At 42.0% G+C, this 72,089-nt stretch overlaps 1 pseudogene; it reads left to right on the top strand.

The window, feature by feature from the left end:
* The first annotated feature begins 46,128 nt into the window (after positions 1-46,128).
* Positions 46,129-46,969, top strand: LOC128566451 (POU domain, class 5, transcription factor 1-like; annotated as a pseudogene).
* The last annotated feature ends 25,120 nt before the right edge of the window (positions 46,970-72,089 follow it).

Raw genomic sequence — 72,089 nt, 5'->3', positions numbered from 1 at the left:
GCAAGATGGGATGAAACAAAGAAGGAAAGAATGGAACGAAAATAGAGAAAGGAGAGGGGGTGGGTAAAAGGAATATTGACAAAAAGAAGAGAGGTACAGAAAGAGGGAGACAGAGCAATATAGGTGTATAGTAGGGTACTTTGACACAATCTTAAAAAATCCCAACCTCTTGGGGTGCCTGGTTGGGTGGTTCCCTTGAGGTGAGCAACTCTTTGCTAACCTGATCAGACACAGTACCTCACCTCCACCAAGTAGAGAGGAAAGACCAAAATGCTATAAATCAAACCAAAACAAGCAAACAGAAAGCTTTACGGGATAAAATTGGGTGAAAAACCAAATAATAGGGGTAGAAACACTAGCAAAAATGAAGTTCTAGTTATTGTAAAAGGCAGCAATGGGAAATTGTATTTATACTAGAAAACTGGAGAAAGAAAAGAAAAAATCTGTACGGAAAAGGTTGAAATTAAAAGACAAAACAACAGCAACATCAAAATAAACAAAAAACAAACAAAATAAAAAAGAACCAAAAACAAAGCACCGTATATATCTTGTTGAATATTGTTTGGGCAACAGGTGGTCTTCTGGCATATGAGATGTTAATTACAATGCTGATACGACTGTAGGCCTCCACTGATTTCTCAAACCCCACAGGGTAGACACCCTAAGTCTCTCTTCAGCCCTCTTAAAAGGCACTTTAAGCTTCTAAACTTGCTAAGCAGAAGCTTTTCCAGGAAAGTGCTTGTCACTGGAATCACTGCTGAAGTGGCTATCCACTTACCCAGTGTACCAAAACTGGTCTCACTCTGCCCCTGAGGGTTAGGGCTGTAGGGTGGCTCAGACCCAGCCTCTTAGGGTGCTCAGTCACCAGGTTACTAGATCCCGCCCGATCCTTGCTCTGCAACCCCTACGGCGGACCTTGTTGGGGCAGTTCTCTCACAATGGCTCCCTGGAGCCCTCAGCCAAACACTAATAGCTCCATCCATCTGGCTCAGCGGCTCAGTCTGGGGTTCCAGACAATACCCAAAGTTCTCCGCACTCCTGTCCAAGCTGTCCCCAAGGCAGTTCAACTGAGTGCCAAGTCCAAAAACACCAAAACAGATCACAGGTAAGGCCTTTCCGGTTTGCAGTCTCGCTGCTACTGCACTTACAGTTGTTGGCAGGATTAGACCGATGGAACACACATGATTACTTGCCAGTTTTCTACTCTTTTTGTCCTCCTCTTGGGGTCCAGAAGTCTCTCGCTGACTCCCTGTATCCTCAAAGGGATGATTATAGGCAGATCCCGCCAGCCAGAGATGCCTGGAGTCTTATCTCCCCAGACTCACGGTGCCCAGATGCAAGGAAGGTGTTACTCGGCCTCCATCTTGCTCTCCATTCCCTCTACTGTATTTTTATAAGCAGCCTAAAGTAGCACCTAGTAAGGTGATAAATAATATATACACACTATGTAATTCTTAAATCTTTTCATTATAAGTGAAAGAAAACTCAAATCAAACAAGCTTAAGTAAACAGAAGAACATTATTGGCTCATGCAATTGGGCAATGTGAGGATGATTTTCGATTTTAATTTCCCAGCCAGATTTCTCACAAACATAGTAATTATGGTTCTTCCTTGTCATTATCTCTTGATGCTCATTTCCTTTGTCAAGTGGGAGATCTCATTTTTTTTTTTTACTTATTATTATTTTTCTTTTTTTGTTGCTGTTTGGCCAAGGCCGGGTTAGAACCCGCCACCCTCAGTATATGGAGCCAGCGCCCTACTCATTTTTTTTTTTTTGAGACAGTTTTACTACACCCTTGGTAGGTTGCTGTCACAGCTCATAGCAACCTCAAGCTCTTGGGCTCAAGCAATTCTCTTGCCTCAGCCTCTCAAGTAGCTGGGACTACAGGTGCCCACCACAGGGCCTGGCTGTTTTTTTTTTTTTTGTGTAGTTGTCATTGTTTGGCAGGCCCAGGCCGCCAGCTGCAGTGCATGTGGCCCGTGCCATAAGCACTGAGCTACAGGTGCCAAGTGCAGAGATCTCACTTTTAATAGTAATCTTGGCTTGGTGACTATGGCTCAAGCAGCTAAGGTGCCAACCACATACACCTAAGCTGGTGGGTTTAAATCCAGCCTGGGCCCACCAAACAACAATGATGGCTGCAACCAAAAAATAGCCAGGTGTTGTGGCAGGTGCCTGTAGTTCCAGCTACTTGTGAGGCAGAGGCAGGAGAATTGCTTAGCCCAGGAGTTGGAGGTGGCTGTGAGCTGTGATGCCACGGTACTCTACCCAGGATGACAGCTTGAGGCTCTGTCTCAAAAAAAAAAAAGTAATCTTTACACCTAACAAATGCCAAACAATGTAACCTAATCACATGTACTTTTATATTAAATCTGAAATAAAAAAGAACAATCTGTACTAGTGATTTTAACAATCTAAGCAATGTAATGGCATTGGGAAAGCAGCATGAGGCAGACTGTAGTTCCCATGATGATCATGGCAAGATCTCCCAATTCCTGTTCACTCTTATGGTGTGACATCATCACTCCTCCCTGCAAGAGGTGAGGTCCATGTTGCCTTTTATTGCATCTAGGTGGGCATGTGAACTTGATAGAAGTGACACTACGTGATGGTTATTTTCTCTATGTATGTTATATATCACTACGAAGTCTTTGAAATGGAAAAGGAAAGGAGCTGTTCGTTCTTCTGGTAATTTGGGAGGTAGAGATACACCCCTCATTCCCTCACTTCTCATGTTGTATGAGTATTACCCTGAGATAGCCCATAGGTGTGGGGTGGAGAGTCTCCCACTCAGGGAGAGGACTTTCCCATTATCGTCACTAGGAAGAGGCAGTTCTGGGGCTAGAAGAGGAATTTAGTGAGCAGGGCTGCTTATAGGGTGAGAGAAATTCTCCTTCTCTCCTAACCTCATGGCTCTGGGCCCTGAGACATATTGGTAATACAGATTGGTGCCTCTTACTTCAGCAAAAAAGTGTCTCGTAGAGCAGTGATTTTCTTATTTATTTATTTGTTTATTTATTTACTTATTTATTGAGACAGAGTCTCACTATGGCACCCTCAGTAGAGTGCTGTGCCATCACTGCTCACGGCAACCTCCAACTCTTTGGCTTAAGTGATTTTCTTGCCTCAGCCTCCCAAGTACCTAGGACTACAGGTGCCCGCCACAACGCCCAGCTATTTTTTTGTTGCAGTTGTCATCATTGTTGTTTAGCTGGCCCGGGCTGGGTTGGAACCCACCAACCTTGGTGCATGTGGCTGGCTCAGTAAGCACTGTGCTACAGGCGCCGAGCTTAGAGCAGTGATTTTCAACTGGTGTGCCTTGGCTTAGTGGTGTGACACGAGAGGATCTCAGGAGTGCTGCAAAAATTTCGAAAGATCCTTAATTAAATTATTTTTGAAAGCAGTTTAAAAAAAGTAAATATATTATTTTTTTAAAACTGGTTTTGATCAACATAATTGAAGTGTGCCTAGGAAGCTTAACTACCAGCTCAAATGTGCCATGAGATAAAAAAGGTTGAAAACATTATTGTAAAGGAATGCTTATCAACCCTTTTATGACCTATGCCTATTGGATACTCATTCCACTCAAGTGAGAGGGTTGGTCTGAACCAACAAGCAGAGACTGGAAGGTGGAGGTGTGCTGGGAATGGAGTGTAGACTGGTGTAGCTGCAGGGAAGCTTTGTGCAGATTCCTGCAATACACATCTAGAAAGTCACTCTCAGCCCCTCGGTATTGTCACCATCTGTTTGCCAGCATCCTCCTCTAGCGGGTAAGCTTGCGGAAGGCAGGCACTAAGTCTTTGCTGTGTAGCACAGCACTTGGGCTTAAGAAGGGCTCAGTAAACGTCTGTTGAACAAATGCCCGACCCTCTGTGCACACCTGTCTTGGTGTGTGTCTCCTCCTAAGCAGTTTTCCCCTACAGCCTCATCTCCGTATTCCCAGGGCTGGTGGGAGACCTGACACAAATTTAGGGCTCCGTCAACATTTTGGGAGGGTGCTAATTGAGTTGTTAATTTACTGAAAGCAAGAAAAATGCTATGAGTCTTAAGTACTCAGAAAGAAAGCAGTATGGAATCCTTCCCCGCCAAGGCGTAAGATATGTCTGCTTATGAAAAGGTGAGTATCTGGGCCATTTTCATAAGCGTATGAAGCCATTCTCAAGCCTCCTCCTTGAGGATGAAACACTAAGTCTGAAAGAGAAGGATTAGCAGGATAAAGAACACCAGATCTTCTTTTAGGATGGATTCATTTCACTCCTGAGAGAACTGGCTGGCTCCTGACAGGGGCACTGTGGCCTGGACAAGGCTGGGAACACGTGATGCTAATTTTACTACCCGACTTTATTTCTGTTTCAGATCATTTTCCTGTTGCCAAGTTTCCTATTTGCTCACAAGGGGGGTTAAAATAGAAGTAGTTGATGATACATTTAAGGGTTTGAACTGTCTAAGTATTTCATACTATCCTGATTTCTTCCAGAGAGACAAAATGCTCCTGGAGGAGGCACACCAAGTTTGGCAGCAATGGTGTCTATTTGTGGAGAATTTATGGGGTGCCAGACAACAGGCTAAACATTACACTGAATGATCTCATTTGGTATCATAACCTCCCATTTTACAGATGAAGATGCTGAGGCTCAAGTTTAGGAATCTTGCAAAAGGTCACAAAGCCGGTGGATGGCAGACCTAGGACTTGAACGCTGGCTGCAAACCTGGAATGCCTCATTTATAGCCTCCCAGGAGGGGAGGGGGCTGTGCTTTTGTTGGTGGAGGATGGGGATTATGAATCAGAGTGTGGAACATTTTCAGAATACTGTGGAGGACTGTGAAGTCCCCTTTGCTGCCCAGACTTAGAATGTGTTTGTTGTCACTTTGGTCTCTGGGATAATCTGGCTCTTTCATGTTGTGATGGATGCCACTGAGACACAGAGCTCTAGACATCCTGACGTAGAGTTGCAGACCGGTGCTATGATCCTGTTCTTCCAACTCTTCCTGTGTGTAGTGTTGTAAAACCTGTTGGCTTCACCTGTCTCCTGTCCCAGCTGCTGCTGCCCATGGGCTCCAGATGACTTCACACAGGTGTGCACGCCGGTCTCCACTCACCTCCCCTCTGAAGAACCCTGTCAATACCTTCTTAGATCTTCCTGGTGCCCACACATGTGTACAGTGGCAATATGGGTAAGTTAATGCCTCTGGGGTGAACCTTGACCAATAAAGGCAAGAGCTGATGGTAAATTCTTCCCTTCTGTCACTTTCCCATGGGAGGACTTTAGATGCCATTCACATGACTTCTCCCTGAGGTCAGGGACCTACTCTATAGCTTTTATAAATACATATACTTAATGAATGGCCCACAGATGCAGACATATATTTAATGAATGGCCCACAGGTGCACTCATCATTTGCCCTTAGTCGTGGCAGACAGCTCAGTAACTGGCCTCCCCTCTCCATTTCTTCCCTCTTCTCCTTTGCCCCTGCTCCCTTGGATTGTGTTCCTTAACGGAATCAAAGCACAGAAGACTTTTGTCTTAGCTCTACTTTCTGAGGCTAAAACACATGGGGAGGTCTGAATAATCTTACGTTTATTCATGGTCTGCTGAGATAGTCAACACATCTGGCATTGACAGGTGCTTTAAGATAAAGGCAAGACACAGTGAGATGGAGTGGAGAGTCTGTAACTTTCCATTTCATTTCCATGGATCCATTTTCTTCTCCCCATTTGCAGTTTAACATTTATTGGCCTCCCTCCATGATTGAGATGTGTAAGAAAAGAGTACTTATACACCAGTGGTTAGCCCAGCCCACTTGGTCTCTTTTCCAGGCACTTTCTCCCACATTAGGGAAGAAAAGTATGTGACATTTGTCTTTACGTTTGTCTGATTGAAACCTGATTGAACAGTGCTGTCCCAGGGAGAACCCCAGTGCAGCCTTGCTATCTGTACGTGGGGAGCTTTGAGTAGGACAGAGGGCCGTTTACCACATGTGCACCTCAATCCTCCTGAGACCCAGGGGGAAGAAGAGGGGAAAGCCTGGACAAAGAGCAGGGCTAGGGATCACAGTTTCCCACCACCTCAGGGAGAGTAGGTGGTTACAGACTGAAGAGGAAGGGTCTGATAATACCCCAGCAGCCAACTAGCCCCCAGGGACATTCGGTCCTTTGTCACCCAGTCAGGGGAGGAACCGTACTTTTCCAGTGGTGCATTTACTGTCGCTGCCCACAGAGACTTGTATTAGGCCTCTCTAAAAATCTGGCCAATAAGGGTATCCCTGACTCTTAGTGAGAGACCAGAGTCAGAGACACATAAATCAGTACAGATAAAGCCATCTACACGCTTACACACATGGAAATGGTGAGAGAGATGGAAATGAATGTAACTGGTATATGAACTGGAGTGGAAACGAATGTAACTGGTATTTGAACTGCTGCACAAGCTTGGGGTACAGGGTTAATGAGCTGGCGACTTATTTAGCTGAAGAGACTCAGTGCTGCTTCGACCCACCCCAGTTGGGATGTGGACTTCTATCAGATGGCTCCTGCAGTTTCACATCACCGCCACACGATGTCACTGTTGGAGATAGGTCTTGCATGGTTTGGTCCTTCCCTGGAGTGGTTCCCTGACCCATCCCCATCTTACCCCAGCTTCAGTGGATATTTAAAAGATGACATTCTCTTTCCTTACTTAGGGCTGAGCTCAGCCAACTTGCCCATATGGGATGCCTAGGTTCTTCACAGAGTCTTTGCCTGTCTGCTGTGCTGACACCAGCCTGACCTGCATCCAGCTCTGCAGTGGAGCCAAGTCTTGTGTCAGTCGTCTCTGGCTTTGCTGCTGAGCACCGTTTTGAAACACGCTGTCAGATCACCATAACTCATGGCATTTTGAAACATGAAAATTGGCTCATTTGTTTGTGTAGAACTGCAGGGGATATTTATTTTTCAGGTCCCTGTGTTTGAGTATAGATGGTTGCACTGTCTCCTTCCCTCTGAGCAGCAGATGCTTTCTGGCTTTATGTACCTTATACACTATAACTTTAGGTACTAAAAGGGTGCCCCAAATATGATTCTTGTCATAAGGGTGGGTGATGATTCCCCTGGGGGTGATCAGAGCCCTCTCAGACATAGGATGACTGCCATCATTTAGAAATATTTTTCTCAGTAGCTTCCTACTAATCTCTGCCTCAAAAGGGACATTGTGCTAAGAAGAACCACATTAAATGGAAAAGTAGACTGAACCTCCCATTGAAATGACCCCAAATTGGAAAACAATGTCCTATTTCTTATTGTCTGTATCAAACATTAAAAACCATTTTGATGGGCAGTGCCTGTGTCTCAGTGGGTAGGGTGCTGGCCCCATATACTGAGGGTGGGAGGTTCAAACCTGGTCCCTGCCAAACTGCAACAAAAAAATAGCTGGGCATTGTGGCAGGCGCCTGTAGTCCCAGCTACTGGGGAGGCTGAGGCAGGAGAATCACCTAAGCCCAGGAGTTGGAGGTTGCTGTGAGCTGTGAAATCACAACACTCTACTGAGAGCGATAATGTGAGACTCTGTCTCTACCAAAAACACACACACACAAAACAAAAAAACATTTTGACAAGATCTAGCAAAGTGCCTATTTGCAACAATATTTCTCTGTTATTTGTGTTTGTAAAGAGTCCCTTGATAGCCCTGTTGAAAAAAGCAAACTTTCTATCCTGGATTTCTTGAACATGTGCAGGGCAGAAGTGTTCCCAAGTGGCAGGGAATGTTTAAGGTTTTATTCCTTCCTTTCTAGTTTGTCTTACCAGGCTTTTCTACCTTGAAGTGTTTATTCCTTAGCACCATCCATGTGAAAGGGTGAATTTATTTTGAAGCTGGTGACATTTTTTGGACCAAGGACTTTTTTTTTTTCTTTTTTTTTTTATTGTTGGGGATTCGTTGAGGGTACAATAAGCCAGGTTACACTGATTGCAATTGTTAGGTAAAGTCCCTCTTGCAATCATGTGGACCAAGGACTTTTTAAAGAGTTATCTTCAAGGCTGTGCTGAAGATCCATGCCATTGAAGACATCAGAGGATGCAAGTTCTGGTCCTCATTAGAGAGTCCTGACTAATACACATTTGTTCTTGGACTACAATATCCAACTGTAAGCTTAGAGACTATCTCTTTTTGGCCTTATTTTCAAGGATGGCAGTGATAAGACTTTGAACTGAACTTCTGGCAGAAAGGGCATTGGCCTCTTCAAGGACTATTTCTGTTGCAGAATGTCTGAAAAATTCTTGCAAGGAAAGTGGGGAAAAAATGAGGATGGGTCTTGAATTGATTGTGTCATCTGGATATTTCAGGGCTGGCTTCTCATGTAAAATACCTTTACCCAGCTGGGCTCCACATGTAGAAAAAGAAGGCTCCTTTTATAAAATAGTTGACATAAGATTTGACCTCTCAAAACCTCTCAGACAGACTATTTCAAAGAGTGGCTATTGTCAAAGGTCACCTAAAAGTAGAAAAAGGTAAACATAAGTTAATCAAAAAGGGCTGGAAGGATATGCTTTAACCACACAGATGTGATAGACAAAGCCAGAACTGTGGGAGGTTAAATCTCCTACCTTCACCTCTGACTCACACCGCCCTGGGGAGCAATTCCAATGCTTGCCCTGCTCCCAGCAACCCATCAGAAAACCCAAAGAATAGGGTGGGCCAGGGCCAAGCCAGAACGTGGAGTCAGTGCTGTCTTCAGTGGAGAGGGGAAAAGCACAGCTATAGACAGCTGGATGCTCTGAGGTTCCAACCTGCTCCACAAAAATGAGCACAGTCCAGCCCTTGTCCCAAATACCATAATGGTCCTGCTAGGGACCTCAGCACCACTCACAAACCATCATGAAATACACCATGGAAGACAAGTTGCTGTGGGATCCTGGAGAGATCAAAGAGGGCCCCGCGGAAAAGGAATCTGGCTTAGTGCTCAGCCTCTGCTGCTTTCTATCTATGCGAATTTTGAACAAGTTACTTAATTCCTCTGTGTCTCAGTTTCCTCCAAATTTACATAGGGATACGGTATTATACGATTGTTGAGAGGGTTAAATGATTTCATAAAAGTAAAGTGCTTGGAATAGAGCTTCTGTGATGCTCAACCGTGCTTGACAGGTTTTTATTTTGTACCTTGAGACAATGAATAAGCCAGGTCCCGAAGGGTAATCACAAAGCAGCCTGGTTTTCTTCTGCTGCTGCCCTGAGCATCTGGAGAAAAGTCTTAAGACTTTTCACTTTGAGGATCTTGTATTTTCCTCTGATGTGACTGTGGGGTCCTTCTCAGGAGAGTGGCTATAAACTCTAGTCCAGGCTCGGTGCCCGTGGCTCGGTGAGTAGGGCTCCAGCTACACACACCGAGGCAAGCGGGTTTGAGCCTGGCCTGGGCCGGCTAAACAACAACGACAACTGCAACAAAAAATAGCCAGGCCTTGTGGTGGGTGCCTGTAGTCCCAGCTACTTGGGAGGCTGAGGCAAGAGAATCGCTTAAGCCCAAGAGTTGGAGGTTGCTGTGAGCTGTGATGCTACGGTACTCTACCGAAGGAGATATAGTGAGATTCTGTCTCAAAAACAAAACAAAACAAACTTCTAGTCCAGCCTTGTTGGGGCCCCAGGCGAGGGGGTCCTGGGTGCTCACAGCAAGCCTTTCACAGGACACTTCTTTGTCCTAGAAGACAGCCTAAGTCTTGTGTGACCCATGACCAGGTGTCTCCTCCAGGATACTTGTTTATCCTGGCAGACACCCTTGGGGCTCTTGTCTGACCTGTGACCAGTTTACTCCTTCCAATGCAGTTACTTTCTTGGAATGCCCTGACCTGGAGGGGAGTTCAGTTCGCAGGTGTTGGTTGTGTGAGACATAGAGGCGACAGCTCAACAAAACACACACAGAGTAACTGTAGTAGGTTATTACTTACGGGTCCGAGAGAAGAGGGCAGGGCGCCTCACAGGGCCAATGAGAAGAGGGGCGACGTTAGGGATAAGTATGCCCAGATCTTGGGTAGGTGTCTCTGGGGGATGAAGCCTTTATTGGGGTCCAGGGCATCCCCAAGCAGCTTTCCTGTGGGGAAGTCTAAGGGACTGCTTCACAGCACATGGGCATGAGTGCTGCAGAGCCACTGAGCAAAAGCTGCCAGTCTGTGACAGGCATGGAGATCATAGGACGAGTCAGGTAGGTTGTGTCCAGCTCTCCTTTGGGGGGCGGTCACCAGGAGGTGGCTTACAGGATGTCTGGATCAACACCGAGGACCTGGGAGGAGGCAGAGAACTGGAAGCTGTGTTGAGGTTGGCGAAACAACATAAAATTGCAATAATTCACTAAGGAAATTCAGAGCTGTGCAGTCATTTTCACATCCAGAAGTGAGGACGTCTACTTTCCTCTTATGGGTGCCCTTCCATCCTCCCTGTGCAGCGGGGCTGGCCGTGGTGGAGAACCTGCTTGGGGTCACTTCATTTCTCTCTCCTGCTCCCCTCCTTCCACGCTCAAGCTCAGCAGAGGCTGAGTTGTAATTGCACCGGGGTAGGATGTGTGGAGGGAGAGATGTGGGGGGCTGGGAGGTTCCCAGGCCTCTGGCACTGTCACCATGAGCTTTGCTGTCAGGTGCTTAGAGCTGACTTGTTCTTTCCAGGAGATTTTGTGGTTTCTTCAGAAATCTCCCTTCTACCCCATTCATGTGCTCCCAAGAGTTCTCTCCTGTAGTTCCCAGTCTGGACAGAAACTCTGACTCAAAACCCTATGCAGCCACTTCCTGCCCATGCCCAGGGCAGGTCTCTGGTGATCTTTCAGACACATTTTGTCCCAATAAGCCCCAGGAGGTCAGGCCTTTCTCAACACAATACCTACACAACCCCTCACCCCCGAGTCAACATCTATTCAGGCTTCCCTACCCTTCGGATTCCTCATCTGCAGACAGACACCCCCCAGCTCTGCCATCCCCAAACTGTAAGGGTCTCATGGTTAATCACCAGCTCTGCTCTCCTGCTGTGAGGTAAAGGGGGACCCAAGCCCTGTTCTTCCTCTTTAGAGAGGGTAGGACTCAACAAACCAGCGATTCTGGACAGTTCTCCCCCAAATCCTCTGCCCAGGGCCCTCTCACACCCCCATGTGGGGAGGGGCTGAGGCTCCTCACCCTTTGCCAGGGCTCCAGGCCTGTTCACCCATATGTCAGTTTGGTGTCAGCTACCTGTTGTTTCAATATCTCAGCTGAAACTTCCATCTTCACCTGCTCCATGATGGCTAGCACCCACCAGCCTCATTAGGCTGACCACAGGTAGGTAGATGGTCTGCGAAGGCAGTGTGTCACAGAGCATGGCAGAGGTGGGCTGAGGCTCATGACGGTGACTCTTGTCTCATTAGGTCCTGCCCCCTGGGGATGCCTAAGGCAGCTACCCACAAAGCCCTTCCCCTCCCCCTCCTCTCTCTCCCCTTAAGACAAAGACACAAAGGATCTGGCTAGCCCCACCCCTGAGAAGTTTGGCCAAAAGACCCTAACTTTCCAGGCAAGCTGTGGAAATCTCCCATCCCCCTATAGTCCCATATAAAAGGGGTCTATAACTCCCACGGTGCAGACAACATCTTTGCACTGCCCAGGCAGGTCTCCCTCCCCTTTCAATAAACCTGTCCTGAACATCTCCACTGAGGCCTCTCTGGGCGCCATTGCTCATAACTTTCAGTGCCTTGATGGAAAATGGGAGTGTGGAAGGTTAGGCTCCCATCTCCTTATGAGAGCAAAAAGCCTTTGCTTACTGTAGGACTTTACAAAGCATTGTTAATATGCATGTTCTCATTTAAAACACACAGCAGCTCAGTGATGTTGTTGTTATAATAACCCCATTTATACAAACAAGGACATGGGTTCAGGAAGTTCAGCAATCGTTAAGGTCACACCCCTAAAAGATAACAGTCAAATTTAGTCATTTGACTTAGGTTGAGCTCTTTTGGTTACACCGTAATACCTGGAGTCAGGGGCAGGGAACCTTTCTGAAAGGATGACTTGGGGCAGGGTGTTGTCCTCAGGAAATTGCTGCGGAGACACCTGTGCCCGGCCGGCTTGCTGTGCTCTCTGTACAGTGGACATTCTGTTCCCCACACCTGCTTGCCAAAATGAACCGGTTGTACTGGGCAAACACAGGTGGCGATTTCACTCCCTCTGCTTCCCACCTGACACCTCAAAGACCCACCTAGTTCTGCCCTGGACCTCCCCACCCTGGGGTCAGATCTGCTGGGTCATCCATCCAGACTCTGGTGAGCACAATCTCTGCCCAGCAAAGGGCCCTGGATGAGCACCCTCTGTTGCCCAAAGGGAGAAGATTCCACTGCAAAATGGTGACCCAGCCCAGACCTGGAGCTCTGCCAATCTCTGCAGCCAAACTGACCCCGGGGTTACCAGTGTGTCTGAAAGTTCACCCATAAATTCTTATTCCCTCTCTTCTCTTCTGCAGGGTTTGGTTTTAATTAATTGCAAGATAGAGTCATATGCCAAAGGAGTTAGAGATAGAGGGAATTTAAACTTTGGTCTCCCTAGCAAGAAACTTATTTAACATCTTGCTTTAATTAATCTTTGTTTTTAGGATGATAAAAAACAACATACATATACTGATTGTAGAAAAGTTGGAAAATACAAAAAAGTATATGAAAACAAGTTTAAAAACCATGCTTGACATTTTTATGTATTTACACTCAAAGACTTTTGTGACTCTCCTAACATTTTACTCACATATGTAAATCATATTTATATACATGTTTTTAACAAAATTAGAATGATATCTTATATACTATATTGTTAACTGCTTTTTTTCACTTTCTAGTATCTTGTGGGCATATCCTCCCATGATTAAACTCAGCAGACTTCTGAATAATCTTGTATGATACATTCCACATTGTACTAGGAAGACAATGGACAAACTTGTGAGGAATGAAGCGTGGGCATCCCTGGGGACTCCTCCTTGGCAAGACCCTGGGCACATCTTGGCAACCCAGCCTGAAGACACTGACCCCACAATGCCACTGAAGCTTAGAACCCTATTTTTATTTTTATTTGTTACATAAAAATAAAATTGAACTGAGTGTCCCCAGGTCCTCTCACATCCTATGGCTTGGTGTGTGACCTATCAGAAAATGTTCCTGTTACAAGGAAGCCTGTGTATACATCCTTATATTCTCTCTCTTCTGTGCTTTTTAAGTAGAGGCTGGGCACCAAACTGTCTCCCAGTCCTCCCGTAATTAAAATGTGCACAACTCTTTTAAAAGTCCTTTTACATAAGAAATTCATTTGGCTCCTGAATGAAGGGACTTTGAATTGGATTTTTAATAATAGACCAAACCCTGTTACCTCACAGTGTCTCAAAGGAAGGCTCCCTTGCTTTTAAATCCCAGGACACAGTACATTCAGCCAAATGCATTTAGAAACTTAATGATTTGGCAATGGGTTATGTTGGGGGGTTTTAGGTGATTTGTAAGTGTCAACATGAGTAGCAACAAGAGGCCTAATAGTTTCTAACACTTTATCATGAAATGTTCTCACTGTAACTGATAGTCCCCCTCCACGCCTGCCTGATGTCTGCCGCCCATGTTAAGAACCATGGAATGATCATGGTGGAGAAGTTTCTCTTTTCACTTCAGGACTTTGGTGGAAACTGCTTTAACCACTTTTCAATTTGGACTGTACTGTAACCCTCTTTTTTCTATCTCCTCAGTTCACTCATATTCTATATTCAAAAAATCGGAGTACTCTTTATTTATTGATTTTTTTTGAGACAGAGTCTCACTGTGTTGCCCTAGGTAGAGTGCTGTTGCGTTACAGCTCACAGCAACGTCAAACTCTTGGGCTTAAGCGATTCTCTTGCCTCAGCCTCCCAAGTAGCTGGGACTACAGGCGCCCACCACAATGCCTGGCTATTTTGTTGTTGTTGTTGTTGTTGTTTAGCAGGCCCAGGCTGGGTTTTAACCCACTAGCCCTGGTGTTTGTGAGCGGCACCCTAACCACTGAGCTATGGGTGTCGAGCCTGGAGTACTCTTTAGAGAAATTTTTTGTGTGTGTTTCTATAGCCTGTAAATCTTGTTACCTGGGGGCATGGCTCCTATTGGGAGCTTTAGCTGACAGGCAGATAGCCATTAGAACAACAAAATAATTGATCAGATTTGATTTAAAAAATATATTTTTTAGTTAGTTCGTGTCCAGACTACAGGCTTGGGGTAATGAGGAAGGGTGGGAGGATGAAAGGAAGAAATTTCTAAATTTCTTTTTTTTTATTAAATCATAGCTGTATACATTAATGCAATCATGGGGTACAATGTGCTGGTTTTATATACAATTTGACATATTTTCATCAAACTGGTTAACATAGACTTCATGGCATTTTCTTAGTTATTGTGTTAAGACATTTATATTCTACATCTAGTAAATTTCACATGTACCCTTGTAAGATGCACCATAGGTGTGGTCCCACCAATTACCCTCCCTGCACCCATCCTCCCCCCTCCCCTCCCCGCCCTTTCCCCTTTCCCCATATTCTTGTCCTATAATTGGGTTATAGCTTTTATATGAAAGCTATAAATTAGTTTCATAGTAGGGCTGAGTACATTGGATACTTTTTCTTCCATTCTTGAGAAACTTTGCTAAGAAGAATATGTTCCAGCTCCATTCATGTAAACATGAAAGAGGTAAAGTCTCCATCTTTCTTTAAGGCTGCATAATATTCCATGGTGTACACATACTACCATTTATTAATCCATTCATGGGTCGATGGGCACTTGGACTTCTTCCATGACTTAGCAATTATGAATTGGGCTGCAATAAACATTCTGGTACAAATATCTTTGTTATAATGTAATTTTTGGTCTTCTGGATAAATACCTAGTAGAGGAATTGTAGGATCGAATGGCAGGTCTATTTTTTGATCTCTAAGTGTTCTCCCAACATCTTTCCAAAAGGAACGTATTAGTTTGCATTCCCACCAGCAGTGCAGAAGCGATATTGTCTAACTCCAGTAAGATTAGCCCACATCACAAAATCCCAAAACCAGAGATGTTGGCGTGGATGTGGAGAAAAGAGAACACTTCTAAATTTCTTTAACCTATGAAGAACTATGCCTAGTGAACTTAAGTCATTAGAATTCTAACAGAAGAAGCTTTCTCCTTTGCCTGTGCTGGGTTAGGCAGAGTGCTGTGGTGAGGAAGGAGGGTTATGAAGGAGAGAATGGCCTTGAGCTTTCTGTTGAGATTGTGAGAGGTGGCGACCCAGAGGTAACATGCAGGGTTATTTAAAATGTGTTGAGCTTAATGATAGGAGGATATGCTCACAAGGTATTTGTAAGTGAGAAGGTTATTAATACAGTATATCTGATATCATTCTAATTTTGTTAAACTGAGGTCATAAGAGGTCACCTAGACTCTTAATTTCCTTGCTTCTTCAGCCTGAATCTGGGGGTTGGGATGGAAGAAGCTGTTAGACCAAGTCATCAGGGAGCCTGAGGAGTCAGAGAGAGAGGCTCACTCTCTGAGAAGCAATGGTATGGAGGTTGCAGGTGGTGAGGAGTGGCCGACCCAGTACCTTGACCCACACACAGGTGTGGGGGCTACCCCAGCACCTCAGCATGGTAGACTGGATCAGGACCTGTCTCCTCTGGTCCTGGAGAGGGGACATGGGAGTTGAGATATGGAGGGTCATGGCCTCCCAGAGACGTTCACATCTCAGACCCTGGAACCTATGAGCATGTAAAATCCCACAGTACAGCAAGGTTGCTGATCAGCTGACTTGAATATAGGGAGATGTTTGCAGGTGGCTTAAATGCAATCACAGGGGTCCTTGGAAGGTGCTAATTGGGAAGAGGGAGGCAAAAGAGAAGGAGAGAGAGAACCGCAGCAGTTGGCCGGGAGGATGGGGGAAGGGGCTACCAGTCAAGCAGCGTGGAGGCCTGTAGAAACAGGAGAAGACAAGGAAATGGATTGTCCCCAAGAGCCTCCACAAGGGATGCTGATTGATCTGAACCCCATGAGTCCCATTTTGCACTTCTGACCTCTAGAAGAGGTAAGAGAGTAAAATTGTGTAATTTTGAGACACTGTGTTAGTGATGATTTGTTATGGCATCCTGAGGTAGACTGGTGGGGCCTACGGTCAGGCATGAGGCACAGAGGCCCTGGAGAGATGTGTCCGTGGGCACTGACCAGGGGCCTGCAGGACTTCGGCCACTGGTCAGCCTCTGTGCAGGCCAGCCCAGCCACTCCACAGGCCAGACCAATGAAGAAGCAGAGGACACAACTTGGGCACATGCCCACTTCCCCACCCCCCTGTCCTTTAGACAAGGCCTTAGTCTTGGAGAGGTAAACGTTGAAAGAAAAAAAAATCTGAGAAATTATGCATTTTGCTTAAATAGTGGATCTTTTAACTAGCAAGATAGTTTCAATTTTACATTGCATTAAGTTTCTGGACTCAGGTTGTGAGGGTCATCTGATGAGTATAAAGAAAGGACATTTTGTTTGGGCACTTGAATGTAGTGTGAGTAAGTAATGAGCTACCATTGTGATTCCAACCAGAGGCGACATTATAGACGTATCTCCTAGAGTCTGGAGACTTTTGGGGTCTAGAGCAGCCAACATGTTACAGAATTCCAGACTTTTCCTTTTATATGTGTATGTGTGCATGGACGTGTGTGTGTGTGTGTGTGTGTGTGTGTGTGGTGACTTATTAGGACACAGAGATGTATGAGGAAATTGAAAGGTTTTTATTTTTATTTTTCGTTGACCAATGGTGTTGATTAAATAAATCTCTTAAGTAGACTGAAAAGCTAATGTTAGGTATCTAGTACTGTTATTAGAGAAAATAAAAGTTCTTCATCAAAAGACATGGCTACATAAGGAAGAAAAGAATGTACAGTAGTAAAAAGAATAAGGAATTATAATAGCTAAGTAATTTGAGAATTAGTTAATGCACAGACATACTCTTGTCAACTGTCTCCACATTCTATAAGTGCTAGACGCTAAGGTTGGAATTAAGGATGTTCAATAGCTATCTTTAAAACAGGGAAATTATTCTGGGTTATCTGGGTAGGCCCAAAGTACATAAAGGTCTTTAACAGTGGACCAAGATGGAACAGGCAGGTGTTTGCTTTCACATTGTCACACAATGTCCTGTAGTTCATAGTGATTTATGGTAACTTAAACTTGAATGGAATTTTCTTTCCTTCTTACCTTCTGTCTTTCCTGCTCCCTGCCCCTTTCGTTTGGTAAGGAATTGATGGTAAGCAGAGGAAAAGAGACAGTGATTTATTACTCTACTATACCAAGTTTATGTTTCAAAAAAATCGTAAATGTTTTCAAGAGATCATTTTTCTTATAGATGCTCACTTTAAAGAATCTGACATACATTCCTGTATGAGACATTCCTGTCACTTTTTCCAACTTCTCCCAACCTGTGGAGGCACAACCATACCATACTTTGTATTATATGTTGCTCTGGTCCTTGGGAAAGTAGAGGGAGAAAAGAGAGATGAGATTGTGGGGGTGAAGAGGAAGGCCAGAGAGGAGCAGCGAGTGGTGGGGTGAGAGGTGGGGGGCGACAATAGCTTTGCACCACCTTCTGGACCCTGTTGTTCAGAATCAGCTATTTGAAGGGATTCTTTCTGGGAATGAGCTATACCTACATGTCCTTCCAGAAGTTCTCAGCGTAACTGCAAACTCATGACTTAATCCTTAAGGATGAAAGGGATGTTAACCATGATTTTCACCTTCATTATACAAATGAAAAAATACTGAGGCATAGGGAGGTAAAGACATTGGCTTGAGGTCATGTTTGGGAGGCTCTGTCTTGGTGCAGGTGAGAGGCGACCCGATTTGTCTCAAAGTGACAGTGTTGCAGGTAAAGGAAGTCTGATGGGTTGAGATGTGTTTAGATCTCAGTGGAAAACTTGTGGTTCCCGCTGAGTTGAGATTCTTCTGGGCAAACATAGGCAGAACTCCTGAAATCCACACCTTGAAAAAAGGGTCAAATGCATATATATAGTCAGGTCACCAAGACTGCCAACTGCCGCCTTGGGGACTCCCACCCTCCTCTGGCTCTGTCACCAACAGTTCAGGTTACTGCTAATCATTCACAGCCCTAATTCATTCAGCAAATATGTTTTGAGGCTTGGGAAGAGCATAGCTTTCTTTCAGATGTCAGGATGTTGGTCAGATATTTATTTTCATGGTATTCCTCCCTGTTTAGCATCAGATGGACATATATCAATGGCAAACACTTCTTCATCTTTTAGTTCTCAGATCAGTGTCATTTCCTCAGAGAAGTTTTCCCTGCCCCTCCATCTTCTACTACAATCAAAATTTTTTTCCTTTTCATTATTCTCTCACAGTAGTATCTTCTTTTCTGGTACAGTCCTTGTATTGTGTAGGGATTGTGTTTTTGGCTGCTGCTGACAAAGACTCTATATAGTGGCTTAAACATACAAGATGATATTTTCTTATATAAATGGTGCTAAGAAGTTTGCTATCCAGGGCTGGTATACTGTCCTACCATCACCAGGGATGCAGGAACATTTTATTTTTGGAGTTCCACTATCTTAGTATGTCTTTTATCCTCAACATCATCACATGGTCCAATATAGCTGATGAGTGGCAGCCATCACATGTATGTTTCAGGAACAAGGAAGAAGAAGGTGGGAAGAAGGCTAACAACATAGCTTTAAGTCAGGTTCCTATAAGAAGTTTTCTCAGAAGTCTCACACATTACTTCTGCACACAGCTGCATCTCATTGTCCAGAAATTTGTTTTATGGCCACACATAGAGGCAGGGAGACTGGGACATGTAATCTTTGCTTGCACATTGCTGTCCTCAATACTGTAGGCAGTAATGTTGTGTACTTTTTTTAGTGAAGATAAAAGAGAGAATGAGGTCAAATAGGCAAGAATCTCTGCCCCAGAACATTATTATATGTACTTTTACAGTATTTTGCTATGAAAAAATTTAAATGCATGGAAAAGTAAAGGACACAATACATTGAGCTATTCCAATCAGCCATGTTTAGTAACTGTTGACCTTCTGTTTTTCTTTTTTTCTTTTCTTTTCTTCTCTCTCTTTTTTTTTTTTTTTTTTGAGACAGAGCTCATTATGTTGCTTGGTACAGTGCTGTGGCATTTCAGGTCACAGCAATCTCAAACTCTTGAGCTTAAGCTATTCTCTTGCCTCAGCCTCCCAAGTAGCTGGGACTACAGGGGCCTGCCACAATGCCCAACTATTTTTTTGTTGTTGTTGTCGTAGTTGTTTAGCAGGCCTGGGCCAGGCTTGAAAAGCCAGCCCGGGTGTATGTGGCGGGTGCCCTAACCACTGAGCCACAGGTGCTGAGCCCTTCTGCCTTTCTCGTTTCATCAGTCCCCACATCTTATTTTAAAATTTTTTTAAAGCAAATCTCATAAATCACATTATTTCACTTATAGTCTAGAATGTTTCTCTAGCAGAGAAGGACTTTAAAAATAACCTAACTACCAATAAAATTAGCAAAATTCCTTAATAGTCTAATATGCAATCCATATTCAAATTTCTCCAGCTGTCTCAACAATTTCTTTTTATAGTTGGTTTAGTTAAATAGGATTCAAACAAGGTCCACCCATAGCCTTTGATGATATGTCCCTTAAACCTCTTTTCATCTAAATCATCCCTTTCTCCTAGTTTTTAATGATACTTGATGAAAATGAGTCATTTGCCCTGTAGAATTTCCCACTTACTGGATTTGGTTGGTTACATCCTTGAGATTTTATTTAACAAGTTTCTATATCTTCTGTATTTCCTGTAACCTGGTAAGTAAATCAAGATGCTTTATCAGATTCAACTGATTTTTTTTTTTTTTTTGGCCTAAATTCCTCCTCTGTGTTGATGTGTACTTCCTGTTGCACCATTTCACACAAGTAGTTTCCTTGTTCTTGTGACATTAAGATTAATCATAGGGCTCAGGTGTTGTTAGCCCAACCCTTTATCCCATTCTTATAGAATCCCCAATCAACCTGTTACCTACTGGTTTTAGCAGTCGTTGATATTTGTTGCTTACATACATGCTTTCTTTAGGAGTTGCAAAGGGCAATTGGTAATTATATGTTTATGTGCATAGTCTAGTTGGGGAGGCAAGGAAACAGATTCTCCTTTATTGCCTTTGGAGGGAATGCACCCTGGACAACACCTTGATTTTAAACTTCAACCCCCAGAACTTTAAGAGAATAAATCTAGATTGGCATTTTGTTACAGCAGTAATAAGAAACTAACACAGAGGCGTCGCATCCTTTTCCAATTTCGTACAAACATAGAGCTGCCACTGGAGAAAAAAAAAATGTCTTGTTTTTGAAGTTAGTAAAGTTTTGAAATCCAGTGCAGAGGCTCTGGAGGGTCTCCTGAATGGTGCCCAGTTCCTTATCTAGTGTTGAGCTCAGGGTTATGTAAAAGTAGATGTGGAAGTGCTTCTTGGTAATTATCAGGATGTGATTAAACTAAATCACTTGATTTCACCGAACGCCCACAGTAAGGGACAGTGAGTCTTCTGGGGTTTCCATGTAGGTTGAGCTAGGGTTTTTACCAAACTGGAAGGGGGCTAAGGGACTTGCTTTAGACCAGAGTTTGTAAATTTATTGTTTTTCTAAACCCATTACTGTCTCTTGGATTGCATAGCTTTCTTTGAGGTGGTTTGAGGATGGCTTGCAGATGAAGAATACCCTCCCTGTACACACACACACTCAAATTTTAGTTTTTGCTGAACCATTTGAGAATTACTTGCATACATCATGATCCTTTAGCCCTAAACCCTTTGGCATATGTCTCTTAAGAGAAGGGATAGTCTCTTACAATTATAAAATACGTAAATGCAGTAGAACCTCCATTGTTGACCACCTTTCAGTTGACTTAATTTTCATAGACCAGACATAGGTACCATGTACGTATCAGTGTAGTAGGCCTAGTTCCTTACAGTGACCACCTCCATATGTTGACCAGTTAGTTACAGTTCCTTGGGTGGTCAACTCATAGAGATTTTACTGTATGCTGAAAAATTTTATAATAATGCAATTCTAACATGAACTCCACGTTCAAATTTCCCCACATATCTCTAATATGTCCTTATAGTTGTTTTTTTAACCCAGGATCCCATTAAGAGTCAGATTTTGTAGTTTGTTGTTATGGCTTTTAAATTTTGATAAAAATAATTGTAATAGAATATAAACTATGTTAAATTGGGCATTTTCATCTGTTTGTTCACTACCTAGCATAGAGTAGACACTTAGTCAATACATTTTAAATGAAAACCCAGGGAACTAATTGCTACTTCTTCAAACCATTCCTCGATTCAGCCACTAGGATATTTATCTTCTATTCTTCTTCTGATAAATAACTTACCCCCATCTCAAGCATGCATATGTGATCACAATAACCTGTTGCCATGAAAAAGATAATTATTGTAGAGGAGGGCCCATGATAACATTAGGACTAATGAAGATTCTTTTAAAGATTGATTTATTTACTAAGAGATACTCTCCCCACTAGGATTTCTAAGCCAGAAGCATGTGGTCTGGAATTGTCAATAGCCATTTCCCTCTTTTAAAGAAAGCTTGATGCAACAGGACAGAATAAAAATTAAAAAAAATTTTTTTTTTAGTCAGGCATGGCAGATCACACCTGTAATCCTAGCAGTCTGGGAGGCCAAGGTGGGCAGATTGCGTGAACTCACAGGTTCGAGACCAGCCTGAGCCAGAGCAAGACCTCTTCTCTAAAAATAGCCAGGCATTGTGGTGGGTGCCTGTAGTCCCAGCTACTTGGGAGGCTGAGGCAAGAGAATTGCTTAAACCCAAGAGTTTGAGGTTGCTACGGCACTCTACCTAGGACAACAAAGTGAGACTCTATCTCAATTTTTTTTTTTTTTTCAGAAGAGAGCCAATGCAGAGGGAAATGGAGCTCCTGAGTGTAAGAGTCCTTATGACCTTGTTTTAGCACCTGGATCCAGACCTCCCTGAAGTCCAGATTCACTCATAAATATATAAGATACATAAAGCAATACATGGCCATTTTTGCTAAGGTAGTTTGAATTGCTTTTCTGTCTCTTGCACAGAAGGGTCCTCACTAATCCAATCACTTCATTTTGCCTTCTTAAAAGTCAATTTTATTCTATCCTTTATCTGATGATAAAGGTTACTTTCTAAATCACATCTGTTCCACTGCCATAATTCCCTTAACATGAGGCTTCATTTGGTCACGTAACTGTTTTTGGTAAAATATCTATTGTCTTAGGACTTCAGGGAACCACTACTGAACATAAAAGCCATTGGCAATCATGCAACTATAAGGAAAAATATTCAAGGGAGGAAACTTGCCAGGAAATTCCAAATTGGGTGGAACATTTAAGACTTAAAAGTGAGGTTTCATTTATAATTGCTGCCCTGGATATTCTTATCATTTCAATTTTTTTCAAGTTTTTAAAATAGTCCCCAATACATTAGAAATAATGAAAGGGCAAGAAACAAAAGGAGGCAACCCTGCCCCCAGTTCCACTGAAGTCATTATGAATCCAGGTCAAGGGACTTCCCGAGCCGAGCTGCTCCGTGCTTGCCTCTCCGAAGACCCACTCCTGCCCCTGCTCAGAAGGCATATGCTGTTGGATAAATTGAGCTGTGGAGAGGAGCCACTGGTCTGCACAGAGCCAAAGGAGAGGTGTTGTAGGAGGGTTTTAATTGAAGTTCCCACTCTGTCACGAGGATTTAATTAGGATAAATGGCAAGAGCCTGCTCAGTGTGAGGCAAACCCACTCACCAGTGGTATGTAGAGGGCTTGAAGGGTTAAACGATAAAAACCACATTGATTCCCTCATGTTAGGGAGGGAGAGAGAGGGAAAGGAAGAGGGAGCACTAATTTTTTTCTTGGGGTGCAATCAGACTGTGAAAGCTTGTGGGAGGGTTTATTAACTCTTCAGGTTCCTAACGCACGGGGATGGCAGGAATTTTCTGGGTGGCAGCTTCTAGAACCCCAGTACTCAGGTTTGATGATAAAGGTCAAGAACTTTGTGTTTGTACTTATCTCAGCTTGGCTTTTTCCAAGAAGCAATGAGACTGATGCCATGTTTTTATGAAAATGTTTGATGTGAAGGAAGCTTATTCTTTTGTAGAAATAGCACCATCACAGAAACGGGACTTGACTCTCTCAAGGTACAGATCTTCAGATAAGGCCCCAGCCCCCTGGGTAGGGTGATCCCTGCTGCCCCGTCCCTCCACTTTCCTACCTGTATGGCTGGGCTGCTCTGGGCGGGGGCTGGCACTAGCTCCCGGAGTCTTTGTACTCTGTTGTACCATTATCCTCCTCCTTCTTAATTTCTTTTCTTTTATTTCTCTCCTGTTGGAAGTTTTTGAGAGTGTGCCTATATTTCTTTTCTTTCATTCTTTCTTTCTTTCTTTTTTTTTTTTTTTTGAGATACAGTGTCATTATGTTGCCCTCAGTGGAGTGCTATGGCGTCACAGCTCACAGCAACCTCCAACTCTTGGGCTTAGCGATCCTCTTGACTCAGCCTCCCAAATAGCTGGGACTACAGGCACCCACCACAACACTCAGCTATTTTTTTGTTGTTGCAGTTGTCATTGTTGTTTAGCAGGCCAGGGCTGGGTTCGAACCTGCCTGGTTGGGTGTATGTGGGCAGTGCCTTAACTACTGAGCTACGGGCACTGAGCCCCTGTATTTCTTTAGAAGTCAATTGTTCATCTCAGCAAATAATAAAAGTAAGAGGGAGGAAGTGAATGTGTTAGAATTTCTTCCTGAAATTTATGCTTAAAAAGGAAGGACATTCCTATGCTCACTTGACATTGTGATCCTGACATATCTGGGGGCTGAATGGATTTTTACACTAAAGGAATTTTTAAAAAGTGAAACTCTAAAAGCTATTGTCATGTATGATATACATGTACTTCTTGTGTACTTGAGTATAAAATAATATGAAGAGTGAAACCTACGTGGCCATAGCATCCTGAACTCTTCCAAGTGAAGAAGAAATGAGTCTCAGCCATCTACATGTATGGCAAGGCCCTGTGTTAACAGGATAGAAAAGCTAGGAGGAATAAAATGTGCGCTCAACTAGTTAATCACCTGATAGGGACAATACGATCACTTGCCCATTTGCTCATCCTTCCAATTATCCACAAAGTATTTATTCTGAGTCCCTTATGTGTCAGGCTCAGTGAAGGCACCGGGGGCAGAGACAGAGGCATGAGAGAGAAAGAGGCATCTCTACCATTGGGAGTTGTATGGTTTAGCTTCTCAAACAAAACCAACTGTGCTTCAAGGGAAGCACCCAGGTCTGTGACTTGGCTCATCCATACAGTCCCCTGGTTGAGTGCGGCTGCTGAGCACAAATGTGGCTGGTGAACTGAGGAGCTGCAATTTTAGTGTTACTTCATTCTAATTAACTTCAGTTTAAATTTAAAAACTGATAGTTGTCTCAGTTGTTGGCAGACCTTTTAGTATGTTTAGAACAAATACGCCATGTTATTTTTTCTTTTTTTTTTTTTTTATTGTTGGGGATTCATTGAGGGTACAATAAGCCAGTTACACTGATTGCAATTGTTAGGTAAAGTCCCTCTTGCAATCATGTCTTGCCCCCATAAAGTGTGACACACACTAAGGCCCCACCCCCCTCCCTCCATCCCTCTTTCTGCACCCCCCCATAACCTTAATTGTCATTAATTGTCCTCATATCAAGATTGAGTACATAGGATTCATGCTTCTCCATTCTTGTGATGCTTTACTAAGAATAATGTCTTCCACTTCCATCCAGGTTAATACGAAGGATGTAAAGTCTCCATTTTTTTTAATGGCTGAATAGTATTCCATGGTATACATATACCACAGCTTGTTAATCCATTCCTGGGTTGGTGGGCATTTAGGCTGTTTCCACATTTTGGCGATTGTAAATTGAGCTGCAATAAACAGTCTAGTACAAGTGTCCTTATGATAAAAGGATTTTTTTCCTTCTGGGTAGATGCCCAGTAATGGGATTGCAGGATCGAATGGGAGGTCTAGGTTGAGTGCTTTGAGGTTTCTCCATACTTCCTTCCAGAAAGGTTGTACTAGTTTGCAGTCCCACCAGCAGTGTAAAAGTGTTCCCTTCTCTCCACATCCACGCCAGCATCTGCAGTTTTGAGATTTTGTGATGTGGGCCATTCTCTCTGGGGTTAGATGGTATCTCAGGGATGTTTTGATTTGCATTTCTCTAATATATAGAGATGATGAACATTTTTTCATGTGTTTGTTAGCCATTCGTCTGTCGTCTTTAGAGAAAGTTCTATTCATGTCTCTTGCCCATTGATATAAGGGATTGTTGGCTTTTTTCATGTGGATTAATTTGAGTTCTCTATAGATCCTGGTTATCAAGCTTTTGTCTGATTGAAAATATGCAAATATCCTTTCCCATTGTGTGGGTTGTCTCTTTGCTTTGGTTATCGTCACCTTAGCTGTACAGAAGCTTTTCAGTTTAATGAAGTCCCATTTGTTTATTTTTGTTGTTGTTGCAATTGCCATGGCAGTCTTCTTCATGAAGTCTTCCCCCAGGCCAATATCTTCCAGTGTTTTTCCTATGCTTTCTTTGAGGATTTTTATTGTTTCGTGCCTTAAATTTAAGTCCTTTATCCATCTTGAATCAATTTTTGTGAGTGGGGAAAGGTGTGGGTCCAGTTTCAGTCTTTTACACGCAGACATCCAGTTCTCCCAACACCATTTATTGAATAGGGAGTCTTTCCCCCAAGGTAAGTTCTTGTTTGGTTTATCGAAGATTAGGTGGTTGTAAGATGTTAGTTTCATTTCTTGGTGTTCAATTCGATTCCAAGTGTCTATGTCTCTGTTTTTGTGCCAGTACCATGCTGTCTTGAGCACTATGGCTTTGTAGTACAGACTAAAATCTGGTATGCTGATGCCCCCAGCTTTATTTTTGTTACTAAGAACTGCCTTAGCTATACGGGGTTTTTTCCGGTTCCATACAAAACGCAGAATCATTTTTTCCAAATCTTGAAAGTACGATGTAGGTACTTTGATAGGAATGGCATTGAATAGGTAGATTGCTTTGGGAAGTATAGACATTTTAACAATGTTGATTCTTCCCATCCATGAGCATGGTATGTTCTTCCATTTGTTAATATCCTCTGCTGTTTCCTTTCTGAGGATTTCATAGTTTTCTTTATAGAGGTCCTTCACCTCCTTCGTTAGGTATATTCCTAGGTATTTCATTTTCTTTGAAACTATGGTGAAGGGAGTTGTGTCCTTAATTAGCTTCTCCTCTTGACTGTTATTGGTGTATACAAAGGCTACTGACTTGTGGACATTGATTTTATATCCTGAAACATTACTGTATTTTTTGATGACTTCTAGGAGTCTTGTGGTTGAGTCTTTGGGTTTCTCTAAGTATAAGATCATGTCGTCAGCAAAGAGGGAGAGTTTGACCTCCTCTGCTCCCATTTGGATTCCCTTTATTTCCTTGTCTTGCCTAATTGTATTGGCTAGAACTTCCAGCACTATGTTGAATAGTAAAGGTGACAGAGGACAACCTTGTCTGGTTCCAGTTCTAAGAGGAAAAGCTTTCAGTTTTACTCCATTCAGTAAAATATTGGCTGTGGGTTTGTCATAGATAGCTTCAATCAGTTTTAGAAATGTGCCACCTATGCCTATACTCTTCAGTGTTCTAATTAGAAAAGGATGCTGGATTTTATCAAATGCTTTTTCTGCATCTATTGAGAGGATCATGTGATCTTTATTTTTGCCTCTGTTAATATGGTGGATAACGTTTATGGACTTGCGTATGTTGAACCAGCCTTGCATCCCTGGGATGAAGCCTGCTTGATCATGATGAATGACTTTTTTGATGATAAGCTGTAATCTATTGGCTAGGATTTTGTTGAGAATTTTTCCATCTATATTCATGAGTGAGATTGGTCTGAAATTCTCCTTTTTGTTTGGGTCTTTTCCTGGTTTTGGTATCAGGGTGATGTTTGCTTCATAGAATGTGTTGGGGAAGATTCCTTCTTCCTCAATTTTTTGGAATAATTTCTGCAGTACAGGAATAAGCTCTTCCTTGAAGGTTTGATAGAATTCTGGAGTGAAGCCATCTGGACCAGGGCATTTTTTAGTTGGAAGCTTTTTTATTGTTTCTTTGATCTCAGTGCTTGAAATTGGTCTGTTCAGGAGGTCTATTTCTTCCTGGCCAAGTCTAGGGAGAGGGTGTGATTCCAAATATTGATCCATTTCCTTCACATTGTCAAATTTCTGGGCATACAGTTTCTGGTAGTATTCAGAGATGATCTCTTGTATCTCTGTGGGATCAGTTGTTATTTCCCCTTTATCATTTCTGATTGAGGTTACTAGAGATTTTACTTTTCTATTTCTAGTTAGTCTGGCCAATGGTTTATCTATTTTATTTATTTTTTCAAAAAACCAACTCCTTGTTTCATTAATTTTCTGAATGATTCTTTTGTTTTCAATTTCATTGATCTCTGATTTGATTTTGGAGATTTCTTTTCTTCTACTGAGTTTAGGCTTAGATTGTTCTTCTTTTTCCAATTCCATAAGGTCTCTTGTGAGATTGTTGATGTGCTCTCTGTCTGTTTTTCGAATGTAGGCATCTAAAGCGATGAATTTTCCTCTCAAAACTGCTTTTGCAGTATCCCACAGGTTTTGGTAGCTTGTGTCTTCATTGTTGTTATGCTTAAGGAAGTTAGTGATTTCCTGTTTGATTTCTTCCTGCACCCATCTGTTATTCAACAGAAGATTGTTTAATTTCCATGCCTTTGGATAGGGTCGAGCATTTTTGTTAGAGTTGAGTTCCACCTTTAGTGCCTTATGGTCTGAAAAGATACAAGGTAAAATTTCAATTCTTTTGATTCTGTTGATATTTGTTTTGTGTCCCAGGATATGATCAATTTTGGAGAATGTTCCATGGGGTGATGAGAAGAATGTATATTCTTTATCTTTGGGGTGGAGTGTTCTATATGCGTCTATCAAGCATAATTGTTCTAGGGTCTCATTTAAATCTCTTATATCTTTGTTTAATTTCTGTTTAGAGGATCTGTCCAGCTCTGTAAGAGGTGTGTTAAAGTCCCCTGTTATGATGGTATTATCAGATATCATATTGCTCAGACTGAGTAAGGTCTGTTTCAAGAATCTGGGAGCATTTAAATTTGGTGCATAGATATTTAGAATTGAAATGTCTTCTTGTTGTAGTTTTCCCTTGACCAATATAAAGTGACCATCTTTGTCTTTTTTGACTTTAGTTGCTTTAAATCCACATGTATCTGAAAATAAGATTGCAACTCCTCTTTTCTTCTGAATTCCATTTGCCTGAAAAATTGTCTTCCAACCCTTGACTCGGAGCTTTAATTTGTCTTTTGAAGCCAGGTGTGTTTCTTGCAGACAGCAAATGGATGGCTTGTGTTTTTTAATCCAGTCAGCCAATCTATGTCTCTTCAGTGGGGAATTCAAGCCATTAACATTTATGGAGATAATTGATAAGTGTGGTAGTATTCTATTCGTCTTATTTGGTGAGAGTCCATTGCTTAGTTTTATCTTTTGCATCAGTGTGGAGGTTAGGTTCTGTCCTTTGATTTCTGAGTTCTTACTTTGCTGCTGATCCATTGTGGTGGTCAGTGTGCAGAACAGGTTGAAGTATTCCCTGTAGAGCTGGTCTTGTTGTGGTGAATTTCCTCAATGTTTGTATATCCGTAAATGATTTGATTTCTCCATCAATTTTGAAGCTTAGCTTAGCAGGGTACAGAATTCTGGGCTGAAAATTGTTCTGTTTAAGTAGATTAAAGGTAGATGACCATTGTCTTCTTGCTTGGAAAGTTTCATTAGAGAAGTCTGAGGTCACTCTGATGGATTTGCCCCTGTAGGTCAACTGGCGCTTACTCCTGGCAGCTTGCAGAATCTTTTCTTTTGTCTTGACTTTGGACAGGTTCATCACAATGTGTCTTGGAGAAGCTCGGTTAGAGTTGAGGCGACCTGGGGTCCGATATCCCTCTGAAAGCAGTGTGTCAGAATCTTTGGTGATGTTTGGGAAATTTTCTTTTATAATATTCTCTAGTATCGCTTCCATTCCTCTGGGGCATTCTTCTTCCCCTTCTGGAATTCCTATAACTCGTATGTTGGAACGTTTCATAAAGTCCCATAATTCTGACAGTGAACGTTCTGCTTTCTCTCTCTTCTTTTCTGCCTCTTTTACTATCTGAGTTATCTCAAAAACTTTGTCTTCTACCTCTGAAATTCTTTCTTCTGCATGGTCTAACCTGTTGCTGATACTTTCCATTGCATCTTTAAGTTCCCTGATTGACTGATTCATTTCCTTCAGCTCTGTTATATCCTTTTTATATTCTTCATATCGTTCATCTCTGATTTGATTCTGTTTTTGGATTTCCTTTTGGTTATTTTCCACTTTATTAGCAGTTTCCTTCATTGTTTCCATCATTTCTTTCATTGTTTTCAACATGTGTATTCTAAATTCCCTTTCTGTCATTCCTAACATTTCTGTATAGGTGGAATCCTCTGCAGTAGCTACCTCATGGTCCCTTGGCGGGGTTGTTCTGGACTGGTTCTTCATGTTGCCTGGAGTTTTCTGCTGATTCTTCCTCATGAGTGATTTCTTTTATCTGTTTCCTTGCCCTAATTTTCCTTTCACTTCCTCTTGCTCTTTAAGTTCTCGTGCCTGTGGACTAAGGGTTACAGGACCAGAAAGGTGAGAAGGTTGAAGAGCAAAAAAGGGATGAAAGAAAGGAGGACCGAGTGATAAGAAAAAAAAGAAAGATAGAGAAAGGAGAGGGGGTAGGGATAAGGAATATTGACAAAAAGAAGAGAGGCACAGAAAGAGGGAGACAGGGCAATATAGGTGTACAGTAGGGTACTTTGACACAACCTTAAAAAACCCCACCTTCTGGGGGTTGGGTGCCCAGTTGGGTGGTTCCCTTGAGGTCAGCAGCTCTTTGCTAACCTGGTCAGACACAGTACCCCACCTCCACCAAGTAGAGAGGAAAGACAAAAATGCTATAACTCAAACCAAAACAAGCAAACAGAAAACTTTATGGCGATAAAATTGGGTGAAAAACCAAGTGATAGCGGTAGAAACACTAGCAAAAATGAAGTTGTAGTTATTAAAAAAGGCAGCAATGGGAAATTATAATTAAACTAGAAAAATTGAGAAAGAAAAAGGGATCTGTATGGAAAAGATTGAAATTAAGAAACAAAAGAACATCAACAACGTCAAAATAAACAAACAAAAAAACCCAACCAAACAAAAAAAAAAGAAAAAAAATACACAACCAAAAACAAAGCAGTTTGTATATGTTGATGAATATTGTCTGGGCAACACGTGGTCTTTTGGGGTATGGGATGTTAGTCACAGTTTCGATACGACTGGAGGCTGCCGATTTCTCAAACCCCAGCAGGTAGACACCCTAAATCTCTCTTCAGCCCACTTAAAAGGCACTTTGAACTTGTAAACTTGCTGAGCAGAAGCTTTCCCAGCTTTCTCGCTGGAATCGCTGCTGAAGTGGCTATCCACTTACTCAGTGTGCCAAAACCAGTCTCACTCTGCCCCTGAGGGTTAGGGCTGCAAGGCGGCTCAGACCCCACCCTTAGGCTACTTGGTTGCTGGGTTACCAGCTCCCACCCGTTTCTAGCTCTGTGACCCTGAGGGCGGAGCTTGCCGGGGCAGATCACTGACAATGGATCCGTGTGACCCACCGCCAAACACTATTAGCTCCGTCTGGCTCAGCGGCTCAGACTGGGGCCCTAGACAACGGCCAAAGTTCTCCGCACTCCCACTCAGGCCTTCCCCAAGGCAGTTCAACTCAGTGCCAAGTCCAAGGACATCAAAAGAGTTCACAGGTAAGGCCTTTCTGGTTTGCAGTCTCGCTGCTACTGAACTTACAGTTGTGGGCGGGTTTAGACGGGTTGAACACACGCGACCACTTGCCGGTTTTCCACTGTTTTAGTCCTCCTCTTGGGGTCCAGAAGTCTCTCGCTGACTCCCTGTATCCTCATAGGAGTGATGATAGGCAGTTCCCACCAGCCAGAGATGCCTGGAGTCCTATCTCCCCAGACTCACGGTGCCCAGATGCAAGGAAGCTGTTACTCGGCTGCCATCTTGCTCCGCCCCTAGAAATTAATTTCTAAAATGTTGAAAATAGGGCAGTGCCTGTGGCTCAAGGAGTAGGGCACGGGCCCCATTTACCAGAGGTGGCAGGTTCCAACCCCGCCCCAGCCAAAAACTTTTCATTCTTCGCGTATCAGCCGCCATGTTATTTTTTCAATTGTAAACTTTATGAGATCTCAATATCCACCAAATATTTCCTATGAAAATTTGGCACCCTAGATGAAAATGTGCTGTAAGTATATAGCACACTGGAGTTTGAAGATTTGGTAGTAAAGGAAAGAAAAAGAATGTGCAATCAAGCATTGATAATTTATGCTTGTTACATATTAAAATGATAATATTTTGACTATTTGGGGTTAAGTAAAATACATTACTAAAATTAATTTCATCTGTTTCCTTTTTTAATTTGACAGCTAGATGATTTTAAGTTATGTTTGTGACTTGCATTTATTTCCATTGAATCACAGTTTTCTGGGTTTGAAGGAGAGAGAAAGCCTATCATGAAATTCATGTTTTGACATCAGTTTTAAAGAAGGGATTGGATTCATTAGGGGAGAGGGCAGAGGGCACAGTAGGACAGACAGGTTGCATAAGGCTGTGCTGTGAGCTGATGCCAGGTGTGTGGGTTATGAGGGAGAGCCCACTGCTGTGTTCAGGGTCAGGAGCTGTTGGAAGGGCCGGTCAGAATGCCAGAACACCCTAAGTGAGATGTGCCGTCAGTACAGGATGATCAGACTGGCTCTGTGGGCCATTTTTCATCCAGTTGGCCTGGAGGGAAGCTTTTGGGCGGGGCGTTTCCCCCGGTGCATCACTGAATCTCACTAAAGAGCAGCTTTCGTGATACAGGCAGTCCCTGAATTACAAATATCTGGTTTATGTATGACTCAAACTTATGAATGGAGGCTATTATAGTGATAGGTAAAGGTATCTGTTCCAACTTACATACAAATTCAACTTAACACATCTACAGAACCTGTCTTGTTCATAATCTGGGACTGCCTGTATTTATGTGGCTGTAATGTGCAAAAGGGGATAGAGTGGAGAGAACTGGAAACAGGGAGAGATGTTCTGGAAGTACCCTGTGGGCAGAAGGAGTGCTTTGGTTTGGCCCAAAATCCAGAAAACAAACAAGCAACAATGACAAAATAAGCAAAAAAGCAACTAATAAAAACTTTATGAAATTCTTTTTTATTTTTATTTTTGAGTCCCACTCTGTTGCTCAGCCTAGGGTGCAGTGGCATCATCATAGCTCACAGCAATCTCAAACTTCCAGGTTTGAGGGATCCTCTTGCATCATCCTCCCGAGTAGCTGGGACTATAAGTACCTGCCATGGTGTAGTAGAGACAGGGGTCTCATTCTTGCTCAGGCTGGTATTGAACTCCTGAACTCAATTAGACTCAGCCTCCCAGAGTGCCAGGATTATAGGTGTGAGCCACCGTGCCCAGCCCATTCTTACACAAATTGATGTAGGCCTTATTCATACTCTGCTTCCTGCAAACTACTCTTTCATGAACTAATTTCCTCCCCTTGAAGTTTTTTTTTTTTTTATTGTTAGGGATTCATTGAAGGTACAATAAGCCAGGTTACACTGATTGCAATTGTTAGGCAAAGTCCCTCTTGCAATCATGTCTTGCCCCCATAAAGTGTGACACACACCAAGGCTCAACCCCTCGCCCTCCGTCCCTCTTTCTGCTTTTCCTCCCACCCCATAACCTTAATTGTCATTAATTGTCCTCATATCAAAATTGAGTACATAGGATTCATGCTTCTCCATTCTTGTGATGCTTTACTAAGAATAATGTCTTCCACGTCCATCCAGGTTAATACGAAGGATGTAAAGTCTCCATTTTTTTTTTAATAGCTGAATAGTATTCCATGGTATACATATACCACAGCTTGTTAATCCATTCCTGGGTTGGTGGGCATTTAGGCTGTTTCCACATTTTGGTGATTGTAAATTGAGCTGCAATAAACATTCTAGTACAAGTGTCCTTATGATAAAAGGATTTTTTTCATTCTGGGTAAATGCAGGATCAAATGGGAGGTCTAGCTTGAGTGCTTTGAGGTTCTCCATACTTCCCTCCAGAAAGGTTGTACTAGTTTGCAGTCCCACCAGCAGTGTAAAAGTGTTCCCTTCTCTCCACATCCACGCCAGCATCTGCAGTTTTGAGATTTTGTGATGTGGGCCATTCTCACTGGGGTTAGATGATATCTCAGGGTTGTTTTCATTTGCATTTCTCTAATATATAGGGATGCTGAACACTTTTTCATATGTTTGTTAGCCATTTGTCTGTCATCTTTAGAGAAGGTTCTATTCATGTCTCTTGCCCATTGATATATGGGATTGTTGGCTTTTTTCATGTGGATTAATTTGAGTTCTCTATAGATCCTAGTTATCAAGCTTTTGTCTCATTCAAAATATGAAAATATCCTTTCCCATTGTGTAAGTTGTCTCTTTGCTTTGGTTGTTGTCTCCTTAGCTGTACAGAAGCTTTTCAGTTTAATGAAGTCCCATTTGTTTATTTTTGTTGTTGTTGCAATTGCCATGGCAGTCTTCTTCATGAAGTCTTTCCCCAGGCCAATATCTTCCAGTGTTTTTCCTATGCTTTCTTTGAGGATTTTTATTGTTTTGTGACTTAAAATTAAGTCCTTTATCCATCTTGAATCACTTTTGTGAGTGGGGAAGGGTGTGGGTCCAGTTTCAGTCTTTTACATGTAGACATCCAGTTCTCCTAACACCATTTATTGAATAGGGAGTCTTTCCCCCAAGGTATGTTCTTGTTTGGTTTATCGAAGATTAGGTGGTTGTAAGATGTTAGTTTCATTTCTTGGTTTTCAATTCGATTCCAAGTGTCTATGTCTCTGTTTTTGTGCCAGTACCATGCTGTCTTGACCACTATGGCTTTGTAGTACAGACTAAAATCTGGTATGCTGATGCCCCCAGCTTTATTTTTGTTCCAGAGAACTGCCTTAGCTATATGGGGTTTTTTCCAGTTCCATACAAAACGCAGAATCATTTTTTCCAAATCTTGAAAGTACGATGTTGGTATTTTGATAGGAATGGCATTGAATAGGTAGATTGCTTTGGGAAGTATAGACATTTTAACAATGTTGATTCTTCCCATCCATGAGCATGGTATGTTCTTCCATTTGTTAATATCCTCCGCTATTTCCTTTCTGAGGATTTCATAATTTTCTTTTTAGAGGTCCTTCACCTCCTTCGTTAGGTATATTCCTAGGCATTTCATTTTCTTTGAAACTATGGTGAAGGGAGTTGTGTCCTTAATTAGCTTCTCATCTTGACTGTTATTGGCGTATACAAAGGCTACTGACTTGTGGACATTGATTATATATCCTGAAACATTACTGTATTTTTTGACAACTTCTAGGAGTCTTGTGGTTGAGTCTTTGGGGTTCTCTAAGTATAAGATCATGTCGTCAGCAAAGAGGGAGAGTTTGACCTCCTCTGCTCCCTTTTGGATTCCCTTTATTTCCTTGTCTTGCCTAATTGTATTGGCTAGAACTTCCAGCACTATGTTGAATAGTAAAGGTGACAGAGGACAACCTTGTCTGGTTCCAGTTCTAAGAGGAAAAGCTTTCAGTTTTACTCCATTCAGTAAAATATTAGCTGTGGGTTTGTCATAGATAGCTTCAATCAGTTTTAGAAATGTGCCACCTATGCCTATATTCTTCAGTGTTCTAATTAGAAAAGTATGCTGGATTTTATCAAATGCTTTTTCTGCATCTATTGAGAGGATCATATGATCTTTATTTTTGCCTCTGTTAATATGGTGGATAACGTTTATGGACTTGAGTATGTTAAACCAGCCTTGCATCCCTGGGATGAAACCTACTTGATCATGATGAATGACTTTTTTGATGATAAACTGTAATCTATTAGCTAGGATTTTGTTGAGAATTTTTCCATCTATATTCATGAGTGAGATTGGTCTGAAATTCTCCATTTTGTTTGGGTCTTTTCCTGGTTTTGGTATCAGGGTGATGTTTGCTTCATAGAATGTGTTGGGGGAAGATTCCTTCTTCCTCAATTTTTTGGAATAATTTCTGCAGTACAGGAATAAGCTCTTCCTTGAAGGTTTGATAGAATTCTAGTGTGAAGCCATCTGGACCAGGACATTTTTGGTTGGAAGATTTTTATTGTTTCTTTGATCTCAGTGCTTGAAATTGGTCTGTTCAGGAGGTCTATTTCTTCCTGGCTAAGTCTAGGGAGAGGGTGTGATTGCAAATATTGATCCATTTCCTTCACATTGTCAAATTTCTGGGCATAGAGTTTCTGGTAGTATTCAGAGATGATCTCTTGTATTTCTGTGGGATCAGTTGTTATTTCCCCTTTATCATTTCTGATTGAGGTTACTAGAGATTTTACTTTTCTATTTCTCATTAGTCTGGCCAATAGTTTATCTATTTTATTTATTTTTTCAAAAAACCAACTCCTTATTTCATTAATTTTCTGAATGATTCTTTTGTTTTCAATTTCATTGATCTCTGATTTGATTTTGGAGATTTCTTTTCTTCTACTGAGTTTAGGCTTAGATTGTTCTTCTTTTTCCAATTCTATAAGATGGCTTGTGAGATTGTTGATGCTCTCTCTTTCTGTTTTTCAAATGTATGTATCTAAAGTGATAAATTTTCCTCTCAAAACTGCTTTTGCAGTATCCCACAGGTTTTGGTAGCTTGTGTCTTCATTGTTGTTATGCTCAAGGAAGTTAATGATTTCCTGTTTTATTTCTTCCTGCACCCATCTGTTATTCAACAGAAAATTGTTTAATTTCCGTGCCTTTGTGTGGGGTTGAGCGTTTTTTTTAGAGTTGAGTTCTACCTTTAGTGCCTTATGGTTTGAGAAGATACAACGTAAAATTTCAATTCTTTTGATTCTGTTGATATTTGTTTTGTGTCTCAGGATATGATCAATTTTGGAGAATGTTCCATGGGGTGATGAGAAGAATGTATATTCTTTATCTTTGGGATGAAGTGTTCTATATGCGTCTATCAAGCACAGTTGTTCTAGGGTCTCATTTAAACCTCTTAAATCTTTGTTTAATTTCTGTTTAGAGGATCTGTCCAGCTCTTTAAGAGGAGTGTTAAAGTCCCCTGTTATGATGGTATTATCAGCTCATATTGCTCAGACTGAATAAGGTCTGTTTCAAGAATCTGGGAGCATTTAAATTGGGTGCATAAATATTTAGAATTGAAACGTCTTCTTGTTGTATTTTTCCCTTGACCAATATAAAGTGACCATCTTTGTCTTTTTTGACTTTAGTTGCTTTAAATCCACATGAATCTGAAAATAAGATTGCAACTCCTCTTTTCTTCTGAATTCCATTTGCCTGAAAAATTGTCTTCCAACCCTTGACTCGGAGCTTTAGTTAGTCTTTTGAAGCCAGGTGTGTTTCTTGCAGACAGCAAATGGATGGCTTGTGTTTTTTAATCCAGTCAGCCAATCTATGTCTCTTCAGTGGGGAATTCAAGCCATTAACATTTATCGAATAATTCTTAGTGTGTGTCACACTTTATGGGGGCAAGACATGATTGCAAGAGGGACTTTACCTAACAATTGCAATCAGTGTAACTGGCTTATTGTACCCTCAATGAATCCCCAACAATAAAAAAAAAAAAAACAACAAACATTTATCGAATAATTGATAAGTGTGGTAGTATTATATTCGTCTTATTTTGTGAGAGTCCATTGCTTAGTTTTATCTTTTACATCAGTGTGGAGGTTAGGTTCTGTCCTTTAATTTCTGAGTTTTTACTTTGCTGATGAGCCATTGTGATGGTCAGTGTGTAGAACAGGTTGAAGTATTTCCTGTAGAGCTGGTCTTGTTGTGGCGAATTTCCTCAATGTTTGTATATCTGTAAATGATTTGATTTCTCCATCAATTTTAAAGCTTAGCTTAGCAGGGTACAGAATTCTGGGCTGCAAATTGTTCTGTGTAAGTAGATTAAAGGTAGATGACCATTGTCTTCTTGCTTGGAAAGTTTCATTAGAGAAGTCTGCGGTCACTCTGATGGATTTGCCCCGGTAGGTCAACTGGTGCTTACTCCTGGCAGCTTGCAGAATCTTTTCTTTTGTCTTGACTTTGGACAGGTTCATCACAATGTGTCTTGGAGAAGCTCGGTTAGAGTTGAGGCGACCTGGGGTCCGATAGCCCTCTGAAAGGCGTGTGTCAGAATCTTTGGTGATATTTGGGAAATTTTCTTTTATAATATTCTCTAGTATGGCTTCCATTCCTCTGGGGCATTCTTCTTCCCCTTCTGGGATTCCTATAACTCATATGTTGGAACGCTTCATAAAGTCCCATAATTCTGACAGTGAACGTTCTGCTTTCTCTCTCTTCTTTTCTGCCTCTTTTACTAACTGAGTTATCTCAAGAACTTTGTCTTCTACCTCTGAAATTCTTTCTTCTGCATGGTCTAACCTGTTACTGATACTTTCCATTGCATCTTTAAGTTCCCTAATTGATTGTTTCAGTTCCTTCAGCTCTGCTATATCCTTTCTATATTCTTCATATCATTCATCTCTTATTTAATTCTGTTTTTGGATTTCCTTTTGGTTATTTTCCACTTTATTAGCAGTTTCCTTCATTGTTTCCATCATTTCTTTTATTGTTTTCACCATGTGTATTCTAACTTCCCTTTCTGTCATTCCTAACATTTCTTTATAGGTGGAATCCTCTGCAGTCGCTACTTCATGGTCCCTTGGAGGGGTTGTTCTAGACTGGTTCTTCATGTTGCCTGGAGTTTTCTGCTGATTCTTCCTCATGAGTGATTTCTTTTATCTGTTTCCTTGCCCTAATTTTCCTTTCACTTCCTCTTGCTCTTTCAGGTCTCGTGCATTTGCCGGTGGGTTTAGACTGATTGAACACACGTGACCACTTGCCGGTTTTCCACTGTTTTAGTCCTCCTCTTGGGGTCCAGAAGTGTCTCGCTGACTCCCTGTATCCTCACAGGGATAATTATAGGTAGATCCCACCAGCCAGAGATGCCTGGAGTCCTATCTCCCCAGACTCACAGTGCCCAGATGCAAGGAAGCTGTTACTCGGCCGCCATCTTGCTCTCCCTCAATCCCCTTGAAGTTTTTTTTTGAGACAGTTCACTATGTCACTAGAGTGCTGTGGCATCATAACTCATTGCAACTTCCAACTTTTGGGCTTAAGTAATTCTCTTGCCTCAGCCTCCCAAGTAGCTGACTACAGGCTCCTGCTACAATGCCCGGTTATTTTTTTTTGTTGTAGTTGTCATTGTTGTTCAGCAGGCCTGGACCAGGTTCGAACTCGCCAGCCCTGGTGTATGTGACAGGTGCCCTAACCACTGACCTATTGGTGCTGAGCCTGAAGTTTTTTTTTTTGTTTGTTTGTTTTTTTAATGTTTATTTTTAACTCTCGTGTGGTTACAATGTAACCTGCGCGATGTCCTAAAGTCTGGGGATGGAGGTATGTCAATCACTTCACAAGGGACCTGGTCAGTTTGCTCATTGGTGGGCAACCATGAATCTCCATAGGTTGAACTCAGTAGTGTCAGAGTCACAGTAAACAAGTATTTTGAGAAGTGAATATTAGTTTCTGGAGATGTCCTGGAAGGGTCATGGATTATATCTAAAACTGTAGAACAGGAAGGGTTTCTTTTTGATGTCATCCAACCCAATTTTTCATCTCATGAAAGAAATAGCCCAGAGAGGTTCAATGACATAACCAGTGTCACACAGCTAGTTAGCAGCAGAACCAGCCGAACAGTAATTAGAACCTGAGCCTTCAGTTTTCAGTGCATCTGCCACCATGCCATGTAGAATGCTGTCCATTAGGAACATCAAACAGACCATGAACCTAGAAAGTTAAGGTCACAGGATGAGGAAGTGTGAAAGGTAACAGTTGGGCCTATCTATATATAGAGACAGATGATCTGAGCATAGCAGTCCTAGGGAGAAAAAGGCACATGGCCTCTGTTCTCTCCAATGTAGCTCGCAGAAGTGTCATTGGCTGATCCTAAATGGCTTTTGGACAGCTGCTCAGTGTTGGGACATGAGGGAGGAACACTTAATCCTCACTCTGGAGGGCTGCAGGGTGGAGGGCCAGTTCTATTACCTTCTTGGTAGGTTTTCAGCATCACAGCCTCTTCCTTTACAGGTTTGCCAGGGAGAAAGAATGAGAAGACTACAGTAGGAGAGAGATGGTGAGAAAAAAATAGGAAAGGTCTAGGGGAGGGCTCAGCTTAAATGTAGATGTTCAGAACATTATGGAGGCTCTTTAAATAGACCTCTCACAGGTGAACACACAGACAGAGAAAAGTCTCCCTGTGCTCCAGGGAACTAAGTAAATAAGCACAGACGTCACATGTTCAGAGTTGGATGGGGCTGGGGTGGACCGGGAGCTCAGCACAAAGTACAAGAACGTCTTTGGTTTTAATTGCCAAGTCCTGTTCTATTAGAGATGGCACCTGTGGAGTTGCTCATATTTCAGGAAATATTTTCTGCTTAGAGACCTTCAGAGGAAAATCTAAAAATCCAGCATCAACTCCGAAGCAGAGCAGCATGTGAGCCATGAGTAGAGTTTGTGAATAGTTTAAGATTTCTTACAGAGTCCTTCTGACAGCGTGTGTTTTATACATTTTCCTTGATAATAGGAGCCCAATGACTGTCCTCCAATGATTGGAGAATTAATCTTTGTAAACCAACCCCTAACCTCTGGGAAAAAACTACATAAGCTGGTTTCCTCCAAACCTTGCTGCATCCTTCAACTTGAGCAGACCCTGGGCAAGCATAAAATAAGAACAGAAACACAAGCAAAGGCCATGTGTGGCTTTAGATTAGACACTAAACCTCAGACAGTTGTTAAACTTCTTGAACTCTCTGGCTTCAGTCCAGGTTTGAAAGCAGGTCAAACAGGTCAAGCTGAGAGGAGAGCACACAGTCTTTTGTTCTCAGTATGCTTTGAAGATTGTTTCAGGGTTAATGTTTGACTTTGGGTCTTAACTATTTTACGCCTCAATTTCATCACATACAAACAACACATAAATCTTGCAATGAAAGAAAATCACATTATCTCATACATGTGAATAGTATCAACTCTTTCTTTCGGAGAATAAGGCAAAATGGAGGAGTTCAGAGTCTAGAGCAGCGTGGCCCAATAGAGGTATAATGTGAGCCACAAGTACAGACCACATATGGAGTGTATACTTTTCTTTCTTTCTTTTTTTTTTGCAGTTTTTGGCCAGGGCTGGGTTTGAACCTGCCATCTCCAGCATACGGGGCCAGTGCCCTACTCCACTGAGCCACAGGCGCCACCTGAGTGTATACTTTTTCTAATTGCCATATTAAAAAAAAATAGGTGAAATCAATTTTAATGACATTTTATTTTATCCAATGTTATTAAAAATATTATCTTAACATAGAATCAATATTTTAAATATTATTAGTGAGATAGTTTGCGTTCTTTTCTTCAGGTAAGTCATCAAAATATAGTGTGTATTTTACACTTACTGCATTCCTCAATTCAGACTAGGTACATTTCAAGTGCTTAATAACTATATGTGGCTAATGTATTAGGCAGGGTGGCTCTAGAGTTAAATTGCACTGTCTTAGGAACTGCTTGATCTCCAGCAAGTTATGAAGCATTCTGTGCCTCAGTTTCCACATATATAAAATGGGAATAATAATAGTATTTACTTTATTGGGTTCATCATGAAGATAAGATATGTAAATATAGTATAACCTCTGTAAGCTGACCACCGAAGGGATTGTAAAAAACTGGTTGATAAACTGGTCAACAAATGGAGGTGGTCAACGTAAGGAACTAGGCCTACTGTACTGATGACGTACATGTGGTGCATGTCCAGTCTATGAAAATTAGGTCAATGAAAGGAGGTAGTTAGGTAGTGTAGGGAGGTGGTCAGCTATGGAGGTTCTGTTGTATATTTAAAACCCCGAGTGCAGTGGCTGGCATAGGTTTGATCAATCTGTGTCAACTATCATTATTAGTTTTGGGAAAAGTATACATAAATGTGTTAATTTGAAATCAAGTGAAATTGAGTTGAATTTAGAAGTTAGATTTTTTTTTTCTTTTGGGACAATTATTTAGCAGCCCAAACCAGGAAAACATACTTGAAATACTTTATTCTTAGCCATTTTTAAAATGTATGATGTCCTCTCCCTCGCTCTCATGGCAAGGGAAAGTAAGAATAGTTCTAACTTGTTAATTTTTACTGCACTTGTCAAAAAAAAATTAATACAGCTGAATAGTTTTGTGGGATTATAGTGTTTGGAAAAAACGCATGCATTTAGATTTTGAGGAATATAATTTCAATCTGGGAGCCTTTAAAAAAAATAAAGTATTCAGTTATGAGCTGGAATTTCTTGCCTACTTTTCTAAAGAGTTTGACGTTGGCTGACAGCCATTCTGCATCCTCCTTGAGTCCCAGGTGCACATCAAAGGAGTGGAGATACGCCTGGTGGCCACAGAGGCCAGTTTGTTATGTGATTTCTTAAGTTCTTCTTTGACACCTGCGAATGAGCATAGGAGAGGTAAAAAGTTTGATCAGGCCAAGTTATCAGGCCTTATCCACATATGGCCAAGATTGAGACATATCAGTGTCACATGGTACGTGGGTCATTACAGTTTTGAGATACGCAAAAATCAAGAAATGTAAAATCCACACAGACAGAAACAAATGAAGCCCTCCCAGCAACAGTGATAAGCCAAGCAAGTTGAAACTTGCACCGGTGAATCAGAAAGGACGGTGTTGACTGTTTCTTGGAAGTGAAATAATGGACCATTACATAGTCTGTCTCAAAACTTTCATGATGACTTACATATTAAGATCCACTAGAAGTCAGGAAACTGGTATTTGGGGTCCATTCTGTCCTTGTCATCAGTCTTAGTGACGGCATCCAGCTTTTCTGTGGTGTTCACTCTCCACGTCTGCCCATGCCGTGACCTTGAATAAAGTGCACATTCATTGCTTCAAAGTACATTTGCATCTTTCACAGGTTGGAGTGATTTGGGGGCAGTTAAGGAAAAAGATCTGACCACGGAAGGTGGTCACAGACGACAAGCTTTATTGGGGGGTGTGTGGACAGTGTTGCATGAGAAGGGAAGGTCCTTCATTGCTTGAGATGTCCAGAGGTTCCAGGGGCCCAACCCCCAGAGGGGGGGAGGGGAAGGGAACTCCCAGGGAGGGGGATCTAGGTGACAATCCTCAGTAGCACAGTGGGACATCTCCAGAGATGCCCCAAAGGGCAATAGCAGTTTGGTGGTGTTGTTCTATCTTATCAACAGCCAACAGGTGTGGGATGAGGATTCAAGGAGTATTCAAAACAGGTGGGCTCTCAATGGCTGAAAATCGACTTATTTAGGTTATTTTAAAAATAACTGGGCATGTAAAAATTTGAGTTTGGTGCCACAGTCTTTAGAGCTAATGAGTCTCAGGTTGCAGTGGAGGGACAAATGACTGAGGGTCCAAACACAGAAGCCGTCTCTGACCCATTTATGTAGCAATCTTTCATTCCATGTAAACAGTACAGTTGGCTGGAGAGACCACAGGGGAAAAGCTAGGGCTCTGGCTGTGGCTGTACTATGGACTGCCTTGCTGTCCCTTGGGCTATCACTCAATCTCTGGAGGTCTCATTTTCCTCATCTATAAAATGGGGGTGGAACCAGCTGACTTCTCAGTTTCTAGATCAAAGTATTTATGACTTTCGTATTCTGGAAGCTTCCTAACCATGGAAGACAGGGCATGTTTTACCATTTGGTGAAGGCCATGCAGAACAGAGAGGGGAAAGTGTCTGGATTTACATCAACACTCTCCTGGTTCCTCACTGAGAACTGGATTAGAATGCAGGTTCCTGGGTGTCTCGATCCTTTGTGTTTTCTATTACCCTGCTGAGTAAATAAGGGAATCTTCACAAGATGATCTAGAAATGGAATTAAAATTCTGCCACTGCACATTAAGTGTGGCCCAAGCTGGAGATACCCTGTGTTTAAGATTTATAGCAATACCATGATAGTACCATCCTACTTTCTTTACACGTTTACATTTATAAACATTTGGAGTAAAAGAACTATAGCACCACTGTTTTAGGATTGTTTTGCTTTTAGTTATCACCTTACATTTGTTTATATTTTATGACTTACCAAGCTTATTCCTACCTGTTATATCGTTTATTCCCTCTGTGGCAGTGTATAGTAGTGGGCTGGTATTGTTTTAACAATCAGCTCTCTCCAGAGGAGATTTGCTCACTTTTGTGGTGTAAATACTCTCAGCAGGGCTAATTTGGGGCTGCCAACAGGAGGTCACCCACTGCAGGGTTGGGAAGAGGTATGCACAAAGCCCTTGGAGCTGTGCTGTCTGCTTTGGCATGATGCAGAAAGTGAGGTTCAACCAGTGTACCCTACTCATACCTTATCCATTCATAAATTCTAGATGTAAATCACCGATCACATTTGTAAAAACATGCTTAATGCTTGTTCCCACTGGCTCATCACTCTATGGGTATAGAACTGTGTTCCCCACTTTTCTCAGGACTTAATCTCACTTTATCTGCTGCTTTCTATAAAAGCACATAGCTGATGAAAAAACCACGCCTGGGGACATTGGGCCCAGGTTTCAGTATTTCTTATACATCCATGGTGCTCAGTTTTACCCTGTGTTGTTTTCTCAAGAGTAGAGTCTGAAGTTTCACTTCTAACAAAGATCTTCTCTGCCCTGGTTATTACTATGAAGACTAATTACCACTTTTAATAAAGAATATAAATTGCCATCATGGAGACTGTGCTTGAGAAACACACTCTGTTTTACTCACCATTATTGGTGCTGGAGAGTTTGTTTGACTTCCTCTTATGGTCATTAGCCAAGGAGAGTTGCTTTCAGAAAGGAGGGAGGTTTACCTAAAAATAAATGAGTTTTAAAATCTTTATCCCCAAACCTGTCTAAATTGTAAAAGAAATCACTCTGGAGAGTCAGGGAATATTTTGGCCCTGAAAACGTCTATATTTGACTGTCCTGGAACAGGGTGTTCTTTGACTATTAAACCATGTCTGTTTGTTTCCGGCTCTAACATTTCAGAGGACTTTGTGGCCCTTCCTTCCAGACCTGAGTTTAATTGGAGAGTTAATTATCTGAGCAAGGACATGTAAGCCAAGTTGAGTTTGGGGGAGAAGCCTGTGATCTCCATTCCACTTCACTGAATAAGAAAGTCTTTGTTGATTATGATTTTACATAAGCAAATGTTCCATATAGCAGAGGGAAGAAACCAGGCAGAGGAGCCTGAAACAAGATCATGTTTAGCTAAGAGGAGGACAAAAGTTCCTTTATCTCTTTGCAATAACTTAGCCTAGGAAGACCTGAGGCTGGAGCTGTGAAAAGCTCAGTTCTGTTCCAAGCAGGCATTTGGGCTACTCAAGCAAAACAGGAAGGAGGGCTCTGAGCCTGGCCTCAGTCTTGATTCCTGATTAGCATGTGCTTCTCAGATGGAATTCATAAGCACCTTGAATAATTTATCCCTCTTCTCATTCCAGAAATTCTTTAGTTAGGTTTTTTCAAAAGTTTCTTTCTTTCTAATCCACACAACCCAGGCTACTAGACTGTCTTCACTAATTCATGGTTTCCATGGCAACCAGCTGAAGGATCTATTCAAGTCCATCTACAATAACCTTAATGAAAATGATGTAACATCACTTGAAATCTCTTCTCTACAGCAGCAGAAATGATTTCCTACATTTCTAATGACTATCTGTCTCTTAAAGAACCTTCTCTACATCACAAATTTTACACATTCTTTTGTTTTCGAGATTCCTATATCTTAGTAAATTACTGTTTCTCTACAGGGAAACTGCAAATATTAACTTTAGTTTCCTCATCTGAAAAATGAGGAAAATAATAACATTCCTAAACATTCCTACTTACGTACAGGATTAGTTCAATGGAAAGATAATGATGTGCAGGGGCTGGAAATACGTAAAGGAGCACCCAGCGTGGGTTATTACAAGTGTTGCCTGAGAGCTTGAAGGTTGTGCAAAGGCGACAGGGAGACTGGGAATAAGAAAAGTAACCACACCGCAAAGAAAAATGGCAACTGACACTCAAAGTAATTATTCAGCTTAAGGACTATGGAAACGGAGGTCCGGGCCCATCTGAAGGTAGCAGCTGCTACTCAATTTCAGCCAATTGTTGTTTTGGGGGAATATGGAGTCAGTGTTACCAGTTCTGATTTCATTTTAAGGAAGAACCAAAAATCTAGATCTTTAAAATTATTCCTAATTTTAAGATTCAGGCAACAAAATCCACACTAAGTGCACACGGATGTCCACGTGCACATACACCTTGGGTGGAGCAAACAATACAGAGGGTGTCCAGAAAATGTGTACACATTTTAAGAAAGAAAAAGCTGTATTAAAATTATAATACTCAAAATACAAGTCATGTTGAGCACCTCTGATAATTGCAGAAGTCAAACGTGACTTGAGTATTACAAATTTAATACAGTTTTTGCAATCAGTGTAACCTGGTTTCTTGTATCCTCAATGAATCCCCAACAATAAAAAAAAAAAAGAAAAGAAAAAAATAGTACTTTGACAAAAAAATAAAAGAAAAACAAAATAAATTTAATACAGTTTTTTTTCTCTCTTAAAATGTGTGTACATTTTTTTAGCACCCCATGTACATATTTGTTGTCTGGGCGTAACCTGCAGGCAGCTGGTTTGAGACCTTACCTGTAAGATATTGTCAGAAGTGTATGAACATTTCACCAGGCCCCCGGCTTGGGGGGCCTTCCCTCCATATGGCTGGACACCTGGCTTCCGATTTTGCCTTTTTGCCCCTGCCGGGTGATGGAAGCAATGGGTCAAGGGGGCAGGAGGGTTGACCCTCAGACCTGGCTAAGGTTTCAAGGGCCAGAAATCAGGCTGGGGGTTGGGGCAGGATTTGCGTGGGGGCGATTCCCCTATGCCCCCACTGCATGAGTTCTTTGGGGTGTGTGTGTACTATGGACCTCAAGTTGGAGTGCGGCCAGCACCCCCAGGTAGCCTGGAGACCTCTCAGCCCAAGAGCGAGGCAGGAGCCACAGTGGAGAGTAACCCTGAGGGGCCTCCCCTGAGCCGTGCACTGCTCCTCCTGGTCCCGTGAAGCTGGTGCAGGGGAAACCAGAGCACAGCCCCAAGGATGTCAAAGATCTACAGAAATAACTCCAGCAGTTTGCTTTCATCTGAAGCAGAAGAGGATCACCCTGGGTATACCCAGGCTGATGTGGGGCTCACCTGGGGGTTCCCTTTGGGAAGGTGTTCAGCCAAACCACCATCTGCTGTTCTGAGGCTCTGCAGCACAGTTTCAAGAACACGTGTAAGCCGCGCACCACTGCTGTAGGAGTGGGTGGAGGAAGCTGACAGCCATGAAAATATTCAGGAGATAAGCAAAGTAGAGACTCTCGCGCAGGCAAAAGAGAATGAGTACCCAGACCCAGCGAGGCCGCCTGGAGAACTCGTCCCCGCAGGGCTGGAAACCCTCACTGCGGCAGACCAGCCAACTGGCCCACAGCCTGGGCTCCAGAAGGATGTGGTCCGAGGGCGGTTCTGTGACCGCAGCCAGCCCAGCAAGCAATCAGGCAGCGACTAGTGTCAGCGGGAAGACTTTGAGGCTACTGGTCTCCTTTCTCGGGGCTGGGGGGAACCAGTGTCCTTTCCTCTGGCTGCAGGGCCCCATTTGGTACCCCAGGCAATGGGAGCCCTCACTTCACCACCCTGTATTCCTCGGTCCCTTACTGTGAGGGGGAAGCCCCCCCCCCACCCCCAGTCACCACAGTGACATTCAAACTGAGGTGCCTTTCCTAGGAATGGGGAGGGACAGGAGAAGGGGAGAAACTGGGGAAGGAGAGCCTGGAGTTGTACCAGGGCTTTTGGGATTAAATTCTTTAATCACTAAGGAAGGAATTGGGAACACAAAGAGTGGGGGAAAGGAGTTTTGGGGGAGCTGGATGGAAAGAAGGTGAATTTCAACTCCACTCTGGATTTTAATCTCCACATCACTTATCACTTTGTTCTTAAATAAAGTAGCCTGGGACACAGTAAAAAATAAAAAAAATCATATGTATATCTGGAATGAGCTAGATATTACCTCCTCTGTTTGTTTAATCTTGTAACAGGCACAGATTATACTCAGTCTCACAGAGCTGTTAGGAATTTATTGAGAACCAGCTGGGCACCATAGCTCAGTGATTAGCACACAGGCCACACACAGGGGCAGGGAATATGAACTTTCCCTGGGCCTGGTTAACAACAACAAAACAAGAAAAATGCAGAAATTTGCTGAGAACTATGGGAAAATGCCAAGAAATGAAATTTATAGGGAGGTTATGTTGGCTTGATGTTGGGAAGAATTTATTGAGAATCTCTAATGAGAATCTCTGGATGAAAGATGTATGGACCAAGGATGAAGAAATCACTACACACCTATTAGAATGGCCAAAATCTAGAACATTGACAACATTAAATGTTGGTAAGGATATAGAGCAACAGGAACTCTCATTCGTTGCTGATGGCAATTCAGCATGGTACAGCCACTTTGGAAAACTGGTGTTTTCATATGAACCGGAACCTATTCTAATTACATGATCCAGCATTTCCTTTATCCTTTATCCAAGGAATTGAGAAGTTAGGTTCACACAAAACACTGCATATAGATGTTCATGGCAGCTTTATTCAGAGTTGCCAAAACTTGGAAGCAAGCAAGATGTCCTTCCACAGGAGAATGGATGACTAAACTTTGGTATATCCAGACAATAGCATATTATTCCATGCTAAAAAGAAATGAGCTGTCAAGACATAAAAAGACATGGAAGAAACTTACATTATATTACCAAGTCTAAAAAGTCTCCATACTGTGTGATTCCAGCAATATGACATTCTGGAAAAAGCAAAATTATGGCGACAGTAAAAAGATCAGTGGTTGCCAGAGGTCAACGGTAGGGAGGAGGGATGAAATAGGCAGAGCATAAGGGATTTTCAGGGCAGTAAAAATACTCTGCATAATACTGTGATGGTGGATATGTGCTGTTATACGTTTGCCTAAACCCATAGGCTGTACAACACTAAAAGTGAACCCTAATGGTGGTGCCTGTAGCTTAGTGGGTAGGGTGCTGGCCATATACACCAAGGCTGGTGGGGTTCAAATCCAGCCAGGCCAGCTAAAATTAACAATGACAATTGTAACAGAAACACAGCCAGGCGTTGTGGCGGGCACCTATAGTCCCAGCTACTTTGGAGGCTGAAGTAAGAGAATCGGGTAAGCCCAAGAGTTGGAGGTCGCTATGAGCTGTGATGTCACCGCACTCTACTGAGGGCAACATAGTGAGACTCCATCAAAAAAAAAAGAAGTGAACCCTAATGGAAACTGTGGTCTGTGGTTGATAAGGCTGTGACCATGAAGGTTCATGAATTGTAACAAATGTACCACTATGGTGGAAAATGTTGATAGCTGAGGAGGCTATCAACAGGGGAGCAGGGGAGGGGAGAGATGGGAAATCCGTACTTCCCTCTCAATTTTACTGTGAACTTAAAACTGCTCTAAAAAAATTAAGTATTTTTTAAAAAATAAGAAGGAAATAAACCCACCAAATAAAATATCTGATCCTTGAGAAGATCCTCTATTTGGGGGAATAAAGAAGCACAAAAAAAAGTTGTTTCCAGGACACTTGCAGAGGCTGTATATTAGATGGTATTATTCAATTAGTGTTCATATTTTAACTGTGTGTGATAATAAATAGTGCTGTGATTATATAGAAGGATATATTTTTTCACAGAAAATGCATGCTGAAGTACTTAAGAATGAAGTGGCAGGATGCACACAACCTAATTTCAATGGTTTAGCCAAAAAATTTTGTGTTCGTGTGTGCACATATATGATTTGAGAGAGAGGAGAGAAGGCAAATGTTAGCAGCAAAACCTAGGTGAAAAGCGTCCACCACACTGTTCTTTCAATTTTTCTGTAAGTATGGAATTTATTTTTATTTCAATAGATTTAGGGACTGTGGTGGTTTTTGTTATACAGGAAAATTGTGTAATGCTGAAGTCTGAGCTTTTAGTGTGTCCATCACCAGAATAGTGTGCCTTGTTTCCAATAAGTGACTTTTTATCCCTCACCTCCTTCTCACCCTTCCCTTTTCTGAGTTTCCAATGTCCATTACACCACTTTATGCTTTATGACCATATATGACCCTCTATAACCATTGTTTAGCTCCCACTTTTAAGTGGGAACATGTGGTATTTGTTTTTCCATTCCTGAGATACTTCACTTAGGATAATGGTCTCTAGTTCCATTCAAGTTGCTGTAGAATTTTTTTTTTTTTTTTTAAAAGGAAAGGAAGGAAATAAAATAAACTTTCAGTTGAAGCAAGTGGTAATCTCCCTGCCATGGAAATCATTCAAGTTGATTCATTCAAGGGACTCTTGTTTGGAATGTTGATGCAATGGGTGGCTGGCTGGACCCTGATGGGCTTTCAAGTCCCTTATTAAGGGTCTACTAAGAGAAGACCAAAGCATATCTACAAGGGTTTAATTGCTCAGTTCCTTAAGCCATCCATTTTTGTCTCATTACTAAAATGATATAATTTACATAAGCCAACCAGCACAGGTCTGGACATATGATAGGTGTGCCTCAAATGTCATTTTAATTTTCATTTTTTTACTTACCTATGGTCATACTTAGAGTATCAACACCTTACTAAGAAACATACTAGGAATAAATTTTGGCATGGGGGAAATATTTTCAATTCCTATCTAATTAAAACATATCCAGATGAGTTTTCATATTTAAACTCAGGAAATAATTTCACATTTAATACTTAAAGAAAAGACTTGAGGTTTTTACTTCAAGGGTACTCTCATCCTCAGTTCTTTCTTAAGGGCAAATAAAAAATATACTACCATGAAAGCTCTGGAACCATCAACGACCCACAGAGGGATATCAGAATAAAACTAAGCACATCCTACACATGGGTGACATCTTTGCAAAGCCATGGGTATGACCTTGAATTCGACTCCTCCATGCAGATACTGAAGAGTGTCCTCCTAGGTCAGCCCCTTGGAACAACTGCCCACATTGGCATCAGTAACCATAGCACTTGGTGAAGCCCATTCTCACGCAGAGTGTCTGTTGTTTCCATTGGTCATTTCCAAATGTAGGCACCTGTGGCTCAAGCGGCTAAGGCACCAGCCACATACACCAGAGCTGGCAGGTTCGAATCCAGCTCGGGCCCGCCAAACAACGATGGCTATAACCAAATGTATACATATCTGGAAGCTGATCATAACCTTACTGAACTTGATCTTCTAAAAGTTTTATTCCTGGACCTTGGAGCACTATTCCCAGTACCTTAGAAGCTATTCCAATTTTCTTAGAACCTAGAAACCACTCTGTCAGTGGCTTTCCTAAAGGCTCTGCTCTCCAGAGGTATAGTCACAGTAACACGTACCATCACTTGAAGCCCTGCCTTAGGGGCAGCCCTGCTGGAACATTTGTGGGAGCTGGGTGAGAGTCCAAATGGAGGCCATATGCCACATGTTTAAGTGCATAAACATTGTAAAGCAAGCTTATCAGCTATGTCCTACACTTCTATGTTGACTGATACACCTTCTGTGAATGCCCTCGTGGCAGAGACCACCAGGAGCGTACCTGAGTTGAACAGAGTAGAGTAGATTGACTCAATGCATTGAGAGAGACCACACCCTGTGCGGAGTGAGGGGGGTAAATCTCATAAGAAGGTGTATGAAGGGTGGCTCCTGTGGCTCAGTGAGTAGGGCACAGATTCCATATACTGAGGGTGGTGGGATCGAACCTGGCCTGGCCAAGCTGCAACAAAAAATAGCCAGGTGTTGTGGGTGCCTGTAGTCCCAGCTACTTGGGAGGCTGAGGCAAGAGAATCACCTAAGCCCAAGAGTTGGAGGTTGCTCTGATGCCACAGCACTCTACGGAGGGTAAAAAAAAAAGAAGGTCTACTGAGAGGCTGTTAGAGGATTTGCCTTGATGAAGTGGGATGGTGGAAAGGGTTCAAGGAAGCATGACTTTGCTCAGGAGTAATGGATGCTGTCAGGAAGTGGTTCTATCACTCTTAACAATGGGGTGCTCATGCTGTGACTGGTGAAGCAGTGGTCACTCAGATTAGCCAGGAAAGGGAGACATGGCCATTGTTGTGGTTAGAGTAATGTTTTTGTTTTGGTCTGTGCTCAGACATAATTACAGAGCCTTTTCCTCTTGCACCATCCTGGTCACAGAGTGGCCTTGTCTGATGCTGGTGTTTTGTGAAATTGTTTAGGTTCAACTGGAGAACACTGTGAACCATCTGGGAGAGGGGCCAGCTCCTGGTAACACCAGCCTGGCTGGCGGTGCTGCGTCCCCTTTCTCCCTTCATAGTGACAAGGAGGGCTAGGTTTAGATTTAGTAGTCTTAGACTCCTCAGTAGTACAAGCCGGGAGGGAGCTGTGGGGAGGACTCCTAACTACCCTGGATCTCCATGCTGTGAAAGGCTGAACACACCCCATCCTTCACACCCACTGCACCCTGGGCCACCACTTGGGCTTGGAGCTGCACAGGCTGGCAGTTATGTGCACAGAGAGGCCCCCGACAGCCCCTGAAAGCAGGCTCATGACTGTTTGGGCAGAAAATTCCGGGCTGTGGGGACCTAAAGCATAATTGAGGAGTCAGCTCCAGGTGGCTCATCCCTTTGATTTTACAGACATGTCCAGAAAGGGGGCAAAAGGGACCTATGGTAAGGTCCCAGGAGTCCTCTTTCCCTGATCTGAGAAGGTCTATTTGTAATTGTTGAGTCCCTGCCTTGTAACACTCATTACGCTGATCTCCTGTGTCTGGCAGAATCTCCACTCCTGGGCTCTTCCGGCTGGCTCAGTTCTACTGTGCCTGAAGCTGATTTATGACAATCGACCAGCTCACATGTGCGTGCCTGTGCCCACATCCATGGCCATGCCAATGTGTGTGTACACACACACACACAGAAGTAAACCCAAATTGACCAGAAGTGTGAAAAGTGTTCAATGTTCAGTGCCATTTCTACTCCCTTTTATTTTGTTGGTTTTGTAGAGATTGGCTCTCACCATGTTGCCCATGTTGGTCTCAAACTCCTGGCCTCAAGCCATCCTGCTGCCTGGGCCTGGGATTATAGGCATGGGATTATAGGCATGAGCCACTAAGCCTGGTTTATTTCTTCAACTTTTTTTAAAAGTTAGAGATGAGATCTTGCTATGTTGCTCAGGCTGGCCTCAAATGGCGGGGCTCAAACCTCCCAAGTAACCAGGACTACGCGCACATGACTCTGCACCCAACTCCCTCAATTTTTAAAAAGAAACATAAAAATGTACAAAAACTTGCTTAAAATTAATGTTTGTATAAATGGCCTAACTCTGTCAGAGTAAAAATATGTCCTTAATGTGCCAGTATTTTCAAAAATGCAGTAATTGGTGAGTCACATTTCCTGAGAAGCCATACTAACTGATTTACTAATTCTATCTTCCTTTAAAATGTTTTGGTTTTTAGATTAGAAACAGGGTTAACATTTCCAGATCTAATTTTCATAATTTATTTTACTTCTTACGTAAGAATATTTGGGGTTCTTCTCTTGATTTTTTGTTTTTAGAAGAGGAAAAGGCTTCCTTTATTATCCTAGAAGGTAAAGAATGGGACCTCTAATTTTTGTGCTCAAAGAGTCCTCCTTTAGATAATAATAACCTCAGATGGTGACACTTTAGGCCACGGAGTTAGCAATTATTAAAGGAAAGAGGGGTTATTGATGTAGATGTTGATGCCCAGAAGACCCAATGAGAAAGGGCATCTCGTATTTGCTTTTGAAGAACATTCTGGCATAGAAATCTCATGTCTTCAAACATAAAAATGATAAAACCCTGTTTCTTATCTGTTTGGGACTGTTTTACACAAAAGAATTTTATTTTTCTCACTCAGAGAAAAGGGATTATTTTTGTATCCCTTAGGTTTATGCAAAATAAGCTTTGTCTCTTCTTTCAGGTACTAATACTAGGTTACTAATATAAAATGTCCAATTTCCTGTCTAATGGTTGATATCTCTGACATTCCATTTTGACACTTCTTGTTTGTTTTATTGTAAAGATATATTCTCATTCTTTTTTTTCTTTTAGACAGAGTCTCACTATATCGCCCTTGGTAGAATGCCGTGGCGTCACAGCTTACAGCAACCTCCAATTCTTGGGCTTAAGCAATTCTCTTGCCTCCTCTTCCCAAGTAGCTGGGACTACAGGCACCCACCACAATGCCCAGCTATTTTTGGTTGCAGTTGTCATTTTTGTTTTTTGCTGGCCCGGGCCAGGTTCGAACTGTCCAGCTTCAGTGTATGTGGCTGGTGCCATAACCACTGTGCTATGGGTGCCGAGCCAAAGATATATTCTTATTGTTTTAAATGCACATGTTAGCTTGTGATTATCTTTCAACAATTTTTTAGAGTAATTTTTGGGAAAACATGGATAAGTAAAAAATTCTTACTATTCTTGAATATGAGTCATCATGGTACTAATGTAATGCAGACAGCTCCACATTACAATGAAGGGTTTGGGAAAGATGGGACTGATGAATGCACAAGATATCAATGGTTTGAGTTCTGTTTTGGTGATTTTAATCTTGAAAGTGAGCCACATGGGCAACCTGAGACCAAGGCAAATAATGATCTAAAAGCTGTAGTGGAAATAAATACATCTCAACCTACACATGAATTAGCAGCGAGGGTTGACATTATTCCAACGATATTGGACTCTTTGAAACAAATGGGCAAGCTGAAGAAGCTTTACAGATTAGTTCAACCTGAATTAAAAGAGCATCAGAAAGGAAATCTTCTCGGAGCTTGCCTTTCTTTGCTATCATTGACATAAAGGCGAACCATTTCTACACAATATTGTTACATATGATGACAAACGAATTTTTTTTGACAATCACAAGTGTTCAGCACAATGGTTAGATAAAGATGAAGAGCCAAAACACAGTCCAAAAACCAGATAGTCATCAAAAAACACTAATGATGTCTATTTGGTGGTCTAATGCTGTTATCATCTACTACAGCTTCATGAAACCTGGTCAGTGAATTACAGCTGATGTCCATTGACATGATGAGGATGGCTGTAATTAAGGAGATGAGATTGGCCAATAGAGATAGGCCAATCCTCTTGCAACACAACATTGTCACACAAACAATGCTGCTCAAACTACAGAAGCTGGACTTGGAAACTCTCTGTCATCCGCCATAGTCACCAGATGTCGAACTAACTGACTACCACTTCTTCTAGGCTTTGAACTACTTCTTGCAAGGAAAAGCACCTTTTGTGATTTCATTGCCACTTGCTCTCTAGGCTTCTTCATTGCTGGCACAAACAGGTTACCATTAAGATGGCAAAACTTTGCCAATAGTTTAGGCGCACACTTTAATTAATTGTATTGCTTCTTGTTTGAGATGTAATTAGTAAAAGTTTTGATTCAAAATTGGACATTTCAGACTTAATGACCTAATATTTGAAATATCTTCACAATGCCTTTATTCACTGCTCAGTGAAGCTTCTGAGCACTCTACTTCTGTATTTTCTTCTCTTATATTTTTTCCATCTGTTCTTCCCTTTGTCCTATGATAACAATCAATGAAGAGGGTCGGTATGGAGTAAGACTTTTTGTTGAGGCAGCGCCTGTGGCTCAAGGAGTAGGGTGCCTGTCCCATATGCCAGTGGTGGCGGGTTCAAACCCAGCCCCAGCCAAAAACCACAAAAAAAAAAAAAAGACTTTTTGTTGAATCTCAACTCTATAATTTACTAACTGGGTGATCATACACCTCAGTTTTAACTGCCTTAAAGTGGGAGAAATAGCAATGGCTACTTTATAGGGTTGTATGGACTAAATGGGAAGTCTTCCCAAATGGAAGACTGGCACGTAGGAAGTATCCAATAAATGTAAGGTTCTTTTAAAAAAGCATTTAATGAATTCTCACTATTGACGAGGCATTGTGCTGAGGACACTAGTACACATACCATGTGGTCTGTTCTTGGGGGACTTGCAGGACAGAGATGGGACGCAGGCAAGTAAATAGAAGGGCAGAATATGATTGGAGCTGAGACTGCCATAGGAGGACCCAGGAGGAATCCCCTATTCAGTTTTGAGAAGTGTGATAGGCTTTCCAGGGCTGATGTCTCTGCTGATACTTCAAGGGTGAATAAGAACTGACGTGGTGATGTGGGATCTGATGGGGCACTCCAAGCAGAGGGGACAACATGTGCAAAGTCCCAGAAGCAAGAGAGACCATGGAAACTGCAATCCTACCATCCAACCTCAAACCCTTGATGCAATAAGAAATAATGAAAAATTAAACAGCTTTACCTCCCTACATCTTCCATTCTTTTATTCTCTGTTTCTCAGAAGCCCAAAGTAGAATAATTGTATTTTGTGGAGAGGGGACAATGTGATGCTGCTTCTGCGCGAACATCTTCAGGTCCTGCTTTGCTTCCCTCTCTCCACCCCCATCCTCAGGCTATTGGGTGACCTTGGGTCTTCTTCAACGTTTCCCCTCCCTGGGCTTCTCTGTCCCAGGGAATATTTGTTTTAGCTTCTGTTATCCTTTTATACTTAATCTGTTGTCTTTTAGGTTCATTTTCTTCCCATTTTACGAAGTCTTAGATTCATCCCACACCCCCTGCCACTTTTTCCTGTGTTCTAAGTGCCTTTAACTGATGGTCATTGTTAAGTTTTTCTCCAGATCATTTCACTTCTTTGTCTTATCAGTAACAAAGACTTAAAAAAAATGTTATTTCTCCAAAATGGTCTTCGGAATATAGTCTTTCCTTTCACACTGATCATCATCCTTGCTATAAAATCCTTTCACTAGGATTCACCCTTTTTTAAGATGCTCTTGGCCAAGTTATCAAAATGGGCATTAGAATAAAAATACCACACACTTTTGAATAATGTGACTTGCTGAAGCCAAAATAAATAATTTTTACTGGCTATTTCAATGGAGTCTAAGACACTCAGATAATCAAAATAAATAATGAAAATTTGCCCAGAATCCTTAGTGACTGGCTCAAAACTGAATATCTTAGGTATCTTAGTAAAGCATCACTCTAACTTCTGATTTTGATATGCCCATCATCACATATTCCAATGATAACAGACTTTACTCTTGCTGTGTGCTGAATACTTTGCTGAGTGAATGTGAGCACAAGCTCATTCAGTCCTTATAAAACGAGGACTTACAAGGTAGGTACTGTTACTGTCCTCTTTACAGATTAGGTTTTGTGAGTTTAACACTCTGCCCAGTGTCACCACTGGTATGTGATGCAGCTGGAGTCAAACCCTCTCTCAAACTGGACTGGACTTGATATTACTATGCTCTGTGACCAGGTGACCTTGAATCCATAAAGGAGCAAATGAAAGAAAAACTGGAGATGTTGACCAGCAGTCCACTGGGCCAGTGCAACTTCTAAGGGTGCTAAGTTGTCTCCCTACTGAAATTTTCTATTCAGGTGCCCTATACTAGTTAGCTGCCTGGAATATAGCTCGTTCTTGTCTGCTCATTTTCAGCACCTCCAGGTCTATTATTAATTTTTTCTTCAATGTGTTCATAGTATTATAATTTTTAAAAGTTATCTTCCTTTCCTTTTAGGAGATTCATATTGAAATGAAGTAATGTCTGGGATTGGTTTCATTTGGTGGAGAAGGCGGGAGATGAAAGCATTAAAAGGAAATAAGATTAGCTGTGATTGTCGTCATGGGGTGATGGGTAGATAGGACTCATTATTCTCTGTATTTTTGTATATATTTGAAACTTATTATAATGAAATATATTTAAAAAGTTTTTGAGTGACACCACTTTCCTCCTGTAAGGATGTCTTCTCCCCAACTCCCCTGGTTGAGAGTGTTTTGTTGTCTTTATTAGAGGTTCTGTGAAAATCGCCAGTCATTGAAGGACAGTATTCATTCAGCATCTTCCTCGTTCAGTGTAGACTCTCTTTACATTCTTCCATGGTAAGATACTTTTTAAACTTTGGTTATTATGACACATATTTTCCTTCATCCTGCCCCACCCCCCATCTGCCTTTTTTGTTACAGCAGGATTTCAGTGCTAACCCAAGCTTTTCCTCTGGGTCTCTTCTCATCAATTCTCTACACACTTTCCTCTTTACAATTAGATCGTGTGCAGTTAATTATGACATGACATTGGTACTTTTGTCTTACCTGGATCCTTTTCCAGGTAGAGTTCCAAGTTTTAGGAGAATATTGATTATATTTTACTATGAAACTCAAGTGGCTCAAGAATGTGTCTTCCCTGAGACAGACTCACATTCTTACAGAAACTAAGCTCAGGTTTGACGGATGGGCTTGTCTACTGACTTGCGCATTCATTCTTTTGTTCATTGTTTCTCAATGAAGAAATGTTCTTTTAAAAAAATTTTTATTATTTTTTTTGTAGCAATCTTGCTATGTTGCCTAGGCTGTTCTCAAACTCTTGGCCTCAAGTGATCCTCCTACTGTGGCCTCCCCAAATTCTAGGAATACAGATGTAAACCACTGTGTCTAGCTGAAAAAATTATTAAACCCCTACATATATTGAGTACTACAAAGAAGAATTTGCTGTCTTGAATACTAATATTTTATAGGGCTTTTATAAAATATTACTTTAAAAAATATGTTCTATTGAAACTAGATTTGGAGGCATAGCTAACATTGGCTGAATTATATTCTGTAGGACCACAATGCTGTTTCTTTGTATGTAGTATGTACCAAAAAGGATGATAAGGAGGGGAGGATTTATTTGTTCATTCACTCAACAAATATTGATTGGAGGGCCTCTTGTTTGTGGGATGCTTCTCTAAGCTCTAGAGATACCTTTTTTTTTTTTTTTTTTGAGACAGAATCTCACTTTGTTACCCTCAGTAGAGTGCCATGGCATTATAGCTCACAGCAACCCCAAACTCAGGCTCAAGTGATTCTCTTGCCTCAGCCTCCCAAGTAGCTGGGATTACAGGTATTATAGGTGCCCACCACAACAACGCCTAGCATTTTTTTTTTTTTTTTTTAGAAACTGGGTCTCGCTCTTGCTCAGTCTGGTTTCGAACTCCTGAGTTGAGGCAATCCACCTGCCTCTGCCTCCCAGAGTGCTAGGCGTGAGTCACTGTGCCTGGCTTTCTGAACAAACAAAATTCTCTGCCCTCTTGTAGCTTATATTTTAGTGGAAGAGACACATAATAAACTAAACAAACACGTTTATACCTAGTGTGTCAGACAGTAACAAATAGGCAGAGAAGGAAGCTGTGAAGGGGGAGGAGAAGTGTAGGTTGTGATGTTAAAAAGCGCCCTGCTATGGACTGGTAATGTGTCGCTCCCAAATCCATCTGCTGAAAACCTAATCACCAGAGTGATAGTGTTAAGAGGCAGTTAGATCATGAAGGCAGATTTTTCACAAATGGGATTAGTGACCTTATAAAAGAGGCCCTGGAAAGCTAGGTACTCCCTTCTACCATGTGAGGACACAGTTAGAAGGCTCCATCTGAGAACCAGAAAGCAGGCCCACCCCAAACACAGAATCTGCTGATGCCTTGATTTGGACTTCTTGGCCTCCAGAATGTGAGCAGTAAGTGCTTGTTGATAATAAGCCATCTAGTTTATGGTATTTTGTTACAGCAGCCTGAATAGACTGAGACAGGCTACCAGAAAAGGTCTCCCTGTATGTGGTTTTAGAGTAAAGTACTGAAAGAGTGAGGGGCTGGCACAGGGAGACTTGGGGCAGTCCAGGTGAAGGTCTGGTGCAGGAGCAGCCAGGAGGACACTGTGGCCAGAGCAGTGATGGAAGGGAGAGAATAGGAAGGGGGTACCCAGGGGCCAGAGCATAGGGCCGGGGGAAGCAGGCTTTTCCTCTGAGTGGAACAGGCAAGAAAACTTACGCTTTAACAAAATCACTGTGGCTGCTGTGTTAAGGCTGTAGGAGAACGAGGGTAAGAGAGACCAGTCAGGACCCCAAATAGCAATTCAGGGGAGAGAATGATGGTGGCAATGGGTGGTGTGAGGGGTTGGATTCTGGAGGTGCAGCCGACAGTATCTGCTGTTGGGTGGGATGTAGGAAGTCAGCAACAGAAGAGTCAGGGAGGACAGCAGAATATTTCACCCAAGTGCCTGAAACCCAAGGTCACTATTAATTGAGCTGGGCGAAGGCTGCAGGAGCAGCTTTGAGGGTGATCAGGAGACTGGCTAGGACATACTATTTGGGAGCATTTTCGGACAGCCAAGTGGAGATGTCAAATCTGATCTGTGGTTTGACGTTCAGGGGAGAAAACTAGATTGGATAAAAACCTGAAGTTGAGGGTGGTGCCTGTGGCTCAGTCGGTAGGGCACCGGCCCCATATACCGAGGGTGGCGGGTTCAAACCCGGCCCCAGCCAAACTGCAACCAAAAAATAGCTGGGCGTTGTGGCGGGCGCCTGTAGTCCCAGCTACTCGGGAGGCTGAGGCAAGAGAATCGCTTAAGCCCAGGTATTGGAGGTTGCTGTGAGCTGTGTGAGGCCACGGCACTCTACCGAGGGCCATAAAGTGAGACTCTGTCTCTACAAAAAAAAAAACTTGAAGTTGGGCAGCGCCTGTGGCTCAGTGAGTAGGGCGCCGGCCCCATATGCCGAGGGCGGAGGGTTCAAACCCAGCCCCGGCCAAACTGCAACAAAAAAATAGCCGGGCATTGTGGCGGGTGCCTGTAGTCCCAGCTGCTCGAGAGGCTGAGGCAAGAGAATCGCTTAAGCCCATGAGTTGGAGGTTGCTGTGAGCTGTGTGAGGCCACCGCACTCTACCGAGGGCCATAAAGTGAGACTCTGTCTCTACAAAAAAAAAAAAAACAAAACAAAACTTGAAGTTGAATTTTCTATCAATGGCTTCCTAGAATGTTTATAAAGTTAAATGAAATTCCCTTATTCATATAAAGTTAAATGAAGTAAAAGTTTCAGAAACATCCTTCATAGCCTCAGTTAGTTGCCAACAATCCCTTTGCTGTTTAGAGTTGGAAAAGGGCAATATAGTGAAACGGAAAAAGCCTTTGACATTACACAGACCTGTTGGAATCCCTGCTCTATCACATAATAGGTGGGTGACCTTGTTACTCAACTTCTCTGAGCCTCCATTCCTTCTTTAGAAAAATGGCCAATCAGCTGTATATCCTTAGGGCTGTGTGCCCTTGTTTCTCCCCCTCTCAAACCCAGAGGGACCTCAGGGCTGTGTGAGGCTAGAATTTGATCGTGAATAAATGGTCCACGTGTACAGAACTGGGAGGTGCTGAATGATATTAGCTCTTTCTCTCTGTTGATAGAGACTGCTTGCATGGTATTTATAGGGAAATGTCTCACCAGTGCTGACTAGGTTATCCCCAGGGAAAGGGCAGTGAACAGTGTGAGGAGAGAGCATCTGGAGAGTATGAAGAGGCCTGTGACCTGTGTTCCATTTCACACAGCTGTGATACTGGCCTCCACAATGTGTGTTAAGTTGAATTCCTCCCCATTTTGTGTAACTTGCTATTTAAATCTAGGAACTCTTTTTGGCATTTAAGTCTTTAAAACCATACACAATTTCTGAGGGAAATCCCAAAGGTATTAAAAGTTTTGTCTCAAGAGATGGGTCTTCAATTTTGATGAGCATCTTGCTTCAGATACTGATGCTGCAGAGTCCATCTGGCTCATTAAAGGATCAGAGGTGGCTCCCCAGGACCAGAATATTCTGTCCCATGAACTTAATAAGGAGATCTCTTGATTGAAATCTCACATTAGTGTAAAAACATGGCACTTTATGTTCCACGAGCCAGAATTTTAGCAGTCTTGAGTCTCTTTCTAACCAGCTTCATTCCTGACTGAGGGGTCCACAGAGCTGCAGCAAAGAGGCGGTGAGGCCAGGCACCAGTTCACAGAGGAGTATCTCTCAGTAATGGCGTCCCTTTCTTGGTAAAACCTCAGGAGATCTCTTACTCTGCCTCCTTCTTGAATTCTTTTTAGTGGCTTGGGAACACCCCCCACCTCAAGTCTGGAGAAGGCTCCAGGCGGTTTGAGTGGGTTCTCCCATCATCCTTCCCAGCTCTGCTCAAGTGTATCCTGTGCTCAGACCCTGCACCAGCCAGTAGGGCCTGGGGAAAGAATGGTTCATAATGGCTTATTTCCCCCAACACCTCTTGCTTTGCTCTGTGCTTAGAACTGTGTTGGAAATAGATTTTAAAGTCTTGCTTTTGGAACCTGAGTCCCAAGGACCCCAGAGCCAGAGCCTTGGGGGTACAGATTTCCCACCGTCTGCGCACTAGAGACTTGGAACCAATTTTTCTTAAAAGTTAAAGGGAAGGAAGATTCTGCCAGGCTAAAGTTAAGCCATGGATTTAAAAACTAAATAAGTGAATTGTTATTTTTTTAAGCAACTTCTCCATGTGCCTGAGAAGCTTACTCTTGGGAAAGCTCCGGGAGAATCAGTGGTCTAGAGCCACCTCCCACACAGACAGGGAGGGTGGTGTGCCCTTGTTTCTCCCCCTGTCAAACCCAGAGGGACCTATGAATTATTCCAGCCTGAGCCTGTGATGAAATTCCCCATGAAGTCACATGGCAATGTCATTCTAGGTGACTGTGAGGAGATCTCAAGAGATTCAATGACTCTGTTTTCTTTGGGGCCCTAGAGCTGTGCAAAAGGAGGTGCATTCTTGATTTTTAAAGTTTAAAGTCACGATTACTTTTTTTTTGAGACAGAGTCTAACTTTGTTGCCCTCAGTAGAGTACTATGGCATCATAGCTCACAGCAACCCCAAACTTGGGCTCAAGTGATTCTCTTGCCTCAACCTCCCCAGTAGCTGGGACTATAGGCGCCCACCACAATGCCTGGCTATTTTTAAAGATGGGGTCTCACTCTTGCTCGGGGTGGTCTCCAACCTTGGCTCAGGCAATCCACCACCTTGGCTTCCCAGAGTGCTAGGCTTATAGGTGTGAGCCACTGTGCCTAGCCCTGTGATTAATTTTCTTCTGATCATAAAAATAATGAATGTTGATCTAGGCAGATGTAGGTTTGTGGGTCCCAAAGCTTGTACAGTTTGGGGGTAGTTCTTTAAGCAAAAGAATAAAAAATTATGAATTCAAACTTAGCTATGCCTTAATTATTTATTTTGATAGGACCCATGTAAGTAGAGGGCCTGAAGTTGAAGCATCATGAGCTTCACATTAAATGAGCCTTTTAACCCCACGTCTTTAGAAAATGTGTTAATTCTTTATTTTTTAAATAAAAACCTTTTTTGAGATATAACTCACAAAGCTTATAATTTGCCGATTTAAAGTGTAGAACACCATGGCTTTTAGTATATTCACAGAGTTGTGCAACCATCACCCCAATCCACTGTAGAACATTTTCATCACTCCAAAAAGAAATCTGTTAGCACTCACTTGCCACTTTCCCAGCTCCCTACCCTCTGGAAACCATAGATCAATCTGTTGTCCTTACAAATTTGCCTATTTTGGACATTTGATATAAGTAGAGTCATACAACATATGGTCTTTTGTGACTGGCTCCTTTCACTTAGTGTAAAGTTCATCTGTGTCATATCATGTAGCAGTGCTTCCTTTTTATTGTTTAATAATATTTCATTATTTGGGTATACCACAATTTATAATCCACTCGTCCGTGAATAAAACGTCTTAATTCTTTAAGTCCTCTTGAGACACCATTGGTGGAGTCCCCATTGAAGGAGAAACCCTATCTCCTCCAGTGTCATCCTTAGCTCTTCTTCTTCTGTGTTTCTTAGCTTCCCCCACCCCCACTCCCAGACTCTGGTTGTACAGGAAATTAAGAGAAGGGTAGAGCTGGTGAGATGAAGTCATCATTGCCGCTGGGTTACTGAAAGCTCCCAGTTCATGGACTCTGTGATGTACAGCCCTGTCTGCGGAGATGATCTGGTAGCAGCTGCAGGTGGAATTTGGGCCAAGGGCATGAGCCAGTCTGAGGCATTGTTGAAGGGTCATATTCTTCTTCCCAGGAGTGCTAATGATGACAAGTTCAAGTAAGATGGAGAAGGAAAGCTGGAGGGACCCTGGACAGGCAGGTCATTTGGAGTCAGGCTGCCTCTTTGAGTCTACTTTTGAACCTTCTGTTTATGCTTACATCTGGGAGAAGGAGGGAAGGGGTTGAGCCCAAAGAAGCATTCTTGGTCCTGTCATTAATTTCTTTCTTTCTTTTTTTTTTTTTTTGTAGAGACAGAGTCTCACTTTATGGCCCTCGGTAGAGTGCAGTGGCCTCACACAGCTCACAGCAACCTCCAACCCCTGGGCTTAAGCAATTCTCTTGCTTCAGCCTCCCGAGTAGCTGGGACTATAGGCGCCCGCCACAACGCCCAGCTATTTTTTGGTTGCAGTTCAGCTGGGGCCGGGTTTGAACCTGCCACCCTCGGTATATGGGGCCGGCGCCTTACCGACTGAGCCACAGGCGCCGCCCTCTGTCATTAATTTCTATGACTCAATTTTCCCTCCCCTTTACCTTTGAGGCCTCGGTCCACTTACTCTAAGTGGATAAAAGGCAGGAATTAGGCAATAGAGTTAATCATTGGGTACTGGACTTCATCTCCATGGGGAGAATAATGGATTTAACCTCAAGATCAGATCTTTCCTAAATAAAGGGGGAAAATGCTCTCACAGTGGGACAGTGGGGATTTGTTTACCCTGGAGTATTTGTGGTTCAAATACCTGTTGGTAGGCAAGCGTAGATCAGATCAGCACCAGGGAGTGCCTGGGCCCTGGTGAAGAGGTGTAGAGGGCCTGGTTAGGGGTGCAGAGCGCTGGGCTGGGGGGCAGATATTAGATACTAATTGGTGGGAGGAGGGGGAGTTTCTTATCTTCTGATGTGGTTGGGGTGTGCTCGTTGATTTCTACCTTTCCATTCCTTATTTCTTTCTTGTTTATTCCTGTTTTCCATCAGGGCTCCAAAAGCTTGGCCCACCTGAAAAATGCTTAAGAGTAATAAATCTTCACAAAAGATGACATATATGAGGGAGCCTGGTAGGGATGTTTGTGTTCCATAGGGATCATCCTGGGACCCGCAGCCTGGTGGGCCTGCACCACCCTGATGATCCAACCACCAGCTCTGGATTTAATGCTGTGTCTCTAGAATTAGCAAAGGGCCTGCCACTCAGTTTAAGTGAGTTTCAGAACTGTGGAGAGACCAATGGGCTCTTTTAAATCTGTACCACGTTAATGAAATGTTCCCAATTTTAGCAATGTTTATTTTTTAAAAATATTATGCTCCAGGCCTCTCAAATCGAAGACAACTGCAATGTTTCCCATTATCTCGGGACAATATAATAGCATTATATTGTTATATATATAATGCTATATATTATATATATATAATATATATAACGCTATATATAATAGCATTATAATGTTTCCCATTATCTCGGGACAGTATAATAGCATGAATAGCACTAGGCAGATGTGCCAGGGCCCTAGTCACACACAGCCCTTGGTTCAGTCCAGGGGCCCCCCATAACTTTGGTGGGCAATTCTCACACATCCCTGAGATAGGCAGTCTCAGCAATGGTCCTGGGGTCTCCTGCTTTCGTGCTGTAGTGTGATCCTCCCCCACTTTGAGCGGGAGATGGACTTAGCAATGCATTTCTCAGCCACTCCTGAGATTGGGGTACAAGTGGAAGACTGTCCCTGTCATGCTTGTCATCTCTTGCTCTGTTGCCTGCTTGCTCTGACGGAAGCCTGCTCTTGTGCTGAGAGCTGTCTTGTGGAGGGCCCGTGTGGCCTGAAGGAGACCTTTGACCAACAGCTAGCAAGGAACTGAGGTCCATCAGCCTATGAGAAACTGAATCCTGCCAATAACATGTGAGTGAACCTGGGAGTGAGTCCTCCCCTGTCAAACATTGAGATGCTGCCAATTCCAGCTGAAACCTCCATGGTGGCCATGAGAAATACCGCATAGTCACCCAGTGTTTCTGACCCATAGAAACTGTTACATAACAAATGTGTGTGTTTGAAGTCACTAAGTCTGGAGGTGATGTTTTATGCAGCAATAGATAACTAATGCAATTGGCTCCCTGTTTCTCTCTGACCCAGGGCCTGCAGCCCAGAGGTTCCCAGGAGCACCCCTTCACCAATAAGATATGGGAGTTGGTAGATGAACATCGCAGCTTCTTAATCGTTAGGGGCACAACTTTAAGATGTGTGTGTTCTGCACACATCTCAGAGGGCCCAGGGTCACATTTCCTTTTTTTTTTTTAAATTATTAAATTATAGCTGTGTACATTAATGAGATCATGGGGCACCATACACTGGTTTTATAGACTGTTTGGCACATTTTCATCACACTGGTTAACATAGACTTCCTGACATTTTCTTAGTTATTGTGTTAAGACATTTACATTCTACATTTACTAAGTTTCACATATACCCTTGTAAGACGCACCGCAGATGTAATCCCACCAATTACCCTCCCTCTACCCATCCTCCCCCATCCCTCCCTTCCCTCTCCCCTTTCCCCATATTCTTAGGTTATAACTGGGTTATAGCTTTCATGTGAAAGCCATAAATTAGTTTCATAGTAGGGCTGAGTACATTGGATACTTTTTCTTCCATTCTTGAGATACTTTACTAAGAAGAATATGTTCCAGCTCCATCCATGTAAACATGAAAGAGGTAAAGTCTCCATCTTTCTCTAAGGCTGCATAATATTTCATGGTGTACATATACCACAATTTATTAATCCATTCGTGGATCAATGGGCACTTGGGCTTTTCCCATGACTTAGCAATTATGAATTGGGCTGCAATAAACATTCTGGTACAAATAATCTTTGTTATGATGTGATTTTTGGTCTTCTGGGTATATACCTAGTAGAGGAATTATAGGATTGAATGGCAGATCTATTTTTAGATCTCTAAGTGTTCTCCAAACATCTTTCCAAAAGGAATGTATTAATTTGCATTCCCACCAGCAGTGTAGAAGTGTTCCCTTTTCTCCACATCCACACCAACATCTCTGGTCTTGGGATTTTGTGATATGGGCTAATCTTACTGGAGTTAGATGATATCTCAAAGTAGTTTTGATTTGCATTTCTCTGATGATTAAAGATGATGAGCATTTTTTCATATGTCTGTAGGCCGTGTGCCTGTCTTCTTCAGAGAAGTTTCTCTTCAAGTCCCTTGCCCAGTCTGCGATGGGATCACTTGTTCTTTTCTTGCTTATATGTTTGAGTTCTCTGTGGATTCGGAGACATAACCTGCAAATATCTTCTCCCATTCTGAGGGCTGTTTGCTTGCTTTACTTACTGTGTTCTTGGGTGTGCAGAATCTTTTTAGTTTGATTAGGTCCCAGTAGTGTATTTTTGAAGCTGCTTCAATTGCCCGGGGGGTCCTCCTCATAAAATACTCGTGCAAACCGATTTCTTCAAGGGTTTTCCCTACACTCTGTTCTAGTATTTTTATAGTTTCATGTCTTAAATTTAAATCTTTAATACAGTGGGAATCTATCTTAGATAATGGTGAAAGGTGTGGGTCCAGTTTCAGTCTTCTACAGGTTGCCAGCCAGTTCACCCAGCACCATTTGTTAAATAGGGAATCTTTTCCCCACTGAATGTTTTTTTTTTTTTTTGTAGAGACAGAGTCTCACTGTACCGCCCTCGGGTAGAGTGCTGTGGCATCACACGGCTCACAGCAACCTCTAACTCTTGGGCTTACAGGATTCTCTTGCCTCAGCCTCCTGAGCAGCTGGGACTACAGGCGCCCGCCACAACGCCTGGCTATTTTTTTGTTGCAGTTTGGCCGGGGCTGGGTTTGAACCCGCCACCCTCAGCATATGGGGGCGGTGCCCTACTCACTGAGCCACAGGCGCTGCCCCCCCAACTGAATGTTTTTAATTGGCTTGTCAAAGATGAAATAACGGTAAGTAGCTGGATTCATCTCTTGGTTCTCTATTCTGTTCCAGACATCTACTTCTCTGTTTTTGTGCCAGTACCATGCTGTTTTGATCCTATCGATTTATAATATAGTCTGAGGTCAGGTAGCGTGATTCCTCCTGCTTTGTTTTTATTTCTGAGTGATGTCTTGGCTATTCGAGGTTTTTTTCTGATTCCATATAAAACGAAGTATTATTTTTTCAAGATCTTTAAAGTATGACAGTGGAGCTTAATAGGGACTCCATTAAAATTGTACATTGCTTTGGGTAGTAAAGCAATGTAATGGACATTTTAACAATGTTGATTCTTCCCAGCCATGAGCATGGTATATTTTTCCATTCGTTAACATTTTTAGCTATTTCTTTTCTTAGAGTTTCATAGTTCTCTTTATAGAGATCTTTCATATCCTTTGTTAGATAAACTCCCAAATAGTTCATCTTCTTTGGCACTACTGTGAATGGAATAGAGTCCTTAACTGTTTTTTCAGCTTGACTATTGTTGGTATATATAAAGGCTACCGATTTATGAATGTTGATTTTGTAACCTGAGACACTGCTATATCCCTTGACTACTTCTAAGAGTTTTGTAGTAGAATCCCTGGTGTTTTCTAGATATACAATCATATCATCTGCGAAGAATGAAAGTTTGATCTCTTCTGACCCTAAATGGATATCCTTAATCACCTTTTCTTCCCTAATTGCAATGGCTAAAACTTCCATTACAATGTTAAAGAGCAGTGGAGACAATGGCCAGCTTTGTCTGGTTCTTGATCTGAGTGGAAATGATTTCAATTTAACTCCATTCAATACGATATTGATTGTGGGTTTGCTATAGATGGCCTATATCAATTAAACAAATGTCTCTTCTGGACCAATTTTCTCAAGTGTTCTGATCACGAAGGGATGCTGGATATTATCAAAAGCTTTTTCTGCATCAATTGAGAGAATCATATGGTCTTAGTTTTTTAATTTGTTTATGTACTGAATTATACTTATAGATTTACGTATATTGAACCAGCCTTGAGACCCTGGGATAAAACCAACTTGGTCATGATGTATAATGTGTTTGCTGTGTTGCTGGATTCTGTTTGTTAGGATCTTATTGAATATTTTTCATCTATATTCATTAATGATATCGGTCTATAATTTTCTTTTCTTGTTGGGTCTTTTCCTGGTTTGGGGATCAGGGTGATGTTTGCTTCATAGAACATGTTGGGTAGTCTTCCTTCTTTTTCTACATTTTGGAACAGGTTGAGTAATATAGGTACTAGTTCCTCTTTAAAGGTTTGGTAGAATTCTGATGTGAAGCCATGTGGTCCCGGGCTTTTCTGTTTAGGGAGATTTTGTATGGTTGATGATATTTCAGAACTTGATATTGGCCTGTTCAACATTTCCACTCGATTGTGGCTAAGTCTTGGAAGGTGACGTGCTTCCAGGTATTGCTCAATTTCCTTCAGATTTTCATATTTCTGAGAATAAACTTTCTTGTAATATTCATTAAGGACTTTTTGAATTTCTGAGGAGTCTGTTGTTATTTCGTCTTTGTCATTTCTGATTGATGAGATTAGAGATTTTACTCTTTTTTTCCTGGTTAGGTTAGCCAAAGGTTTATCTATTTTATTGACCTTTTCAAAAAACCAACTTTTTGATTTATTGATCTGTTGTATAATTCTTTTGTTTTCAATTACATTTAATTCTGCTCTAATTTTGGTTATTTCTTTTCTTCTACTGGGTTTGGGGTTGGAATGTTCTTCCTTCTCCAGTTACTTGAGATGTCCCATTAAGTTGTTAACTTTCTCTCTTTCTATTCTCTTGAGGAAGGCTTGCAGTGCTATAAATTTCCCTCTTAGGACTGCCTTTGCAGTATTCCAGAGGTTCTGATAGTTTGTGTCTTTACTGTGGTTTTGTTCCAAAAATTGGCAATTTTCTTCTTAATCTCATTCCTGACCCAGCTATCATTCAGCATAAGGTTATTTAACTTCCATGTTTTTGTATGAGTATGCAGATTTCTGTTGTTACTGAGTTCAACTTTTATTCCATGGTGGTCTGAGAAGATGCAAGGAATAATTTCTATTCCAAAAAATTTACTGAAGTTAGACTTGTGACCTAAGATGTGATTGATTTTGGAGTATATTCCGTGGGCTGATGAGAAGTATGTGTATTCAGTTTTGTTGGGATGAAATGTTTTGTAGATGTCTGCTAAATCCAAGTGTTGGATGGTTAGGTTTAAATCTAAAATTTCTTTGCTCAGCATCTTATTGGAGGATTGATCCAACACTGCCAAAGGAGTGTTGAAATCTCCAACTATTATGGAGCTGGAGGAAATCAAGTTGCTCATGTCTGTTAGAGTTTCTATTATAAATTGAGGTGCATACTGCTTGGGTGCATAAATATTAATAATTCAAATCTCATCGTATTTCAATTGATGTATTACTCTTAACGAATATGAAGTGACCCTTCTTATCCCTCCTTACTTTTGTTGGTTTAAAGCCTATTGATTCTGCAAATAGAATTGCAACTCCTGCTTTTTTCCTGATTACCATTTGCCTGAAATATGGACGACCATCCTTTCACCCTGAGTCTATATTTATCTTTTAAGGTAAGATGTGACTCTTGCATGCAGCAGATATCTGGCCTGAGTTTTTGTATCCAGTCAGCTAACCTGTGCCTCTTTGCTGGACAGTTGAAGTAGTTCACGTTAATGGAGAATATCGATAAGTCTGGTAAAATTTTGGGTATCGAGTTTTCCAAAGTCCAGTGGACATTTTTAATCCTTTCGCCACTGTAGAAGTTGGAGTTTGATCGAAAGTTTCTGAGTGAGTTTACTTTTGTTGTAGAGGATTGGGCTGGTCATTATGGAGGATAGGTCTGAGAATATCCTGAAGAGATCATTTGGTTGTGGAAAATTTCTTCAACATATGAATGTCATTAAAGTATTTAATTTCTCCATCATAAATGAAACTCAGTGTAGCTGGATACAGGATCCAGGGTTGAAAGTTATTTTGCTTTAGGAGATTAAAATTCGATGACCACCCTCTTCTAGCTTGAAAAGTTTCAGCAGAGAGACCTGCGGTTATTGTAATATTATTCCCTTTGTAGGTAATGGATTTCTTACATCTGGCTACTTTCAGAATTTTCTCCTTCATATTAACTTTAGTGAAGTTAATTATGATATGCCTTGGGGATGTCTTATTCGGATTGAGTTGTGCTGGGGTTCTGAAATTGTCTGCTATCTGAATTTCAGAATCTCTTGGCATGTCTGGAAAATTCTCTTTCATCATTTCATGGAGAAGGGCCTCTGTGCCTTGCGAGGCCACTTCATCACTTTCAGAGATTCCAATGAGGTGGGTATTAGCCTTCTTCGAATGATCCCAGATATCTCTGACAGAATGATCTGTTTTTGCTCTCCATGTCTCTTCCTCTTTGAGAGTTTGGGAGTGTTCAAAAGCTTTGTCTTTGATGTCAGAAATGCTTTCTTCTGCTTGCTCCACTCTGTTACTGAGGGATTCTACTGTATTTTTCAGATCTTTGAGGGCTACAAATTCTTGCTTCAGTGCGTCAAAATCTTTGGTGGTTTTGTCCTTAAATTCATTAAATTCTTGAGACAACTTTTGAATTTCTCCTCGAATTTCTAATTCTGACTTTTGAATTGCTCCTCAAATTTCCAATTCCAAATTTTCCTCCATTCTATTAATCTTGTTTGTAATCCACATTCTGAATTCAATTTCTGACATCTCAGCCAGCTGTTTATGAATGGGATCTTCAGTTACATCAGCCATATCTTTCATTGGGGGGATTGATCTATTCTGGTAATTCATGTTACCAGAAGTTTTCCGCTGATTCCGCCCCGTGATTATTTTATGTTATTATTTTATTTTATTTTTTATTGTTAAATCATAGCTATGTACGTTAGTGCAATCAAGGGGTACAATGTGCTGGTTCCTTGTACAATCTGAAATATTCTCATCAAACTGTTCAATGTAGCCTTCATGTCATTTTCTTAGTTATTGTATGTAGACATTTGTATTCTGCATTTAGTAAGTTTCGCCTGTACCCATTCTAAGATGCACTGTAGGTGTGGCCCCACCTCTTACTTTCCCTCCACTATAAACTCCCCCCTCCCTTACCCTCCCTTGGCCCTTTCCCCATATTCTTGTGCTATAGTTGGGTTATAGCCTTCATGTGAAAGCTATAAATTAGCTTCATAGTAGGGCTGAGTACATTGGATACTTTTTCTTACATTCCTGAGATACTTTGTTAAGAAGATTATGTTCCAGCTCCTTCCTGTAAACTTGAAAGAGGTAAAGTCTCCATCTTTCTTATTTATTTATTTATTTTTATTATTAAATCATAGCTGTGTACATTAATGCGATCATGGGGCACCATACACTGGTTTTATAGACCGTTTGACACATTTTGATCATACTGGTTAATATAGCCTTCCTGGCATTTTCTTAGTTATTGTGTTAAGACATTTACATTCTACGTTTACTAAGTTTTGCATGTACCCCTTGTAAGATGCACCGCAGGTGTAATCCCACCAATCATCCTTCCTCCGCCCACCTCCCCCCTTCCTCCCCTCCCTTTTCCCCTTCCCCCTATTCTTAGGGTATAACTGGGTTATAGCTTTCATGTGAAAGCCATAAATTAGTTTCATAGTAGGGTGGCTGAGTACATTGGATACTTTTTCTTCCATTCTTGAGATACTTTACTGAGAAGGATATGTTCCAGCTTCATCCATGTAAACATGAAAGAGGTAAAGTCTCCATCTTTCTTTAAGGCTGCATAATATTCCATGGTATACATGTACCACAATTTGCTGGTTCATTCATGGGTCGATGGGCACTTGGGCTTCTTCCATGACTTAGCGATTATGAACTGGGCTGCAATAAACATTCTGGTACAGATGTCTTTGTTATATTGTGATTTTTGGTCTTCTGGGTATATACCTAGTAGAGGAATTATAGGATGGAATGGCAGGTCTATTTTTAGATCTC

This window comes from Nycticebus coucang, chromosome 15, assembly GCF_027406575.1.
Source record: "Nycticebus coucang isolate mNycCou1 chromosome 15, mNycCou1.pri, whole genome shotgun sequence".
NCBI classification, from domain to species: domain Eukaryota; kingdom Metazoa; phylum Chordata; class Mammalia; order Primates; family Lorisidae; genus Nycticebus; species Nycticebus coucang.
The sequence above is the reverse complement of the archived record's forward strand: the minus strand, read 5'-3'. Positions and strand labels throughout refer to the sequence as shown.